Below are 72,089 nucleotides of genomic sequence, written 5' to 3'. Positions count from 1 at the left end.
ATGTAGGAGGTCTGCATATCAGGAATGGTTTCAGGGCAAGTCAAGCGCTTGCGGCAAAGCAGTACTAGATACTAATTACAATCTTTTGAAGGAAATTCTACTTAGCAAATATTGCCCTTGGATGAATCAAAACGACATTGCAAATGGAGCTGGTCTCCGATTTGGAAGAATATAGCCAGAGGTAGAAATGGATTACCAGGGCGCAAACAAATTCATGAAATTGCAAACCGCCTCGGAATAGAACAGCATGACTGGCAGAGCAACTAACAGAAGTGGAAGAGAAGAATATCTTAACGCTACCAGAGTTCAGAACAAATGAAGCAAAATAAAAAAACTTCATCAAAGATACTGCTCCACACACACACACACCTACTTACCACCAAAACACCTACATTCACATCACAATTATTTCTCATTTATTGGTTTTACTTAGTTTCTCAATGATATTTTCACAGGTCGCCTCTCAGCTCCTTTTCAATGAAATATCTATTCATTGTGTCTTTTCAATGAAACCAATCTCTCCCACAAATTTGACCAAAACAAACAAAATTCCTTTATAAGACACTAGAATCACTGGACACCCAATCAGGTCAAGAATCAAAGAATATAAAAGATGGTTCAGGCAGGGTAACGGGTATAAGGGGTAAATTCAAGTCACTACTACTGCTTCCCATTAATCAAAAGCAAAGTGTCAATGGTCAGAGATTGGCTTCTGTTTGGATCATTCACAAGTTTCCAACTACAAGAAAATGTGCTTACATGTTTGCTTTGAATGATGAAATATCTTAATCAACTCTTAAAAGAGGATCCTAAAAGGCAAGGGTACATGAGCCAATAAAAATTAATCTTACAAGTGCAAGATATCCTCACCTCTGCAGAAAAAATAAAGGTGAGACCCACATTCAGCCACTCTTCCAGAAATGCAGACGTGCAGCCATTAGAATCACTCTTTCCCCTTAGACGACACTGCCACCAACAAAAATAGTAAATACTCAATATTGAGTTCGTATACAGTTAAAGGATTTGACAAGTCCCCTTCCCTGATAACTTCCAAAACATGTGGCTACACACGTTCCCACCAGCACACCCACAGCCACACCAAGTCACCAACCACCTAGTATGTGGTGGAAGTATTTACCAAATCCCTTCCCCAAATAATCACACACAACAATACTTCCTAGATATTGACAAATTACCTGACGAAGTATCTTAACTTCAGTCTTTGAGACCTTGCTAAAGGATCACTTCAGTGGAAGACCACCGTAGACACATGTTTGGATGAAAAGCTAGGTTTCCTACTAGTTACTTTATTTGACTGTTCATTAAACAATACTAAGGAACACTATTATTATCTATGCTCATAACTAATTTAAGGATGACTACTGTATACGTTTATAAAGGATAATTATCCATGTTTGGTTGTTAATTAATTTTATCGAAAAAAAAAAAATCATGTTTGGTTTGAGGTAAGAGTTATGGTAGGAGTATAGATCAGAGCTAAGAGATGCACAGCTTTTCAACCAAAAGGACTCGGTGTTCCATCCAATATAGGAGTTCATGTTCTGATAACTCTACATAACAATTTGCAACCTGCTACGTTTACAAAAAAAATTAGTTCTTCCTGGATTTTTTTAGGTTTGAATGAGCAAGCTGAGCAATTTAGTGCCTATAGACTTACGCCTTGATAAGAGCCCAAAACCATCATACTTTTAGACCAATTATGTGAGTAATAATTAAGAGTTAATACTGATTACGTATTTTTATGCATTTCAGGCTTCAAAGTCTATTATGTGTAGAAATGTGCCACTTTAGCGAGATAAAGGAGCAAAGGTCGGTTGCTAAGGAGTTCTGTGAATAAAGGCCAAGATTCAAGGAGACAAAGCCTTTGTAAAGCCCGGTCAAAAGCTGAAAAGTCAACACGGGAAGAAACAGCACACAAAGTCTGCAGAACTTTCGAAGGCCGTATCTTTGGATTCAGACCTCGGAATTGGGAATATCTTATGTCAAAACGACCGGCTCGGAAAGAACTTTCCAATGGTCCAAGCCTTGACCCAATCAGAGGAGCAGAAATGGATGAAACATCTGTCGAAGCCAACCGCAACTGAAGAGCCCATTTTAGACTAAAGAAATTGGGTTTTGGGCCCGATTTTCCAGCCCAAAACATGGCTCCAAGCCAATGCACGATTTTTGGATCTGAAAGTATAAAAACAAAAGCTTACGTTTTTGTTAGGTAGTGAGCTTAGGAAGCTAATGTTAATGAAGTTTAGGGTTAGAAAAAGATAGATCTAGATTAGTTTTTAGATCTAGATCTAGTTTTTTTACATTCATTCAATTAGTTGGTTTAGAATCATATTTTAGTTTTTAGAATAAAGTATTAGTTCTTCATTTCAATTTAGATTATTGCTTAAATTCTTATTTAGATTTAGTTGTCTTAAATTCATAATTAGTTATTCACAATCTTAGTTCTAAATTAGTTTTAATCTCAGTTTAATTTAATTATGTCTTATTGTTATTATTGTTCTTGTGTTGGGAATGGTAGTATAGAAATTTCACATCAAATCATTACTCTCACCATTACTCCTTTTGGTTTGATTAGTTGAATTTGTTTAAGTCTTGAGAGTTAAGAGTGGACGAATCCTTACTCATTATATTGCATGGATATGTTTTGAGAGTAAGAAGAACTGATTTAAACGTAAAAATTGTAGGATTACGTATTAGTGTTGTTAACATTAATATTAGTGTTCTATTGTTTTTATGTATATCAAATGGCGTCGCTGCCATCTTAATCTTGTTCTAGACAAGAATTCAATTGCTTGAATCCAAGGGGCAATCCCCCATTCTCTACCCACCCACCCTTTTAATTTTTCATTCTTATTTCTTGAATTTTTGGAACTGTTCACTGTTTTAGGCATAGGGGCTGCGGATTCACAGAGAAAAACACTGCGGTGAAGATATTTCTAAATTTTCGAAAATTCTGAAAATTTTCAGACATAATATATAATGTGTTGTTGATTTACTGGAATATTTTCAGATTTTTCAAAGTTGATTTACCTTGTGAAAAAAAAATACGATCTTTACAGTGCTGCATTTCAGTTTTCACACCGTATGTTCTTGAAAAACAGACGAGTAAGGTTACTTAGGGAGTTCTAAAAATTCTATAATTTTTACAGGAGTATTTATCCTAAGTCAGGAGTTTGTATTAAAAATTTGACGAGTTTTTGATTTGTTTTGACCTCCTAAATAGTAGAGTGTTTCCAGTGTGTTTCTGCAGTGTTGCAAACACTTAATATCTGGAACACCAGCCAATAAGGAGAGGTTGTAGAACTCCAATTTCTCTAAAAATTTTACAGGAACAAGTAGGATCTTTTAGGAGTCTCCAGTAAAAATTTGGTAATTTTTGGTTTTGTTTTGATGGGTTAACCATTCGGTTGTTTGTATTATGTCTGAAAACTGTTTCGCAAATTTTGCATGGCAGTAGAGGGACTTTCGTAGCTCCGATTGATCTGAACTTTTACAGGCTACTTGATAGACGTCTTATAAAACTACTGTAAAAATTTCAAATTTTTTGGAGTAGGATAAAAGGCCTAAAACTCGAAAACCCTGAGGCGCGACCCGCGCACAAACTGAGCGCGACCCGCGCTAAAACACTGGACATCTGAAATTCCTGAGGCGCACCCGCGCCCATACCGAGCGCGAACCGCGCCCTAAGCAAGCGCACCTGCGCTCAAAACACTAGAACTCGAATTTGCACTGAGCGCACCTGCGCCCAAGTGAAGCGCACCCGCGCCCTCGAAGGAAAATTCAGCGTGAACAACCCAATTTTCACTGGTTAGTTCAAATTTCTATTTCTTCAAGTTATTCAGTGTTTCTAACTTGTTAAATACACTGAGATTGCGTATACAAGATGCTATTCAAACGCGTAGCAAGTAGGCATTCAGGTACTCCTTCTTCCACTCCTCGCCTCTTACGAGGAGTTTTTAATTCTAGTATAATCAGGCTTGTTTTTCGTAGAAATAAATACAACACGCCTATCTAGAATTTCACACACTACACTTGCATCAATGGCTAAAGAATAAGAGACTCCTCTCTCTGATTTTTATAAAGCCCTAAACGATGGCCCTAAGTCATGCATCGTTCTTGCAGACCTAGTGGGGGATTTTTGAATCCCCCCTAATATATTTAACTTGTTACCGGTTTTTCATGGTTTAGACCACGAGAAGCCTTACCAGCACATGCGTAGGATAGACCAAATTCTCACTACATTCCATCATCCTAGCGTAAGTCTAGATCAAGTTAAACTTAGGGTGTTTCCTTTCACCATAGCCGACAAGGCAGCGTCTTGGTTAACTGTCCAAACGCTAAACTCTGTGGACTCATGGGCTCAACTTGTTCAATTGTTCATGGAACAATTTTACCCACCACTAAAGACAGATGAAATGCTTCACAAGATTCATTTCTTCAGCCATAATCCTCATGAATCCTTTTCAGAGGCCTGGAATCGTTTCACTGATCTTCTCATTGAATGCCCGCATCATAATCTTGCGAAAGACACGCTTGTTCGTGCTTTCTTCAAAGGGGCTTTCACATTATCATAAGGAGGTTCTAGATATCATGACTGGGGTAGTTTTCTTAGTAAAGGAGCCTTGGAGGCTTATAAATTCTTAGAAGATCAATCTAAGAAGAACAACAATTGGGGAGGTAACGATTCCTCCCGGCTCCTCTCTCCTTCTTCTCTTGAGGTTAAATATGATCCCGAAGTTTAAAACTCTTATCGATGCCCTCACTAAAAAGGTAGATGCCATCTCTGCTCAACAACAACCCACACCAGGTCATGAACATTAACTCTACTTTCGTTGTAATGTCTTTATAGTCTTGAGCATTCCGACTTCTATTGTCGCCTTGTCTATGCACAAACACCACCACAACCATCACACTTCAACCAGCTTAACTCAACATCAAGGACAAGGGAACTTAGGTGACCGTAATAGAGGTTTAGTACCCATTACCCGAACTATCAACATCAAGACATGAACGCCAACAAGCTTTAATTCCAATACAACCATCTACGGACAAAGTAGTAGTGACCTTGTTGGAGAAACAAAATCAAATTATGCAACAAAACTCCAACTTGATGAAAGATCGGCATGACCAAAACTCTAATATGATGAAACAAACGATGCAAATGATGCAGTCTTTGTGCCAAAAGGTTATTGACATGCCTTCTAACCAAAATAATAACCAAACCGGCGTGTTTCGTGTCAAGCGAAGGCCTAATCCTAAGTCAACAAACACCGCCCGAAATAAAAAGTATTCAGTGTAATGGTAATATAAACCAAGGGGACCTCTGCAGATCGCTACCCTTCGCTTCGTGAGGCGAGTAGTTGATAACCAAGTGACTATGCCTAAAGATTACCCGCAAACTAAAAATGATACTATACCAAATGCTATAATAGAAACTGAAGACCCTACAACTGTAGAAGTACCAGTTAAACCACAACCAAAAGGGCAAACATTACAAGACCCAATAATAGAAAGTGAAGACCCTACACCTGTAGAGGTTCCAATATGGATACCTAGATGGAAAACGGATAGAGATAAAGCAAAGACTAATAATACTTTTATCCCTTCTGTTAAAAATAGCGATAAAGCACCATATCCCCAAAGACTAGTTGTGTTTAAAAAGGACGAGAATTTTGATGAGATTAGGGAAGTGTTTAAAAATTTGACTATAAACCTACCTTTTCTACAAGCTATAAAAAGTCTACCTGGACACGCTAAGTTTCTAAAAGAGTTGTGCACCAAGAAGAGGAAAACCAACATACCCCACGAAGCATTCTTAACTGAAACAATATCCCTCTTTATCCGAACATAACGAAATTGTTAAGTACAAGGACCACGGGTCGCCCTATCATACAATGCACCTTAGGTGATACCTTCATAACAACCTGCTTTTATTAGACACGGGGCGAGTGTTAACTTACTCCCTTTTTATTTATATAAACAACTAGGTCTAACAAAACTTCAACCAACCAAAATGACTTTGCAGTTAGCCCGATCGTTCTATTAAGTATCCCAAGGGTGTAGTTGAAAATATTCTCGTTAAAGTTCGTGGGATTTTACTATCCAAACGACTTTGTTATTCTTGACACGAGAGTTGCTCATGATTCCATTCCCATCATCTTAGGGCGTCCTTTCTTGGCAACCGCCAATGCCCAAATCAATTGTCGGGATGGCTTAATGACTCTTTCTTTTGGAAATCTTTCTGTAGAAGTTAACATGTACGTTTAGACAAAAACAGGGACAACTAGGTTTGCCTGTAGAAGGGGAAGTGAAGTCCATTTAGAGTTTTGTACCTCACATTAGTGCGGCTGACACTTTAGTTCCCACACTAGTAGATACCCCTCTTATGGAAGAAGACAAGGATCACAATTTCTACTCCCTAGACGTAGATAACATCATGGAGGATTTCCTTCGACTCTTTTGCAACCCTTCTTTGCCGGCTCGCGAGTTCTCTCCTATTGACATCCATTCATCTCTTGACGCCATGACGGAAGAAGAATTTTTTGCCCTCTATCCCAGTGATTCTTCTTACCCACCTATTGAGGAATGTCTTGCATATCTCAAGGCCTCTCGATGATATAGACCTAAGAACACTAGTTGAACACCATTCACCCACCTCATATCCTCATGTCACTCATTCACCTTCCATCACGAATGTTCCTCGCCCTCTACCTTTTCAAAGAACCATTGAGTTTGTACTTGACCTTGGCGTTTCTCCTATGCTTCATAACTATCTAAAACCAACTGGTGAAGAAGTAACACCCAAGGACAAGCCACCTGACACTTTTTCATTTTTTCCATTTTTTCCTTCTCAGAATTATCCACATCCTACGTATCTTCCACAACCATCAATTTTCTCACGTTCATTTACTTGGCATCCCCTTCGTAGGAGGACAAAGTAGAAACTGTATACTCGATTAGGTTTTAGATCTATAAGGCTTTTCTCTCATTCCACTAAACTACGTCATAGGAAATCTTGGTGCTTAATTCTGTTTGATGGTGCATTCCATGTCAATTATTTGTGGAAAGACCCACAACTTTTTCGATTGTTGATATATGATAAACTGCATTTTAATACATATATATTAGATAAAATCTCGAGTATCTGACTATAAAAGACTCATTTTATTCTTCGGTGAACTCCATTCCAATCTTATGTTATGGGAGTGCACCATTAAGGCAACCGGACCCTCCTTTTGGAGTGAGTGGTTGTAAGTGTCGGATTCTTAGTCTACGTTTCATGTGACTCACGCATTTATCTGTTGCACTTTTTCTCGTGGATTGAGTAGTGCTTCTCTATGGAGTGAGTTTCATTTTTATTTCTTTATCGTAATTTTGTTTTGTTTTTCTAAAAATCAAACATATAAATACAAAATAAAATAAAAACATAAACATATATTACTAAGTCTAGGGAATTTGACTTTAAAAGACCCAAATTTTCGTACAATACCAAGTTTCTGGAGTATAGGCCAAACAAAATTTTCAAACTTAAAAAGAGTTTTCCAATTTTGTTTGGGGGTGGCGTATTTTGGTATTCATTTTAAATCATGTTGCCATCCTAAGACTGTCATGTTTACTTCAGTAGAGTTTGTGTTAGTTAGTACGTACCAGTTTAATTGTGCTTCATATTATCATATCATCTTTACAATATTTCTGTTACAGGTACTGCCAATTTTTGCCACGTTTCTATGGTAAATTCTTTCCTTATCTCTTTACACTTTGAGGATAAAACGTTCGATTGTTTGGGAGTGGGATAGAAACATTGCAAAAATTAGACACTTTTAGGATGTAAATTACGCACTTTTATTTATAAAATGTTAAAAATTATAAAAATTAGTTAGTTACATAATTTAATTGTGCTATTGAATTGTTTCATGAACCCCCTTCTCCCAAATTGTTTGGGGGTGGTATAGAAACACGATGTAAATGTTAAGCACATATTAGGTTGTATATTACGTATTATTTGTCTTAAAAATAATAAAAATAAAAATAAAAAGTTTATGCTATACACTTAGGAATATTGATATTGTTTCTTTCTCTATGCTCTTAATAATCTAGAAGTCTCAATGTAGCTTTTGCATTAGAATAGTTTTTAGAAACTTAGGTTAATATGTAGGTAATAATCTTTGCATCTATCTATAAATATATTACATGAGTATCTATGATTGTTTGGCAGTAAGTTTATGAAATCTAGGCTAGAGTACTTATTCTACAAATCCTGTGAGAATATAGCCGAAAGCCTTGTATGAGTGAAACATTTGAGAAATGACACAAGGGAGAAGTATATTCCGAATAGAGAAATCACACGTCCACTTGCTTGACCACTATACCATGTCCTAAGAGAGAATTTAGGCCCTTTTTGGATCGATATAGCTAAAAATTCTGACCTAAGTATATTTTCCGCTAGTCGCCCCACTGAGCCTTTTATTAGCCCTTTCATAAACCACAAATCTTTTACCCTGTTACAAAACAAAACAAAATAAAAAAAATTCAACCTACCCAATTTAGATAAGTCTGAGAATAGAATAAGGAAAAAAGAAGAAGAGAAAAACCTGTGTAAACAAAAGTTAATTAATTGCTTCAGAAAATAAAGAAAAGAAGTTTCCATCCAAAAAAAAAGAAAAAGAAAAATAGAAATAAAATAAAAACTCCAAAAAAAATAGAATAAAAGGAGTCAAAAGCCAAAGAAAAAGAAAAAAAAAAAGGCTAAGGATGGAAACAAAGTGTAGAAGCAAAAGTAAATAACAAGGTTTTCTCTAGTTACATAATATGAAGACTCTATTATCTCAGACTTGTCCCTTTTGAATATCTATTTCCTTCCTTCTTAAACCATCTCCTAATCCCCGCAACACCTAATAAAGACCTCTAGCTCAATTAGGAATAGGTTAGTGGGATAGTAAGTGGCAGATGTGTTTGATCAACTTCGGCTTCCTTGTGTGTCATTGAGATTGTAAGGTAAAGTATGCCCACTGCACACTGGAGTAGCAAAACTTGAGTGGAAAAATCAGAGTGATTTTTGTCTTGACTTTTATGTGAGAACCTACTTAAGGACGCTTATTCCAAAGTTTCAGAAACGGACACATTCTGCATTTCATAGCATTACTCATTGTATATATGTTTATTCGTAGATGATTGAATATTATGCATATATTAGCTTAGGTTTCGACATGATTATTCTGTATTCATTGCTAGTGAGATGTATAGATAATTGAGACATAAATAAGGAAACAATAGTTTTATTTCTTAGTCGTTGTAGTATAGATGAAGTTTGTGAGTACCTTCACTGGAAAACTCTCACGAGGCTATAACTTGTCCACTAGGGAATTCCTAATGGTTTAAGGCCTTGTTGCATATGGTCAATGCAATCGCACTCAGTGAAACGAGAATAGATAGAACTCCATTTTTGGTCACTTATTCTAATTTCTCATCTTTGCTTGAGGACAAGCAAAATGCTGTTTGGGGGTGGTTTGATAAGAGCCCAAAACTGTAGTTTTAACCCCTTAACCATCATACTTTTAGACCAATTATGTGAGTAATAATTAAGAGTTAATACTGAATACGTGTTTTTATGCATTTCAGGCTTCAAAGTCTATTATGTACAGAAATGTGCTACTTTAGCGAGATAAAGGAGCAAAGGTCGGTTGCTAAGGAGTTCTGTGAATAAAGGCCAAGATTCAAGGAGACAAAGTGATAAGAGCCCAAAACTGTAGTTTTAACCCTGTAACAGTCATACTATTAGACCAATTATGTGAGTAATAATTAAGAGTTAACACTGATTATTTGTTTTTTTATTTCAGCTTCAAAGTCCATTATGTGCAGAAATGTGCCACTTTAGCGAGATAAAGGAGCAAAGGTCGGTTACTAAGGAGTTCCGTGATTAAATGCCAAGATTCAAGAAGATAAAGTCTTTCTAAAGCCCGGTCAAAAGCTGAAAAGTCGACGCGGGCAGAAACAGCACACAAGTTAGCAGAACTTCCAAAGGTTGTATCTTTGGACTCAGACCTCGAAATGGGGCCTACCTTATGTCAAAACGACCGGCTCAGAAATAGCTTTCCAATGGTCTAAACCTTGACCCAATCAGAGGAGCAGAAGTGGACGAAAAGTCTGTTGAAGCCAACTGCAGCTGAAGAGGCCTTTTTGGACTGAAAGAATTGGGTTTTGGGCCTGATTCTCTGGCCCAAAACATGGCTCCAAGCCCATGCATGATTTTTGGATCTGAATGTATAAAAACCGAAGCTTAGCTCTTTGTTAATGGTAGATATTTAGACCTAGATTAAAGATTAGATTAGTAGCCTCCATTAATTAATTCTAGATCTAGTTTTCCCTAGATTTAATTAGTTTAATTTAATTAGTTTCATATCTTGTTTTTATTTAATTCCTTGAATGATTGTTCGTCATTTAATTAGATAAATAAAATAAGTATTATTATTCAATTTTGATTTTTGTCATTTGCATTTATAGATCTAGTTTAAATTCTTGTTCTTATTTCATTCTTAGTTAATTAATTAGATTTCAATTATTGTTTAATTTAGATTAGTAAAGTTAGAATTTTGATATGATGTGTAGTTATAATTCAATGGGAAATGATGGGTTGATGATTCGAGGCTAAAACCTCCATTAGAGGGGTTGATGAAGCTTTGATGAAAACTTAGTGGTATAGTGTAGAAGCATTGTAGAATCTATTCCACTCTAGAAGGTCGTGATTCACCATGAGAATGGGTGGACGACCTCACATGCTAGTTAGTATTTGGTAGAAATGCCATGAACACTAGGGATTAGAACTCGAAATTCTTGCCGTAAGAACGTAAGAATCGAGATACAAGAACCTATGCTAGGTTATCAAGTTGGATTCGAGGTGGATTCAATTCCCCTCTAATCCTTTATCTAGATTCAAAAACAATCATATTTCCATAGCATTCGTAGTTTAAATTCAAATAATCAATTTCATATTGCACCGTAGTATAATTCCCCCTCGTAAAACTCTCATTAGACTTAAGACCGACTAATTAGATTAGAAAACATCACATGCTAGAGAACTAGGAGTGGAACGAACTTGTTACTCCACTCTATTTCAATAGAATTGAGAGTAGAAACTTTGATAAATATAGACACGTAAATAGTTTTAGTTTACTTACGTTTTGAGTTCATCGTTCATTTCGTAGGTAAACTATCAATTTTATCGTTTATCAAATGGCGCCGCTGCCATCTTAGTTGCACTTTAGCATTGTTTTCATAGTAGAATTAGACATTTTTAAGTCCCATTAAACCCACCCACCCTTGTTTGATTCATACTGTGGTTATCTGTTTCAGCTTTGAAAAATTCTGTGACAAAATTACACGGAGCGCGACCGCGCCCCATACCGAAAGCACGACCACCAGCTAAGTTTCTTTGAAACGAGAGCCGATCACGGCTTCATACCGAAGCGACCACCAGCTAAGTTATCGGGAACACACGCGCGACCCGTGCTAAAGTTATTGGAACACGGAGCCGACCGCGTTCCTATCTGCGCACACATTGTGCCTAAGCAAAATTTCCCGGATTTCAACAGGTTTGTTTCAAACTTCGATTTTCAAGTTTTTCAGTGTTTTAACTTGTTATATACACTGAACACGCGTAAACAAGACGCTATTCATAAGCGAAGCAAGGACGCAATCAGGTATTCCTTTCTTCCACACCTCGCATCTCCAGTTAGAGGTTTCTACTAGTATATCAGAATTGTTTGGAGTGTTGCATGTTTAGTTAAGTTCGACTTAGTCTTCCATGAGATTAAGGTCTGGTCGAAGAAAAACAACTAACGTAATTACACGACAACGTCAACAAACAAGTCTATCTAGTTTCCCACCCACTACACCTCTAGCTATTATTTCACACACACCACCTGAAATTATGGATGAAGAAAGAGAGACTCCTCTCTCTGACTTTTATAAAGCCTTGAGCGATAGCCCTAAATCTTGCATCGTTCTAGCAGACCCAGTGGGGGATTTCCGCATCCCCCCAAATATATTTAATTTGTTACCCGTTTTCCATGGTTTAGACCATGAAAAACCTTATCAGCACATGCGTAAGATTGAACAAGTCCTTACAACATTCCATCATCCTACGGTTAGTGCGGAATAAATTAAACTGAGGGTATTTCCCTTCACCTTAGCCGATAAGGCAGCGTCTTGGTTAACTCGCCCAAAGCCTAACTCAATGGACTCGTGGGCTAAACTTGTTCAGCTATTTATGGAACATTTTTACCACCCCTAAAAGACGGATGAGATGCTTTCCAAGATTCATTTCTTCCGACAGAACCCTCATGAATCATTTTCTGAGGCTTGGAATCATTTCACCGATCTGCTTATAGAGTGTCCACACCATAATCTAGCAAAAGACACGTTAGTTCGTGCCTTTTTCAAAGGACTTCAACATCACCATAAAGAAGTCCTTGACATAATAAATGGGGTAGTTTCTAAGTAAAGGAGCCTCGGAGGCTTACAAATTTTTAGAAGAACAAACTAAACGCAATAACAATTGGGGGAGTGATGATATCCCCCGCTCTGCTAGTTCTTCTTCAACAGTTAAGGCCGCCGGTATGTTTGAGATGAAACCCGATCCAAAACTTAAAAATTTAATCGAATCTCTAACTAAAAAGGTAGAGGCTATTTCTATTCAACAAAAGCCTATCCCTGTCATGAATGTAAACTCAAATCCATGTAGTTTCTGTTGGAGTCCTGAGCATCCCGACTCCCACTGTCCTATAGCCTATGAACATTCTTGTTCCATTAATAGTGAACCTAACGCCCCTTGGAGACAAAATCCCAACTTCGGTTGGAGAAATAACCAACAAGTCACACCTACAGGGTACAATAATCAATATGTTAGGCCAACGCACAGTTATAACCAAGCTCCACCACAACAAGGACAAGATCAGGGTAATTATAATAATTATAACAACCAAGCGCAACCTCGACAAAGTCAAGCACAAGGTCAATGTAGTTATAATAATTATAATGCTAATAGAGGTATCGTTCCGGTAAATAATAACTATCACAATCCACCCATAAATAATCAACGCGAGATAGTTCGATCCACCACCCGTGACTACCGCACCCACACAACCGGATCGTCTTGACACCTTCACATACAAGTGAGCCAACAACTTTTCCAAACCATGGCTCAATCTAACCAACACATTCTACAATCCGTTAATAATTTAAACCAACAGTTAGCCCAAGAGAAAGCCCAACCAAAAGCGTGTTTCCGTGCCAAGCGATACCCAACCCTAGAACAAACCACACAGCTTGAGGTAAAAACGGTAATACTAGTACGGAAACTACAACCGTAGGTGAGCTAAATGCCATCACCACTCTCCGGATTCGGAAGAGTGGTTGATAACAAAAATAACTATGCCTATAGTTACCCCATCAATATTTTCTACACCGGATATCGAACTAGATACGAAATAGAAACTCAAGAACCTACCACTTTAGAGGTACCCGGTTAAACCACAACCTAAGAAACGAAGGCCAAGGTTACACATCAAGTCGAGCCATACGCTAAATATAGAGCAAAACCACCGTTCCCTCATAAATTAGCCATGCTAACCGGGGATACTAACTTTGAGGAGATTAGGAACGTTTTCAAAAAATCTAACGATAAACCTTCCTTTTCTCGAAGCTATAAAAAGCTACCTAACCACGCTAAGTTTCTTAAGGAGTTGTGCACTACTAGGCGTAAGACCAACATACCTAAAGACGCCTTTCTAACCGAGCAGTTCCCAACTTTATCCTAAAAATAATGGAATTGTTAAGTACAAGGACCCTCGGTCGATCCCTTGTCATAACGCCTTAGGAGATTCTCACACGACGACCACGGCTACTAGACACGGGGGCTAGTGTTAACTTACTTCCGTTTTATTTGTATAAACAAATAGGTCTAGAGGAGATGCAACCTACTAAAATGACATTGCAATTAGCTGATCGGGTCTATTAAGTATCCTAAGGGTGTGGTTGAAAACGTCTTTGGTTAAAGTCCAAATTTTTTACTACCCAAATTACTTCGTTATCCTCGACCGCGAAGTCACTAACGACTCTGTACCTATCATTTTAGGGCGTCCCTTCTTGGCTCGCCAACGCCTCATAAACTGCCGCGATGGTTCGATGTCCTTGTCCTTTTGGCTATCTTTCTCGTTGAGGTAAATGTTTTCAAAATGAGGACACAATATCCCGATTCATCTACAAATGGAGAGGTTAGCATGATCGAGAGCTTAGCTCAAGATTACTTCAAAACATGTTTCCGAGAAACAGATTAACAAATTCCTTTCCTTCGAAATTCGACTTTAACAATAACTCCCTCGTAGTAGACGAAATCGAAGAAGAATTCCTCAAGCGAACTCTTTTGCACCGCTTCTTTACCACTTCGCGAGTCCCCCTTGCCAACAACCATTCATCCCTTGATGCTATGACGGAAGATGAATTTTTCAATCTCTATCCCAGTGATCCTTTTGACCCACCTATTGAGGAATGTCTTGCATATATCAAGATTTCTGATGATATGGACTTGAGAGCTCTAGCTGAGAATCATTCACCTTCCATCACCAATATTCCCCACCCTCCACCTTTTCAAAGGAACCTCGAGTTTGCACTCGATCCTTTAGTTTCTCCTGTGGCTTCATGATTTTTAAATCCACCTAGTAAACAAATACTTACCAAGGATAAACCACTTGACACCTTCATTTTCAGACTTGAGAGCAGGTCCCTAACTACACCATGAATGAGTTTTGTGCTAAACCCACACCCCTCATTTTTCTATGCTTTCCCTCTAAAACTTATCCCAATCCACCATATTTTCCACAACCATTCACTTTTCCACACTTATTCACTAGGACACCCTCTCGTTCAAAGATGAAACATAAGGTGCATGCTCGGTTATGTTATAGGTCTATCCAACTTCGCTTTCATTCCACTAGGGTTTGGCGTCAGTAGGAAATCTTGGTGCTTGATTGTGTTTGGATATGTTTTCTGTGATATTTATTTATGGAACGATCCACAACTATTTCGGTTGTTGATATATGATAAACTGCATATTCATACATATGTTTAGATAAGTCTAGGGAATCTGACTTTAAAAGACCCAAGTTTTCGTACAATACCAACTTTTGGGAGTATAGGCCAAACAAAATTTTCAAACTTAAAAAGAGTTTTCCAATTTTGTTTGGGGGTGGCGTATTTTGGTATTCGTTTCAAATCATCTTGCCACCCTAAGCCTGTCATGTTTACTCCAGTAGAGTTTGTGTTAGTTAGTACGTACTAGTTTAATTGTGCTTCATATTATCATATCATCTTTACAATATTTCTGTTTGTGCACTTGCCAATTTTGCCACGCTTCTATGGTAAATTCTTTCCTTATCTCTTTACACTTTGAGGACAAAGCGTTAGATTGTTTGGGGGGGGATAGAAACATTGCAAAAATTAGACACTTTTAGGATGTAAATTACGACTTTTATTTATAAAATGTTAAAAATTATAAAAATTAGTTAGTTACATAATTTAATTGTGCTATTGAATTGTTTCATGAACCCCCTTCTCCCAAATTGTTTGGGGGTGGTATAGAAACACGATGTAAATGTTAAGCACATATTAGGTTGTCTATTACGAATTATTTGTCTTAAAAATAATAAAAATAAAAATAAAAATAAAAATAAAAAGTTTATGCTATACACTTAGGAATATTGGTATTGTTTCTTTCTCTATGCTCTTAATAATCTAGAAGTCTCACGTAGCTTTTGCATTAGAATAGTTTTTAGAAACTTAGGTTAATATGTAGGTAATAATCTTTACATCTATCTATAAATATATTACATGAGTATCTATGATTGTTAGCAGTAAGTTTCTGAAATCTAGGCTAGAGTACTTATTCTACAAATCCCGTGAGAATATAGCCTAAAGCCTTATAAGAGTGAAACATTTGAGAAATGACACAAGGGAGAAGTAAAATCCGGATAGAGAAATCACACGTCCACTTGTTTGATCACTAAACCATATCCTAAGCGAGAATTTAGGCCCTCTTTGGATCGATATAGCCAGAAATTCAAACCTATGAATTATTTTCCGCTAGTCGCCCCTCTGAGCCTTTCTTTAACCTTTTATAAACCACAAATCCTTTACCCTGTTACAAAAACAAAACAAAAAAAAAATAAAAAAAAATAAAAAAAAATCAACCTTCCCAATTTAGAATAAGCCTGAGAATAGAATGAGGAAGAAAAAAGAAGAGAAAAACCTATGTAAACAAATATTAGTTAGTTGCTTCAGAAATAAAGAAAAGAAGTTTCCATCCAAAGAAAAGAAAAATAAAAATAAAAGTAAAATAAAAACTCCAAAAAAATAGAATAAAATGAGTCAAAAGCCAAAGAAAAAAAATATGGCTAAGGATGGAAACAAAGTGTAGAAGCAAAAGTAAATGACAAGGTTTTCTCTAGTTACATAATATGAAGACTCTTTTATCTCAGACTTGTCCATTTTGAATATCCATTTCCTTCCTTCTTAAACCATCTCTTAATCCCCGAAACACCTAATAAAGACCTCTAGCTCAATTAGGAATAGGTTAGTGTGATAGTAAGTGGCAGATGTGTTTGATCGACTCTGACTTCCTTGTGTGTCATTGAGATTGTAAGGTAAAGTGTGCCCACATCTGAGACTAGAGTAGCTTAAACTTGAGTGGAAAAATCAGAGTGTTGTATCTTGACTATTATTGTGAGAACCTACTTAAGGACGCTATTCCGAGTTTCAGAAACGGACCTGCTATTGCATAGTATTACTCATTGTATATATGTTTATTATAGATGATTGATTATTATGCATATATTAGCTTAGGTTTTGACATGATTATGTGAGTAATAATTAAGAGTTAACACTGATTACGTGTTTTAATGCATTTCAGGCTTCAAAGTCCATTATGTGCAGAAATGTGCCACTTTAGCGAGATAAAGGAGCAAAGGTCGGTTACTAAGGAGTTCCGTGATTAAAGGCCAAGATTCAAGAAGATAAAGCCTTTCTAAAGCCCGGTCAAAAGCTGAAAAGTCGACGCGGGCAGAAACATCACACAAGTCAGCAGAACTTCCGAAGGTCGTATCTTTGGACTCAGATCTCGGAATGGGGCCTACCTTATGTCAAAACGACCGGCTCGGAAAGAGCTTTCCAATGGTCTAAGCCTTGACCCAATCAGAGGAGTAGAAGTGGATGAAAAGTCTGTTGAAGCTAACTGCAGCTGAAGAGGCCTTTTTGGACTGAAAGAATTGGGTTTTGGGCCTGATTCTCTGGCCCAAAACATGGCTCCAAGCCCATGCACGATTTTTGGATCTGAATGTATAAAAACCAAAGCTTAGCTCTTTGTTAATGGTAGATATTTAGACCTAGATTAAAGATTAGATTAGTAGCCTCCATTAATTAATTCTAGATCTAGTTTTCCTTAGATTTAATTAGTTTAATTTAATTAGTTTCATATCTTGTTTTTATTTAATTCCTTGAATGATTGTTCGTCATTTAATTAGATAAATAAAATAAGTATTATTATTCAATTTCGATTTTTGTCATTTGCATTTATAGATCTAGTTTAAATTCTTGTTCTTATTTCATTCTTAGTTAATTAATTAGATTTCAATTATTGTTTAATTTAGATTAGTAAAGTTAGAATTTTGATATGATGTGTAGTTATAATTCAATGGGAAATGATGGGTTGATGATTCGAGGCTAAAACCTCCATTAGAAGGGTTGATGAAGCTTTGATGAAAACTTAGTGGTATAGTGTAGAAGCATTGTAGAATCTATTCCACTCTAGAAGGTCATGATTAAGCCATGAGAATGGGTGGACGACCTCACATGCTAGTTAGTATTTGGTAGAAATGCCATGAACACTAGGGATTAGAACTCGAAATTCTTGCCGTAAGAATGTAAGAATCGAGATACAAGAACCTATGCTAGGTTATTAAGTTGGATTCGAGGTGGATTCAATTCCCCTCTAATCCTTTATCTAGATTAAAAAACAATCATATTTCCATAGCATTCGTAGTTTAAATTCAAATAATCAATTTCATATTGCATCGTAGTATAATTCCCCCTCGTAAAACTCTCATTAGACTTAAGACTGACTAATTAGATTAGAAAACATCACATGCTAGAGAACTAGGAGTGGAACGAACTTGTTACTCCACTCTATTTCGATAGAATTGAGAGTAGAAACTTTGATAAATATAGACACGTAAATAGTTTTAGTTTACTTACGTTTTGAGTTCATCGTTCATTTCGTAGGTAAACTATCAATTTTACGGTTTATCACAAAGCCTTTGTAAAGCCCGGTCAAAAGCTGAAAAGTCAACACGGGCAGAAACAACACACAAAGTCTGCAAAACTTCCGAAGGCCGTATCTTTGGATCCAGACCTCAGAATTGGAAATAGCTTATGTCAAAACGACCGGCTCGGAAAGAGATTTCCAATGGTCCAAGCCTTGACCCAATCAGAGGAGCAAAAGTGGACGAAACATCTGTCGAAGCCAACCGCAGCTGAAGAGCCCATTTTGGACTAAAGAAATTGGGTTTTGGGCCCGATTTTCCTGCCCAAAACATGGCTCCAAGCCCATGCACGATTTTTGGATCTGAAAGTATAAAAACAAAAGCTTACGTCTTTGTTAGGTTGTGAGGTTAGGAAGCTAATGTTAATGGAATTTAGGGTTAGAAAAAGATAGATCTAGATTAGTTTTTAGATCTAGATCTAGTTTTTTTTACATTCATTCAATTAGTTAGTTTAGAATCATATTTTAGTTTTTAGAATAAAGTATTAGTTCTTCATTTCAATTTAGATTATTGCTTAAATTCTTATTTAGATTTGGTTGTCTTAAATTCATAATTAGTTATTCACAATCTTAGTTCTAAATTAGTTTTAATCTCAGTTTAATTTAATTATGTCTTATTGTTATTATTGTTTTTGTTTTGGGAATGGTAGTATAGAAATTTCACATCAAATCATTACTCTCACCATTATTCCTTTTGGTTTGATTAGTTGAATTTGTTTAAGTCTTGAGAGTTAGGAGTGGACGAATCCTTACTCATTATATTGCATGGATATGTTTTGAGAGTAAGAAGAACTGATTTAAATGTAAAAATTGTAAGATTACGTATTAGTGTTGTTAACATTAATATTAGGATTCTACTATTTTTACGGTTATCACGCCTGCTCTGAGCAGTTGGTTGTGCCAAGCCTATCAAAACTTATAATCTTTCTTATTGTATCAGATTGTATATGCTTTCTGCGATATTCCAGTATCCTGGAAGTGTTTGGGTTGCCTTTTTTTTCCAAATAATTTTTGGATTAACGAATGTTAGATCTCTAGGTGGATCTATGGGAATTTTCAAAAGGGATAACAAATCTCAAACAATGTAAAAGATTTGAATGAAAAACAAAGAACTTTGATCGGATTAAGTTCACATGTTCCAATCGCTCTTTTTTACAAAATTCACCAAAGGTTAACTATTCCACTGTGAGAGTGTACTGGTTGTAACCATTTATCAAAGTAAACAAGTAACCATCTATGAAATGATGAAAGTATACTCCTGCTGAAGCCATAAAGGGATAGTACTTTCCTAAGGATAAGGTTGGATATTAAACCTCCAATTTCATCCAGTCTCATATTACAACCTTCTACAGACAAGCTTTCCCTAAGGTTTTACAACCCGCTAAAGCACCAGAGATCAAAGGGAACTCCGTAGCTGGCAAAGTACTAACTTCAAGATTTCAAACTACTACAGGATATCTCACTACAGTAAGTTTGATTAGCTACACGACTGTTGGGATTTGCTAAGCACTCCTAAAGGTCTCTTGGAGCTATGATCATTCAAAAATTTTGATGTGGAAATTGATCCACAGTGTTCCTTTATTTTCAGTAATTAAATAGTGTTGATCAGCTTATTTGAATATTACCTTTATTTTCATTTTCCCCTTAGCCATTGCTAATATAGTGATATAGAATAGTTTATCATAAAACAACTTTACACAAATTATATTCTGCTTAAATGTACTATAGTTTTCTTCTGTATCTGGTCTGTAACTATAACACGGGTTACAATAAGGTCCACATAAATAGAGGAAGTGATATTAGCTTTTCCTTACGTTAGAGATTAGAATCTCTAATTTGGTACAAAAGCAACTCAAAGTTCCTTACTCACGATTTTCGTTTTCGTAGAGCTAAAGTAAGGATTCGAACCAACCTAAAGTCTAGGACAACTACAAATTATTTGTTACTCTTAGGGAACTAATGAGTAAGGTTATATTACTAATGCTAGGTTTCTTTCCTACACAACATTAAGAAAAACATTAAAGTTTGAAATCATGCACTTAATACAAAAGACAAATTACTAAAGAAAGAAAAGTGGAGAGCTAATCCTCCTCATGTGAAACTAACATTTAGTTGTTGATTTGAAAAGGTTTATTGATTCTTCCTAGACTCATAGACAAGCCCCTAATGGAAGAAAACTTGATCCCTAGCTTGCATGGCTCACTTAAGAGCTCATACATGCTAGCAAGTGGAACCAAGCAATGACTTATCTCTAAGCTCATTGCTTTGATTCCTAACTAGACACTACACCAACTATCATTTTGGGATAGGATGTAGAGCTAGTTGTTCTTCCTAACAACCTACCAAACCAACAACAATTGTTTTTCCCTCACATGAGTTGGATTAACTCCCCAAAAGGGAATTTAGCTCATGATCCTTGGGACAAGGAAATTACAACTAGAAAAACAAAAAGAGAGAGAAAGAGGAAGAAGATAAACAATCAAACTCACTTCTTTTTATTTTCTAGAAGAAAACAAAAGTTTCCTCCATTAAAACTATTACAAGCTTCTTACCAAAACTAAAAACTAAACTTATGATTTTTTTCACTAAGGAACTAAAATAATGCCATGTAAGGAAAATAAGTCAAGGGAGTAAATGGAGTGTCCCCCACCCTTGTCTAATTTCTTCTCCATTTGAGAGAAATCTCATTTCCTCTCACGTAAATCATCAAACCACATTAATTCATTTTTATCCACCACATTAAAACAAAGTGACACCTTGCCTTTTTTTCACTATTAACACCTAATCTAATTTATTACATGCAAGGTGTCAACTTTGCACCAATAATTTGTTATTTTTGTCTTGACATGCTCCATGATTGATGACTCATCCAATCTTGTGGCCCCGCATAGTGGGTCTATGTGCAGTCCAGTGGCGGTCCGGTATTTTGGGCAGTTTTACAACTTCCCGCCTATGCGTAGAGTTCATCGCCCTGATTGTCTGAGTAGCTCTCTTGTCGCATTCGGAGTCCTGGTTCGAGAGGTAAGAGCTTTGGAAGTTTGATGCTTCTGTGCAGATTTGGAAGAATTCATATATACGCCGTTCCTCGTGCTTTATCGTAGGTTTAACCAATATTTCCATGTTTACTGCAAATACCTGCAAAAGTATGAAAACATATTTATTTCATGATTGTTAAACACATAATTAACCAAATTTATATGTCTCAATGGGGTTTCATAATACACTTTTGGGTGTTTATCACACTACCCCCAAACAACACTTTGCTTGTCCTCAAGCAAAGAAGAGACACTAAAATAGATAAGTGGCAAAAAATGTGTAGTCCTAAACTAATTCTCGTTTCGCAGAGTGCGGTTGCATTGACCATATGCAACAAGGCCTTAAACCACTAGGAATTCACTACAACAATTTTATGATATGACATCACTTGATCAACGTCACTTCTAAAAATATGATGTCGTACATAACATTAGAAATCACTTTTTTCAAAGGTGATGTTAGTAGTTGGTGGTAATATTGTTTTAACGTCACTTTCTACAAAAGTGACTTAGAAAAGGTCTACAACATCACTTTTAGAAGTGATGTAAACGCTGTGATGTCGTTTAATATTTTAAATCACTTTTTGCATCACTTTATAAATGATGTGAAAATTTGAAATATTAAATCACTTTACAAGTGACGTCTTCATTGGAATAGCAAATCACTTTCAAAAGTGATGTCTAGTGGTAGCTATTTGATGGACACATTGCTTCGCTCTAGGCCCATTAGGCCCATTAGACAGGCGGGGCTTTTTAGTAGTAGCTTAATTAAACAAAAAACTCTAAGTTTTCGAAGAAACTAAAAAACTTTGAAAATAAAATCTTTAACCGCGAATAAAATTTTGTTTTCCCGCTGCGATTAGAATTCATTAACCTAGGGCGGCTAGGTCAGTTATGAAAAATACAACTCATCCCGTCGATTCAGGTACTTATTAACTATTTACTTCTTTCTCTTCAAAGCCCTCTCATAGAAAACTAATATTATCTATTTTTGTGACAAAAGCACAATCTTTTTCGGTGGATTTTTCTGGAAATCAAAAGAACAAAGTAACCAGGTTTGTCTCTTTCATTAAAGCCCAATTTTTCTGCCTTCAAAACTTTACGGTTCCATTTGTCTCTTTCATTATAGCGTTAACAATACGTGATATCCTATATTGTATATGAAGTCGGCAAGTCTTACAAAGTAATGCTTCATTCCTTAATATCATAGAATGTGTTGTTGTATCTTGTTTTATAATTACAGATTAGAATTATATATATCTTATAATTCTAGTTCTTTAGTTTTATTTATCTTTTTTGGGTTTTTGGCCTGCTAAGTGGGCATTGTGTGTAGATGTACCCTCGACTTGTGCATCCATAGTTGTGGTCTGGACTAGTTCAACATTTAAAATTACTGATTTGAGTGGCTAACTTGGCCATATATTCAAGATGTGTTTTTATATTGCTAGGTGTTTGTAAGTATGTTTATGAGATTGTCTTGATTGGTGACTGCCTAGTTGTTACATTTTTTTTGCGAGGGTTTTAATGATGAATGCTTCATTCCTTATTTTCTTCTTTTTCTTGTTGTGAAATAACTGATTTTCCTTGCATGGTTTTTTGGTGTATCTCTTCTTAGTATTTAATGTGTGATTTGAGCTGTAAGATGTTAAGTCTTGTGGTGAATATTCCAAGTACAAATTAAAAAGTTTAAATCTATGATCTAATTTTTTAAGTTATAATTGTATGTGGTGTGGTTTTAACCTTTAAAATTTCCAGATTTACCTATTTTAGTCTATAGAAGGAAAGTAGGCCGTGACATTCAGTTCCTCGTTCGTAGGCAGAATATATAAATAACGTTATGGACAAGTCGTGGAGATCTCTAAACAAAGTTCAAGACGTTACATTATTTCTATTACTTTAGTTAAAAACATATATATATATATATATGATATATATATATATATATATATATATATATATATATATATATATATATATATATATATATAATTAAAGGTTATATTGATGATTGGTTTTATAATTACCGAGCCGGGACGAGTATGGATTTGTCCGTTGATGAATTCATTAGAATCGCTTTAGCTCCCTTCGAAGACAAAACAATCCTTAGATGTCCATGCAATGAGTGCTTAAACTTTGAACTTTTGAGTCCAGATGTCGTAAAAGACCATTTGATAGAGTGGGGTATTGATATGACTTATGATCCGTTCATTTTGCACGGAGAGGAAGTGCAAGTGCCTCTAGAAAATGAAGGATTTGCACATACAAACGTTGACCAGATAGAGACATATGAAATGTTTAAAGCGACGTATGCAAGTAATGCGAAGGACTTTCCTGGTGATGCAAAAAACACAGCCAAAGTCCGAAAGTCAGTTGAGGAGTCTGAGAAGCCCCTGTATGAAGGCTGTAAGTACAGCAAGTTGGAGACGATTGTTAGATTGTATAGTCTAAAAGCAAAGCGTGGCTGGTCCAATAGAGGATTTACTGAATTGCTGGAGATTTTTAGTGATATTCTTCCGGAGGATAATGTTATTCCTACATCAAATTATTCAGCAAGGTCGATGTTAAGGAAGTTTGATTTGGATTTTGTAGAAATTCATGCATGTGTAAACGATTGCATTTTATATAGGGGTGATGATTATAAAAATCTTGTGAGTTGTCCAAAGTGCCATGCTAGTCGATGGAAAATTGATCCGCATACAAAGCAAATAAGGGAGAAGGTTCCAGCAAAGGTTCTTAGGTATTTTCCTATTATACCAAGGTTCAAGAGGATGTTTATGTCTCCGCCGACAAAGCCGAAGCAACCGACATGGCATGCATCGAACAGAAGTAGTGATGGAAACATGCGTCATCCAGTTGATAGTCCTGCGTGGAAGCATATTGATAGAAGTTGGCCATCTTTTGGTGAAGAAGCACGCAACCTTCGTTTGGCGTTGTCGGCTGATGGTGTCAATCCCCACCGAACTCTAAGTTCAAGGCATAGTTGTTGGCCAGTCATTTTAGCGATATATAACTTACCTCCGTGGTTGTGCATGTGAAAGAGTTATATGATGTTGACTTTGATAATTCCCGGTCCTAACCAGCCAGGCAATGACATAGATGTTTACTTGAAGCCATTGATTGATGACCTGCTGCTTTTATGGAGAGAAGGTGTGGAAACTTATGATGTATATGAGAAAAAAAAACTTCACGTTAAAAGCTATTTTAATGTGGACCATTAATGATTTTCCAGTTTGGTTGGTAACCTAGCCGGATGTGCAACGGCGGGGTAGATTTGCATGTCCTAAGTGTGGCGTTAATACATGTGCGGTGTGGCTAAAACATAGCAAGAAATTCTCTTACATGGGAAGTCGAAGGTTCCTTCCAGTTGATCATCCATTTCGTTTGAAGAAAAGTTGGTTTAATGGGAAACAAGAACTTGGAGAGAAGCCGGTGCCTTTGAAAGGAACAATGATTTTTGATGAGGTAAAAGGTATTGAAGATGATTGGGGAAAATCTGTAGTAAGAGATTTGAGAGATGATTGGGGAAAATCTATATCACTAAAGAAAAGAAAACGTGGAAAGGGAGTGCCATTGAAAAAAGGTCGTGGAAAAGCAACACAACAGATAAAAAGAAAAGGCCATATGTGGAAGAAGAGATCTATCTTTTTTGACTTGCCTTATTGGAGATTTCTCTTGTTACGTCATAATTTAGACGTTATGCATATAGAGAAAAACATTTGTGAAAGCTTGCTTGGGACACTGTTGAATATGAAAATAAAATCGAAGGATAACATTAAATCTAGGAAAGACTTGCAGGAAATGGGAATAAGAAATGACTTGCATCCTAAGCAAAATGGGGATAGAACATTGCTTCCTGCATCACCATGCAACTTGTCAAAGAGTGAGAAGCAAATATTTTGTGAAAGGTTGAAGGCATTGAAGTTGCCTGATGGGTATTGTTCTAACATATCATGCCGCGTTTCCTTAACTGACTATGCTATTTATGACTTGAAGTCTCATGATTACTATGTCTTAATGCAACAACTATTGCCTATGGCTTTGCGGAATCTCTTACCCAAAGGGCCAAGAAACGCAATTTTCAGACTTTGCTCCTTTTACAATGAACTTTGTCAAAGGACTATTGATCTGGAAAAGATGGAGAGTATAGAGGATGAAGTGGTTGTGACAATGTGTTTACTAGAAAGATATTTCCCTCCATCATTTTTTGACATCATGGTACACTTAACACTTCATCTTGTGCGAGAGGTGTGCCTTGGAGGACCGGTACAATTCCGTTGGATGTACGCCTTTGAAAGGTATTAAATTTATTTAAGTCATTATTAATAGGTTTTAATTTAGCTAAAATCTATAAAGTATGTTTTTAGTATATTGGGTTCTAAAAGTTCAATTATTCACCAAATATAGGTACATGAAGGATTTGAAAGCAAGTGTTATAAATCACGCAAGGCCTGAGGGATGCATGGCTGAGTCTAACTTAGCTGAAGAGACTGTGGCATTTTTCACTGAGCATATGAAACGAGTTGAAGTGAATAACGACCCAGAAAGTAGAAATGAAAACTATGATGATGAATCCATTATTCAAGAAGGAAAACCACTGTTAAAAGGGAAAGTTGTAACATTAGAAAGAGATATGGTCAAAGTTGCACATCGTTGCATTTTACTCAATTTTGAGGAAGTTCAGCCGTACATTGAGTAAGTAACTTTGTTAAATGTAGCACTTAAAAATATACATGGGAAGTCAAAATACTTAACACTTACCTTGTAATTAAGCAGAGAACACAAGAAAGAGCTTGTCCGTAGAGAACCTCGCTTACGGAGAAACGAAGGTGCTTTAGTAGCAAAGCATGTTGAATGTTTCAATGAGTGGTTTAAGCAAGAGGTGAGGATCTGTTTTACATTTACATTTTATAAACTTTTAGGGTATTTACTCTTTGCGAGTACTTGACTATGTTTTTTTTTAATGTGCCTTTAGATTGAAAATGAGAAGAAAGTGAAACATGTATCTAGCTTGTTAGATTCACTTTCTGATGGTCCAGATCCCGATGTTGTGAGCTATAAAGGTTACTTGATAAATGGTCACCGCTTCCACACTAAGGATGGTGAGAAAGGAACTCAAAACTCCGGAGTATCACTGCCCGCTAGTAGCTTATGTAGGGCAAGTGCTAAGGACAACAGGCAAATTGAGCAAGTTGTGACCTATTATGGTGTGATCAAGGAAATAATTTTGCTAGATTATGGTACATTTCAATATCCACTGTTCAAATGTGATTGGGCAAACGTAGGAAGTGGGGTCAAAGTTGAAGAGGGATTGACATTAGTCAATCTGCATCAGGGTTTAACACACAAGCATGACCCTTTTATTCTTGCATCCCAAGCTGAACCTATTTTTTATGCTCGAGAATCAAGTGACAGCAACTGGTATGTGGTTTTGAGAGCACCTCCTCGTGGATTTCGTGACTCCGAGTGTAATGGTGAGGAAGATCTTAGCAATGTGACCACTCCACCACCTTTTGCAAGTGCGGGGTTAGTTGATGAAGTGGAAGGTGATGAGGGTGATGAAGTGTATGAGCGTCGGGATTGTGAGGGAACTTGGGTACTCAACAAAAGGAAAATAAATTAATAAAACTTAACCAGGTATGCTTGTGTGTTTTCTCCCTAGTTAGAGTGTTTTTTGTTATTTTTTGCTTATCTTTTATAATTATTATCAAGTGTACTATTATTTCTGTGTATTCACTTTTTCAGTATCGTTGAAAGGTGGAGTCACGGTGGTGGACAATGTTGCAACGCTGAATTGGTTTTACGGGTTGATTAGGACTTTAATCCCACACTTGGGTGTTGGTGGATTATTAGGACTATTTTGTAGTTTTCTTTTTAATTTGTTGATTCAGTGTGTTTAGACAATGTTACTATAGTTTACTTGATTTATTATGTTATGCTAGATGCATTTTTCTTGAATGACGACACTGATTTCTTGATACATATTGTTGAGCATTGTGCGTCGTTATATGTATATAATAATGGAGTTAGCATTTTGCCACTAGCAATAATTATAATTTTGTTAGAACTGTGTAAGCCCCATAATATTCTTAATTCTTTGAGGATGATTATTTTCTAATCTTTCATTGTACATGTGAAGAAAAATGACGAAGAAGAAAGCAATAGAATTAACTCCAGTAAGTTGTTTCATATTAATATATAGTTATCTCAATTTAATTGTTCTAATTTGTTTTCTTTAGTATTCTAATTTTATTTTTTTCATTAAAAATATAGTATCAGAAGAGTGCAAGAGCTAAGGTTCAAAAGTTTAAGAGAGCATTTGACTTGGCAACAACTAACAAGAATGAACGCGTACATGCAGGTATGATTATGTCATTGTGTATATTTAACTCCTTCCTATGTCTCCCATGTAATGTTCTTAATTATACTTATTAGTGTATAATGATTTATGTACAAACTACTTGAGGTTCAACCAAATCGCGCGGGAAGAAAATTCATGAAATTGAAAAGATGCCAAGCCAACAACAAATTGTTAACCAAGAGGTGGAAAGGGACAACTTGAGAAAGGTTAGGGATCTACCAGAAATGGAAAGGGAACAACTAGGATTGAATGAACCAGAAACTGACCGATTGACTGGGAAGAAGACGACTTTGAAGGAGAGGGTGATACATCGGAAGGATTAAACCATCCTAAGAAAAAAAAACATAGGGGACCAACAAAACTAAACTTCTTGAAAACTATTCCACGTGGTCAGAAATTGTCTGTCGGCTTCAATATAAAAGGTCAACCTGTTGGTCCTAATTCAGAATTCTTCAGCAGCTACTTGGGTAAGCTTGCAAGGAATCGTGTTCCTATTAGCTTTCGTACTTGGCATAAAGTACCCGAAAGTAAAGGCAGTTTTAGAGGCATTAAAGACAAAATGTGGGATTGTATAAAGGTAATAATTTTAATTTGTTTGTTTCAATTCCATATATCTTTTGTTATGATTGAAAAAGTGTAATGATTTTCTTTATTTAATTTTTACAGCAAAGATTTGTAGTCCCAGAGTATGCTAAAAAACAAACTCTTAAAATGATTGGGAAAGATTGGCGTGAATACAAAACAAAATTGAGGAGTGCATTTTATGACGCCTATGATAATGATGAGGATAGAGTTGCACACTGCCCACCTGATGTAATGCTAGTTGATTGGAGAGCGTTTGTCGCATATACCTCGACCGATGAATACAAGGTATCAATTTTTATTGAACCATTGTATAATATATTTTGAGACTTATATAATATCATTTTATTTTATTTTGTTGTGTAGAAATTAAGGGAAATTGGAAAGAAGGCAGCGGCTAACCACAAGATGCCCCACACTACTAGTCGTAAAGGCTTTGGTAGATTGGAAGATGAGTTGGTAAATAATTTACATTTATTGAATAGTACATCTTTTGTCTGAAATTTGATTAAGTTTTACTTATGTTCTATTTAATTATGATATATATGTAGAATCATAAAAGCGATGGTGCTGTGCCTGTTACAAGATCCATTGTATGGGTTGTAGGCCATAGAAGGAAAAATGGAGAACCGGTTAATGAATTGGCGAAAGGAAAGATAGTATGTCATTCGTTATTCAGAACAAAAATTAAATATAGATTGCATCGTCCTCTCATAGTTGTGGCTAAGTTTTCCTATTATTATTTGTCTCTATTTTTCTACTTATTTTATAGGACCAGCTGAATGAAATGATACCTAGTATGGACTGTGGAAAAGATGATGCACTCTCACAAGTTTTAGGTCCTGATCCTAATGGGCGTCTAAGAGGAGTGGGATATGGAGTTACTGCTTTAACTTTATATGCTACTCAACAGTACAGTGGGAGGATGTGTGAACTAGAGCACCAATATTTTGATGTGCTGAAAGAATTGTCTGCTGTTAAAGAAACTCTTGCTAAAGTGTTGAATAATCAAGAGGTAAATATTTTATTGTAATATATTATAAGATTCTAAGATGAGTACGTGTATGTATTAATCTTTGTGTTTACTTATACCTAAATTCTTTTCAGTCAGACCAGTCTTCTTTTCAACCTTGTCTCGACTTGCCAAAAAAACATCAAGTTTCTCTCGATGGTCGAGCTTTCCCTATGCGAACACCCCTTGTGGCTCAACATGAACATCGAAGTCTATCAGTGCAAAGTAATCAAAATCTGCAAACACCTCCTACGGCTCAACATGAACATCGAAGTCTATCAGCGCAAAACAATCAAAATCTGCAAACACTTCCTACGGCGCAATGTGACTATCGAAGTCTATCAGAGCAAAGCAATCAAAATCTGCAAACACCTCCTACGGCGCAACGTGACCATCGAAGTTTATCAGCGCAAAGCAAACAAAATATGAATTCAGTTGTATGTATACAATGCTGAAAGCTATTTTACTTGATTTGCATACTCGTACACTTAGTATTAATATTATTTTGTGTCTTTGTATAGGGAGGCACTCAATCCAAAGTAGGGAAGTGCAAATTGTTTAGGCTTGTTCCAGATGATGTTGTCGCAGAAGGTTCATGGTACACTGATAATCCAACAGTTAAAGTGCATCATGTGCCACTAGGCCCTGGTTTTTCAAAGGTTTCTATTGATGTTGCAATTCAGAAAGATGCGTTGCTTGTCAGGTGGAATACAGAATTAAAGACAATAGAAGATGCTGTGTCTTGTTTTGTGTCTTGGCCAACAAGTTCTATTCTTAAGTTGTGATGTACACAAATCTCAAGAGCTTGACTTTTGATGCTTCAAAACACTACCTAAGCCTTGGAGATTTATGTTTAGGGAATTAATTTATTATGTAAATGACTTGATGATCTATGGTGAATGATGTAGATAACTACTATTTCCTTAGTTATATTTTGTGGTTGTTGTGTATAATTGCTTACTTAACCGATTATTTTGAATTGTTTCTAGCAGGTGAAACCGTTTTTAACTCCGCCTGTGTGAAAGCTTAGCTTGTCTAGCTTTTACATTGCCGGTCTCAAGCCCGGATAAAGGAGGAGAGAAAATGGAATTCAAGGACAGCGTAAACATGTAAGTGAATCAAGTACATTTTTATATTCCTTTGTTAGTATATTCACTGGTTTACTGTAATATTAACTTAATCTATATATGTACATATCATGTCAGGTGAAGACTACTACATAGTTTATTAACCACTGGTATAGTTGAAATATCTTGTTATTTAATATCCTGATTTAAGACATGTCTTGTATCTCATTTCTTCTTCAACCATGTGCAGGGGAGGGTCTTCCCGAGGTGAATTCAGTTCTAAGTCATTTCAAGGAGGCTTTTGATTGGATGGAAGCTGATCGAACTGGGCGTATAATACCTCATGAAGGAGTTGACACAGATTATGATTCAGCCTGTGAAATACTCAAGGAGGTTGAGCTTAGTTTGGCAAGTCATCTTAAGAAACAGCGTAAAAGTACTTGGAGATGCATCGGTAAGTGTCTAGGTCTCCTTTTTTTGAGAAGTTCCTTTCCAAACATATTCTAATGAGCTCAGATTCAAGTAAAGTTGCGTCTTGAATATCTTTTGCGGTGTTTGTCCACATATTTTTCTTGATTGTTGGTCAAGTGTTTATTAATAAAATAAATGGAAAGAATAAAAAAACAAAATTAATATTGAGGATACAGAGAGTATGACCGCTTCACTAACAAATATTTCGACCCAGGCTCCTTACATTACATGTCTGTTTTTTATACTCTATGAAGATCACTTGTCATCATGTTATAACCGAATTCTTTTTGAGTGTCAACCAATTAAGCCTGATCTGTGATTGAAGGCTGGTTAACCACTAAAAAGGCTGATTTGTTTAATAAGAAGAGGGAAAACAGGATTTTAGTTTGGGAGTCATTATCATGTATATAGCTTTCTGGTTTGATTAAGAGAAGAAAGTTGATTTTCGCTTTTGGTGCTTTTCCCACAGATCAATTATGTTACGGTTGGAAAGGAGTCCTACCTTTTAGAGGTCCCAGAGAGTTTGCGAGGGAGCATTCCACGGGACTATGAACTGCGGTCATCAAAGAAGGTTAGAAATAGATTTCTGTTATTCTTTTGTTGTTTGTCTGCTAAGATATGTTATTTATCAATTTGTATCTTTCTTTTGTAAAAAAAAGAAACCGAACTTCATTAGTTGAATCTTTTCTTTTGCATTGTTATTCTTTTAATTTGGATATGCCTACTCCAGTGCAATTTTGAGGCTTCATGTGCGAAAATAATCAGAGAGGAAGTAGCTTTTGAGCATGGATTGTGGGGGTTCTTTATTTCCTTTGAGCATAGCATACATATTTTTATATTCAGTATGAAGAAACTACTATTTGGCCGGCGGGGAGTAATGTCAATGTTAAGATATTTAATCTCGGGAATTTGGATTATGTTGGTGGTTGGGACATTTTGATGTTGTAGCCAATTTGGCAAGATGATGGTGTTCAATTTCCCTTCCATAGTACCTTGCTAAGGAAGGGGCCTTATGCCTCTTATTATGAGTTGGGAGGCAAATGATAAATGGGTAGCGGTGCAAACCTAGTTGGGCTGTGTTAGCTTCATGTGGACATATATACACCTCTCTTTTCTTTTTCATGTATCACATGCTATTGGCTGATAGCGATGTAAATGTTTTAGTCATCAAATACGAAGAGAGTTACCTTTAAGTCCTTTACTTGTGGGACTTATAAGAAGCAAACACTACCCTCTTTCAGGACTATGTTTGTTGTTTGGCTCATCAATTAAAACAATCAAAGTTGAACCTACTTGCTATTTTCTGCTCTCCTCACCGCAGGGGATTCTTCGTCTTGGACTCCGCAAATTAAAAAGTTAGTTGGGGAGCATACTCAAGCTGAAGCTGAGAAAGAATCTAAACTTAAGAGTATACTACAAAGATTGATTGCACGTTTCAGTGATTGATGATTATTGGGGTGAACTTGATAGGGACTCTCAGGTACTTCGTCAGTTTGTCTAACTATGTTTATTGCACATTGCACGTGTAAAACTTAACAGTAAAGATCTAAATTTATGTTTGGCTGTAGGAAATTTAGTTCCTAAAGCTTCACCTTCCCTTGGGCATTAAAGGCGCTTTGCAGATTATGTCCATATATATCAAGGGACCAAGCTAGGAATCTACTCGATGCCGGTACTAATTTTCAATATCTTTCCTAGAATTTCTATTTGTCTTTTGTCGGGTTTTTACAAGTATATTTCCATTCTAATTAATTTCATGGAGAGTTGTCCGGATCATTCTTTAAATGACTAGGATTTCCTCTAATAAATAGAACGATGAAAGATCAAGCACTTAGTCACCTATGTAGGGTCCTCGGTAATAAGCTTTCTTGAAATCACTACCTGAATACTATACTTTATTTTTTTCAGACCCAAACCTGCGGCAAAGGCTTCTCGGTGCATATGTTCCTCTTTGATGTCTAACTTTTTGGTAATGAATGTTGGATTTACTTGTTGAGGGTTACCTTATCTCTTCCCGTTGGGAACCTGGGATGTCAAACATCATTTCTTTTGAGTTTATTATCAGAAAATACTTGCTATCATATACTATTTGTCTCGATTGTTTTATCTTGAATAGTAACTGGCGGTAGCAGATGTGGTTGTGTTAGTATGATGACCCAAGTACCCAACCCAACTAGGAACCTTAGTTGTAAATATTTACATGTGTTGAGAGACTGCTGGGTTCCTTAATGTGAAAAACATAATGCTCCCATCTACTTTGAAGAATCAAAATCGGATGGACTGGGTGACAAGCTAGTTTGGTTTCAAAAAGATATCCCCGGATCAGGTGATTAGTGAATACAATGAGGAAAAACACGGAAATATTTATAGATAACTTTTTCTTGTTTTAGGTGTTCTTTATACTAAAAATAATGAATTTCATCTTGTGTTTTCTTAGCGCAGCAGGCCCTGTTTTGTATAATCTTGGTGTAAGAATCCCTTTAGCGCCGTTGAATACAAAAAACTTGTTATATATGTTTCATAGTACTGGATGTTCTGCATGCATTGTGCATTATTTGATAGTTTTTTGCATGATACTAATATCTAGGAAAATATGTAGCCACAGTTAATTATAAGTGTAAAATAAACTTCTTGATGATGGCTAAGATTAAAAGAGAACCACAAAGGTCGACCGGTTTATGCGTCCAAAAGTGTGCAGGACTTACAATTTTGGTGAACATGTATGTGTCTTTACTTGATATGCAAATCTAAAGAACTGTCATTTTATAAGCTAATCAGAAAAGGACTATCCCATGTTGATGCTTTTCCTTTTCCTGTTTCTGACTAGTTAGTGATATTTCACTTTACATAATTATCTGCATTAATACATTATATGTTCATTTGAGACCTGACATATGTTGGTCTCTGTAATCATTTGGAACACAAGGTTCTTTCAAATAGATGCTTCAGATTCAGATTAGCATGTGACCCAACACTTGATCTCTTGAGGTTCTGAAATAGTAAAGTCCAAAATGTTTAATCTCCCATTTTCTCAAGGAAATTTCTAATATGCAAACCTCTTTTGACCAGAAGACTCTAGAAAGATAAAGCTTGTCTAATCAATATTCAACTAGCATCGTACTACTAATCTTGTCTCTGATTATAGAAATACAGCTGTGTTGATCAACTCCAGTTTATTCTGTTAGACTACTTCAGTAGTGTGAATGCAGCTGGTTTTTATTATGCCTATATTTGGCTTTTGTTCCTTTGTGTTGTACTTTATAGAAAGTCTTTTGAGTTCAGAATCAGTCAATTACTTTATTTTGGGTTGCAGGGTTCTAGTATGGGGCAATTCTTCAAGCAATACCTGGAGCCTATTAAGATGAATGACGGTCATGTGAGCAATTTTTGTTTTTGCTATCTTATTATTTTCACTAGTCTTATATATACTTGTTTGATTCTATTTTTTTGTTCTTTCCAAAGGTTGATTGGAAATCAATGGATCTGAGCTATTTGATGGAGGTAAATTATTTCACAAATGGCACGCAGTGAAAGTGTTACTCTTATTTTCTTGTAATCCATAAACACCTTTTTTTTGGCGCGGAAAATTACGAAAGGCACTTTGGCAACATTGTGTCAAATGCAACACCTGTTCATGGAAGTGATGTCGTCCTCAAGGCATATAATATTGATGGTGATGTGCGCATCCAGTACAAAGACCAGGCAGATTTTGAGCACATAGCTCGTCAGTTTGGAATATTTGAAGAATGGAAGGTAATCCACTCTCCTATTTTGCATTCTCGATATATTTTTCTTCTGTCTAGCTTTCTTCTTCTCGATAAAGTTCCTCTTTGAGATTGACACTATTTATACAAGTCACTGATTGACGAAGTGGAAATATTTGGCCTAGAGCTGGGCAATTAAATTGTTGAGTACTCGCCGAGTAACTCGCTGCTTAGCCAACCCGACTAACAATTTAATCCCCGATAAGAGACAAGTCCTTGTCTACACTTATTTAATCATATTTATTTTAGGTGATTGAGTGTTTTGATTATTTATAGATTGATTGGGTTCTTAATTGGCTCCATTATGTTGGTATTTCAATGTTAAATATATTAACAAGTATTTGTAAAGAAACAGTGTAATGAAAAATTGCCCAATTAATGCCGATTAATCCCCGACTGATTACACCTGCTCGCTCTTCAAACGAGTAGCAATTTAACTGCACAGCCCTAGAGTCATATGAATATTTATATGATAACCTCAAAGTGTCCTTAAAACATGACTCGTGATTTGTTGAGTGAACAGACTGATCACGAGTCTCGATTATGCAGAACTTCTAATCAAGTATAACTACAATGGCAGTCACAGTCACACACAAAAACGATTTCTCTGTATGTTTGCTGATACCTTAAACGTGATAAGTGCTTGATGCTATTAAACTTATATATCAACTTTTATAAGCCATTATAACTTCTCTTAAATTTTACTTGCTATTATCCTATATAATACATCCTGTGGAACTGCTATCTAACTTGGCTTTTTTGCTTATTCATTATGTTTTCTTCCCTATGTTCAGTTCTTGCATCATTTTGCTACATAAGAAATTAAATTTTTCGCACGTTTTGAAGTGTTCGAGGAAAGGGACTATTATGACTATTAATTAATCTATTCGTTTTGAAGTGTTTGAGGAAAGGGACTATTATGAGGATCCTATGCTGTGGTCATCCGCTGATGCTTGCAACTACCCATGGCAGGATTTCTGCACCATTTATGGTGTTCGGCTACAGGGGCCTGGAACCAATGCATTTTTTATTTGGACATGGATGGCGAGCTGAATCCGTAAGCTTTTTTGTTTGCCATTAATTTTAGTGTTACTTTCACTTGAATTGCCCCATCACCCATTTGCTTGTTTTGAGTAGATGAAGTGAGCATTTCTTGAATTTTTTGTCTACCCTTACTACTGTACTGATTATCATTGTCTAGGCAACATGGACACTTACATCTAAAGCTACTGACTTGTCAAGGGCGTTTGCAGTATATCCGTCTTGCGGGCTAGGCTTGATTGCTTAAACAAATTTGGGATCTGATCTGATTGGTGCCTTTGTGATATTAGTATTTCTGGATTCAGACATCTTTTATGGTTTTGTTAAGTTTATGACCTATATACATAGTTACTTGCTGATATGTTAGACCACGTACTGGTGGTTTTTGCCTTGTGACCACTTATAATTCAGTGAATATATTTGTTCTTTTCTTGGCGCACTGGAGAGCCAATGCTTGATATATACAAGTATATTGCTTGAATATACTTTGTTTGGAAACACAATCTAGCTCTGAGCATAAGAGAAATCACTTGGTACCATGGGCATTGTATATATGAGCATGCAAGTATTAGATTTACTTACAATGTTGAATTGGAACATTGTGTGTCATGAACTAGTCCCTAGGGTTGAACTGAAACCAATTGAATTGGACAGTAAACTTGATATTAATAGTTGTTGCAGGTATTAGATTTACTTGAAGGTGCTTGTGAATCGTTACTGGACATCATCGTAGTTGGGAAGAATCATATGACATGTCATGGTTGCTCGAGCTTAGAAGCATATTTCCTAGAGACGTGGTGCAGCTAAAGATTTAACTCCTTCCAAAGAATTTGAGTCGCAGCATCAGCAATGGAGGACCATATTAGTGTGTCATATGTATTTGTAATTGGGGATGAGTTGAGGTGATATATGTAGATGTACAGTGGTGTATACATTTCATTTTTATTTGATGATTAATGAGCAGGAAAATGGTATACTAGGCTAAATATATAAATTTTTTTTTTTTAAATTTTTGAGCAATACGACATCACTTTTAAAGTGATTCGAAAAGTGTTTCACATCACTTTTCAAGTGATGTGCTTTTTTAAATGATGCGTCGCTTTTTAAGCGATGTCAATAGTCCTTTTCTAACGTCACTTTTTTTGTAATGTCAATAGTCATTCTTTAACGTCACTTTTTAAAAGTGATGTCAAATTGATAAATATTACGTCACTATAAAAGTGACTTGTATACTTACAACATCACTTTTTGAAATCACTTTAAGAAGTAATGTCTTATGTTTTCCCCTACGACATCTTTCCAAAAGTGATTTAAATTGTTACAACATCACTTCTAGACATCAATTTAAAAGTGATGTTAAAACACACAAACTTTTAACGTCACCGCTATTAACATCACTTTTGAAAGTAATGTGAAATAGTTATAACATCACTTTTCCGGTGATGTAAAAACATAAAATTGTTGTAGTGATTCCCTAGTGGACGAGTTATAGCCTCGTGAGAGTTTTCCAGAAAAGATACTCACAAACTTCATTTATACTACAACGACTCAGTGACAGAAACTCGTTTCCTAAATTAATCTCAGATATCCATACATCTCCTTAGCAGGGAACGAGGATTGATTTCTTTGAAACTCAAGTTAATATGTATTCAATAATTAAAACATCTACATATGATTATTCATGCAGTGAACTTTTCATTGAAATATACTAGCTAGCGGGTTGTTTCGATCCCTTGGAGAGCGTGCACCTAAATGGGTTCTCACGGTATGTGTCAAAACACAATTCCACTCAAAATTTTACCACTTTCGGGTTTTGTTAACTCCGGTTAATGCGGGGCACACGTTTCCTCACATCTCAATGACAATCCGGAGGAGCCGATGTCGATCAATCACGCCTACTACTTATTATCACACCACCCTACTCCTAATTGAGCTAGAGGTCTTTATTAGGTATTGTGGGGCTTAGGTGGATAGTGTACAAGAAAATGGAAATGGATAATCAAAATTTACGAGTATGAGAGAATAGGGTCTTCATATATTTACACTAGAGGAATCCTGGTTTTCTTTCCTTCTTCTAACTGAGTTTTATAACCTTGTTCTTAAGCCTCTAATGGATTTTTATTATTATATCTTTTTTTTTAAATGGCTTAAAAACATGATTCTATTTTTCTTTCCTGAAGCAAGTAACTGACTTTTATTTGGGACAAGTCTTTCTCTTTATTCTTTCCACATTTCATCCTATTTTTCATACTCATCACTTAGGTAGGTTCTTTTATTTGGTTTAATAAATAGGTAAGGAATTTTTGGTGAAAGTGAAAGGTTTGATGAACGGTTCAGTGGAGTGACTAGCGGTAAAATTTGTAACAGGTAAAATTTTTAGCTATGTCGATCCAAAGAAGGCCTAAATTCTCGCCTAGGGGTTGGTGGTGATCAAGTAAGTAGACGCGATGATTTCTCTAATCGGAAAAACTACTCCTCTGTGTCATCACACACAAATCACTCATGTCAAGGTTTTTGGTTAGATTCTCACAGATTTATAGTTTAAGTAACTAACCGTTGGTTCCGAGAACTTCTTTGCTATGTACAATCGATGATACTTTCGATTACATGAATATTCATGAAAAGATGTATAAACTATTGCATACACGTATTATCTAAAAGTTTCTTAAAAATAAAATCCTAATTCGGATACTAATGTGAGATTTCTAGACAATTTTCATCATTGAAAAGGAAACAAGACTTTTTCACTAAGTACAATTATTAATATGAAAATAAAAACTATATACAGGGCTACAAGATGCCTAATTTTTTTACTCTGAGGTTTAAAAGCACCCCCAAATAGAATGATGTTTAGTCCTCGAAGTATCAATAATTAAAGAGAGAAAGTACCTGAGAACCGTGAGCAAAATTAGGACTAGATTGCTGGAACAGAAAGGTTGGAGAACATAATATATTATTCAGAAAGAACAAGAAAATGTTTCATAGCACACTAAACATAGCACACGAAATAAAAAACAATAGCATACGAAACATGAAAAACAATAGCACACCAAACATAAGGTTTAGCTAGATATATGTACAATGGCAAATTCAAGTTTACCATCCAGCAGGATGTGAAGGTCTGGCGTCCTCTTTAAGGAAATGCATTTCCTTAGCATCGCGCCAATAGATAATAGTCTGCCAAATTTCGGCCCATTCTTTGTCTCCAGATTCCCTCAAATTGATCTTCATCTTTTCGTCCATTGGGTAACATCGAACATGCCTCAGGTATCGAGCGGGACGCTTCCATTGACGAAACCTCAATGAGCGAATGATTCTGTTTGCTGGGCACATGGAATCCACCTTGACCCAGTCATGAAAAGTATCTGCAAACTGTGGGAAATATGTCTTCATGATCCAGCAAGTGGTGACTGGGGTAAAAGTATATACTGATCCTGAAAAGTGCGAGCTCGTTTCAGGTTGGAGACAACACAACCTAAAATGTTAAATCATGGATTATAACATATATGATTATAACACAACCTACTAAGCATTTCATACAAAAGAAGACAAAAAGATAAGACAAAATACATAGTATGACGGAAAAACGTAATAACATATATGATTATATACTTATTGACTTAGTAATATCATGGATTCTTATATTGATCTTGGAGATGCATATTTTGCACCGATTTGTTTAGGTCTTCTATTTGTTGGCGGTACATCTGAATGTCCCCTTGGGCTGGAGAGAGTACGAGTTTGATTTTCCATTAGGAGGCGTGATTTTGCAAGGATTGAGAATGATTTTCCAAGATCTCCTCCCTGTTCAACATCATGCATTGCTTGGACGATCTTGGAAATCTGAAGAGTTATGATGATGATATTCTGACGTGTAGTTCCCTCAAACCCTGATGAAGAAGTTTAATGCCTTCCATGGGATTAATAATGTTCAGCATGGCATTTTCATCAAATAAATGGTCAGAATTTGAGCTTGGGTTGTTCTGCTCATCTATCAGAGTATTAGGGGTCCAAATGCCAACGGAGTAGTCTGTTTGGAGTACTTTTATATATGCTCTTTGAAGGGGTGTCTCTGGAGAAATTATTGGATAACCCCAACGCATCATAATTTGCGTTACTAAAGTAGGTAGGGGTGCTGACCTTCTTGTTTTCTTGGTGATTACGTTCCAGAGGTGTTGGATTAGACAAAAGTCATCTTTTTGAGTTTGCAAAATCCAAAGTAGGTGAAGTTGAGGCTTTGTGACTTCTGATTGGTGTGATGTACCTACCACATTATGTCCCAACCAGTGGAGCACAACACGTTGATTCTGTTTCAAAGAGCGTTGAAGAACAATGTGATGTGTATTTTCGATGTCGCCATGAGATACGGTATCTCGTAGTAAAGTTTTTGTGGAATCAAATGATGACTCTTGAAAAAGGGACTCCTGGGTATTTATTGGGATTTGAAGTATGTCGGAGATCATTTCCTTATTCAATTCCAATCGTTGTCCATAGGCATTTAAGTAGAATTTTCCATCTTCAGATCCGCTAAATTGGTAGTACATCAAAACCAATTCTCGGGAATAACCAGCTGCTGAATGATATAGAAGAGGCGTCCATCCGCGACGTATGATTTCGGTGTCAAAATAAGGAGAAAACTGGCCCTCTTCGAAAGTTTTCAGGTAGTCTTTCTCTGCCGTTATTTTTCTTGGTTGAGCCATTACTGAGGGAAGGATAGTGAAAATTGTTTGAATAAGAATGGCTGAAAAAGAAGAGATTTATAGCCAATCTATGAGTCTATACCAATCTGGAGTCCAAGTGTAGTTAATGACCCATGTGATTATGAACAGCATCATAGGGGATCCACAGTAAGTCTTTGTCATGTCAGATATCCAAATACAATTAATGAGATGGTTTAATGTTAGAAAATACGGAGGAAAGTTTCACATGGTAGTTAGACTTACACGTAATTTCAGAAATGATTATCATAACTCAGTAATAGAATATGGATAAAATAATCGAGCTGCATGTGTGACAAGTGTTATGTGTACCTTGTAGCGTGCGCGATTTTCTCTGAACACCATGTGTATCCATTAATTATTTTGGTGAGTTTTGGATGGCCTTTCTTTGTTATGGTTTGTTTATTTATTTACTTATTATTATTTTATTTTTTATTTTTATTTTTATTATTTTATTTATTATTATTTTTTTATTTTTTTATTTATTATTTTTTTTAGAGAGGAAAAGACAACTAATATACACAAATATTTAATGCGAACTTCTCCATTTAATACGTAACCCGTACAAATGTGTAAGAATTATTTAACACACCATACTAATATTAAAAAAAAAAAAAAAAAAACATAGATCTAGATGTTCTAGATCATGTTATGCATGAGTGACAAGAGAATAATGATAAACACTGTTATCACGATTAATGTGATAGCCCATTCGCGTTGCTCCTTTTCCCATCGGTCTATTTGATTCATTATGTTCAAGAAATTGACGATTTGTGAAGAAGAATTTGTGAAGAATGAGAGAAAGGGGTTGAGTGAAAGTGGAAAAGGAGAGTTGTATTTATAAGTAGATTTTTGACCATTGGGCATCTGACCGTTTGTATCTGACCGTTGGGCTTTGAGAGTAGGCCCATGCATCAAGGAATATATGAGGAAGTACACTACGTGTATAACATAAATAATTTCTCATTCAAACCATCTGGAAATACAAAATTATGAGAAATCAACCGATATATAATTTTTTGTATCACTAGAAAAAAAAAAAAAAAAAAAAAAAAAAAAATTGCAATGCATAAGGGAAATAAATGACATAGTCATTGCTAAGCCAAGGAAAATAAACAGCTACTGTGAATCCTCCGGGTTAGCAGAAGATGAACCCGAGTTTCTCGTCTTCCCCACGGACGAACTTTAGGGCCGAAATGAGTGCGGAATGTGGCCTATAGACTGTAACAACTTATCTTGGAATTGCTGCTGATTTGCCATCATCATTCTCTGGAAACGGCCTTGGCGATTTCTCATTTCTTGCTGGAAGTCATTCTGGGAAGTAAACATCTCTTCCTGGCGAAGAAACATCCTGCACATACTAGTATTCATGTGCCTCAAGGCATCCATAGGAGTATTGATTTGGCGCATGGTATCTTCATTAAAACAGTCGGGTGGTGAAGGAGGAGGAGGAGGTACATTATCATGCTCAATGTCATCTCTAGCTACTGGGTCCCAGTGGTCTAAAACACAAGTCTCAAAAATTCCAAAATTCTCGAAAGACCTTGTTTCAATGAAAGAGTAGCGATTTGGAACCCTAAGTTAAGCATAAAATTTGAGTAACAAGTACGCAAGAGGAGTGACTTGTTTGACGCTGTCGTAAGAATATGGCCCGGAAATGGACCATACAGAAAGTGTTCTTCCTCTCCTGTAGGATCCACAGCAGGTGCAAGAAAGTCTTGTTCACGTCAGACGTCTTTGAAGTTCCAATGATGTTGTACGCCAGCCATTGAGTGATGGCTAATTGGTTACGTCTGAGCAAATGCTGGTACACGCAGTTCGAGCTAGTGTTGTACTCTCCCTCGAGAAGCGTGTCAAACATCAAATCCCTCATGGTCGGATACTCTGACAATAACAGGGTCGGACTATCAGAGTTTATCGGAATCTGTGTGGTATTCGAAATCAACTCCAGCGTGAGTTCACGTTCCAACCCATCCGCCGTAATCCAAAATTGGAAACCTCCATTGTTGTAAAATTTCAATACTAAATCTTCGGAGTACTGAGCTGGAATTCGATGCAATAGATACTCCCACTCTCTACTAGCAATTTCCTCATCGAAAAATGGGTGAAACATCCCGGAATTGTAGAGATTTGCGAAATTTCTCTCAACTGTGATTCTCCTTCGTGCTGCCATAGCGCGGTGTAGATTAACTTTTGAGGGTGCAAATAGCAAGAGGAGGTGGAGGAGATGGTGCTTGAGGAAGGGAGTTGAGTTTGGTGGACTTTAGCCCGCGTGCGCGGGTCGAATACACTGCTGGCAAGTCGCGCGCGCGAGTGATGTGTGGGGGGGACCAAGATCCGATTTTTGTGGGAGAAGAGATGAGAGGGGTGGACGCGTGGGTGCCTCGCGCGTGGGTTTTGTACCCGGATTTTTTATTTTTGGGTCGGGTCAAAATTTTGGCCCAAGCCCAAATGAATATCAGAAATTCCTTTTATGTCCCGAAATGTTCCGAAATTTCAAACTTGGAAATTCGATTCGTTTCAACTCCAAATTGAACGGATGAGATATCAAAACGATCGGCATTAAAAATGCCATCCACTAGAATATGAAAAAAAAATCACATTCAAACATTTTTTTTTTTTACTAACTTTGGTTTTTATTTATTTACACTTTTATATACAAATGTACAAGTCGAGAAGAACGTGTCAACAACACCGGAAGTCCAAATAAAACAACACATCACAACAAACTTAACTCAGGCAACTTTCATGTCGGCTCTGGCGAACCCAATCCAGCCAGACTGTGGCTTAACCTTTATGTTTTGGGGGCCTAGGGTTCAGGACGGTACCATCCCTGACCAATGTGCAATGGTCTAATAATAATATTACCCTTAGTACATATGGTATAGCCTCAAACCGCCCCGAAACAGTCACATAGAAAACTGATCGGGGTTGGCCTGGTGGAATCCATTGCCCGTACGAACTAGGAAATGTCCGATGGTGCATATCACGACTCTCTTTGGGCACCATGTTGGGTGCTAATAATAAAAAAAAATGAGTATATACATGTTGAGTCTTTTAACGTCAGATCCTCAAGACGAATGTGAGTCTTTTAACGTCAGATCCTCAAGACGATTCCCAACCTATGGGAATAACGGGGCGACGACGAAGTTTATCCTGCTGCTGCGGTGTCAGACAATAATATACCTTATACCGGCTCATCTCGGATAATAGATCAAGACCTGGACAGAAGCGTTGTTGACAATTCATACACCACCCCATCCTTTGCGCACGTCGCTTTCGAGCAAAAATACTACGACCATTACCAATTCGAGATGGGTGAGATTTACACCAAATGATGAGTTGGAGTTCGCGAGGAAGACAATAGAAAAGGGAAGAAAAAGAAGGATTTGAAATTTTTGGTACCCAATGTTTTCCAGGAGGCACGTTTGCTCGATTATCAGAAGACATTTATACTCAGTTCTGAAGTAGAGTTTTGTGGACTAAGGTTCCGGCGCTTGCAACCACACACTCTAGGGATTTTTAGAAAAGAAAATAGAAGAGGGCCCGGCTACCCTAATGGCATACTTTTCCTGTTTAAATACATGGAAAGAAGTACACCTGTGAATCTCTTAGTCTGTGTAGACTGGATCATTGAGAAGAGTCTCTTCGACATCTGGAGAGCGCAACTCATGATAATGTTTAAGGCGCTGGCCATTTACTTGAAATTCGCTACCATCATTTACGTTTTTCACGAGAGATAGCCCCATAAGGGGGTGACAAAGAAAACGATTGAAAGGACCGGACCATCGAAGTTTTTAATTTTCCTGGAAAAATGTGTAATCTTGAGTTGTACATCAAAACTTTTTGACCGACTTTGAATTCTTTTCTCAATATGTGCTTGTCATGCACTCTTTTCATGTTGGCTTTATAGGATTTCGAGAGATCATAGGCATCACTCCAAATTTCCTCAAGCTCATTTAACTGCAATTTTCTCTTTTCGCCTGCCACATTAGTGTTATAATTGAGGCTTTTGATGGCCCATAGAGCACGGTGCTCAAGTTCAACCGGCAGATGACAAGGTTTTCCAAAAACGAGGCGATACGGAGACATCCCTATAGGTGTCTTAAAAGCTGTTCTGTATGCCCACAAGGCATCAGATAATCGTAGAGACTAGTCTTTCCTAGATGGATTGACAGTTTTTTCCAAAATTGATTTGATTTCTTGATTAGAGACTTCTACTTGACCACTGGTTTGAGGATGATACGGAGTTGCAACTTTGTGCGTGACTCCATATTTCTTTACTAATGATTCAAAAATTTTATTGCAGAAATGTTTTCCCCCGTCACTAATTATAGCTTTTGGAACACCAAATCGAGAGAAAATATTTTCTTTTACGAACAAAACGACCGTTTTATGATCGTTAGCACGACATGCCAATGCCTCAATCCATTTTGACACATAGTCAACTGCTACAAGTATGTATAGGAAGCCATGAGAATTTGGAAATGGACCCATGAAGTCGATGCCCCATACATCAAAGATTTCCACAATTAGAATGGGATTTATGGACATCATATTGCGTTGAGTAATGCGACCTAACTGCTAGCAGCGATTGCATGCTTTGCAATGCTCATGTGCATCTCTAAACAGTGTTGGCCAATAAAAACCACATTGTAGAACCTTGGCCGCAGTTTTCTTACCACTAAAATGAACACCACAAGATTGTTCATGGCAGAAGGATAACACATCGTTGTGTTCTGATAAGAGCCCAAAACATGGCTCCAAGCCTATGCACGATTTTTGGATCTAAAAATATAAAAACAAAAGCTTGACTCTTTGTTAGAGGTAGTTAGGTTAGGAAGCTAATGTTAATGGAGTTTAGGGTTAGAAAAAGATAGATCTAGATTAGATTTTAGATCTAGATCTAGTTTTTTTACATTCATTCAATTAGTTAGTTTAGAATCATATTTTAGTTTTTAGAATAAAGTATTAGTTCTTCATTTCAATTTAGATTATTGCTTAAATTCTTATTTAGATTTAGTTGTCTTAAATTCATAATTAGTTATTCACAATCTTAGTTCTAAATTAGTTTTAATTTCAGTTTAATTTAATTATGTCTTATTGTTATTATTATTCTTGTGTTGGGAATGGTAGTATAGAAATTTCACATCAAATCATTACTCTCACCATTGTTCCTTTTGGGTTTGATTAGTTGAATTCGTTTTAAGTCTAGAGAGTTAAGAGTGGACAAATCCTTACTCATTATATTGCATGATTATGTTTTGAGAGTAAGAAGAATTGATTTAAACGTAAGAACGGTAGGATTACGTATTAGTGTTGTTAACATTAATATTAGGATTTTATTATTTTTACGGTTATCAAATGGCGCCGCTGCCATCTTAATCTTGTTCTAGACAAGAATTCAATTGCTTGAATCCAAGGGGCAATCCCCCATTCTCTACCCACCCACCTTTTTAATTTTTCATTCTTATTTCTTGAATTTTCGGAACAGTTCATTGTTTTAGGCATAGGGGCTGCGGATTCACAGAGAAAAACACTGCGGTGAAGGTATTTCTAAATTTTCGAAAATTTTGAAAATTTTCAGACATAATATTTAATGTGTTGTTGATTTACTGGAATATTTTCAGATTTTTCAAAGTTAGGTTACCTTGTGAAAAAAATACGATCTTTACAGTGCTGCATTTCCGTTTTCACACCGTATGTTCTTGAAAAACAGATGAGTAAGGTTACTTAGGGAGTTCTAAAAATTCTATAATTTTTACAAGAGTATATATCCTAAGTCAGGAGTTTGTAGTAAAAATTTTGATGAGTTTTTTATTTTTTTTGACCACCTAAATAGTAGAGTGTTTCCAGTGTGTTTCTGCAGTGTTGTAAACACTTAATATCTGGAACACCAGCCAATAAGGAGAGGTTGTAGAACTCCAATTGCTCTAAAATTTTTACAGGAACAAGTAGGATCTGTCAGGAGTCTCCAGTAAAAATTTGGCAATTTTTGGCTTTGTTTTGATGGGTTAACCATTCGGTTGTTTGTATTGTGTCCGAAAACTGTTTTGCAAACTTTGCAGGGCAGTAGAGGGACTTTCATAGTTCCGATTGATCTGAAATTTTACAGGCTACTTGATAGATGTCTTAGCAAATTACTGTAAAAATCTCAAATTTTTTAGAGTACGATAAAAGGCCTAAAACTTGAAAACCCTGAAGCGCGACCCGCGCCCAAACCGAGCGCGACCGCGCCCAAAACACTGGACATTCGAAAACCCTGAGCGCACCTGCGCCCAAACACAGGGCACCCGCGCCCTCGAAGGAAAATTCAGCGTGAACAGCCCAATTTTCACAAGTTAGTTCAAATTTCTATTTCTTCAAGTTATTCAGTGTTTCTAACTTGTTAAATACACTGAGATTGCGTATACAAGACGCTATTCAAACGCGTAGCAAGGAGGCATTCAGGTACTCCTTCTTCCACTCCTCGCCTCTTCTGTCAGAGGAGTTTTAATTCTAGTATAATCAGGCTTGTTTTTCGTAGAAATAAATACAACACGCCTATCTAGAATTTCACACACTACACTTGCATCAATGGCTAAAGAACAAGAGACTCCTCTCTTTGATTTTCGAATCCCCCCTAATATATTTAACTTGTTACCGGTTTTTCATTGTTTAGACCACGAGAAGCCTTACCAGCACATGCGTAGGATAGACCAAGTTCTCACTACATTCCATCATCCTAGCGTAAGTCCGGATCAAGTTAAACTTAGGGTGTTTCCTTTCACCCCAGCCTTCAAAGGCGTCTTGGTTAAGCGCCCAAACGCCAAACTCACGGGACTCATGGGCTCAACTTGTTCAATTGTTCATGGAACAATTTTACCCACCACTAAAGACAGATGAAATGCTTCACAAGATTCATTTCTTCAGCCGGAATCCTCATAAATACTTTTTCGAGGAGGCTGGAATCGTTTCACTAATCTTCTCATTGAATGCCCGCGCATCATAATCTTCGCGAAAAGACACGCTTGTTAGTTGCTTTCTTCAAGGGCTTTCACATTATCATAAAGAGGTTCTAGATATCATGGACTGGGGTAGTTTTCTTAGGAAAGGAGCCTTGGAGGCTTATAAATTCTTAGAAGATCAATCTAAGAAGAACAACAATTGGGGAGGTAACGATTCCTCCCGCTCCTCTCCTTCTTCTCTTGAGGTTAAACATGATCCCGAAGCTTAAAACTCTTTATCGATGACCTCACTAAAAGGTAGATGCCATCTCGTTCAACAACAACCCACTCGACCATGAACATTAACTCTACTTTCGTTGTAATGTCCATTTTGTAGTTTTGAGCATTCTCGACTTCTATTGTCCTCTTGTCTATGCACAAACACCACCACAACCATCACACTTCAACCAATTAACTCAACATCAAGGACAAGGGAACTTAGGTGACCCGGAATAGAGTTTAGTACCCATAACCCGAACTATCAACATCAAGACATGAACGCTCAACAAGCTTTAATTCCAATATAACCATCTACAGACAAAGTAGTAATGACCTTGTTGGAGAAACAAAATCAAATTATGCAACAAAACTCTAACTTGATGAAAGATCAGCATGATCAAAACTCTAATATGATGAAACAAATGATGCAAATGATGCAGTCTTTGTGCCAAAAGGTTATTGACATGTCTTCTAACCAAAATAATAACCAAACCGGCGTGTTTCCAAGTCAAGCAGTGCCTAATCCTAAGTCAACAAACACCCCCTTTGAAATAAACAGTATTTACTATAATGGTAATATAAACCAAGGGGACCTATAGGCAGTCACTACCTTTCGTTCAGAGCGAGTAGTTGATAACCAAGTGACTATGCCTAAAGATTACCCGCAAACTAAAAATGATACTGTCACACCCCGAATTTCGACAGAATTCGGAAAAACATTATTTGACCCCGACTCTTCGATCTCCGAGGTGTGACGCACTCTCCACTCACAAAAACCCATCAACAGTTTAAATATGCGGATAATTAAAAAACTAAATAAAAGTTCCATTATACAAATGTCCTCTTCATTACAAAAATTTACAAATGAAAATATGTAAAACATCGTCTAGACTGAAAATCTATATCACCTCAAGGGAAAACAAAACACAACACGAGATCTGCGCTAACGCTTGACCACCAAAGACAACCAATCTTCTTCATCACTAAACACTGTCAAGACTTATCAACTATGTTCATTTAATGAACATACCCGATAAACAAACATGCAAATCGGGTCACATTATAAACAATGCTTTGGTGTGAGTAGCCCTAAAATACAACATATAATATACATATATATATACCAATCCACAAGGCGCTTAGTTCCTCCACCGAGGCGCCTTAACTTTCAACGACTAATCTGACATCCTTAAGCACAATAATAAAGGCGGTAGTTCCTCCACCGAGGCCTTTAACTTCCCACTAACCACACAACAAACTATCGCGCGATAATAAATAAGGCATGTAGTTCCTTCATCGAGGCGCCTTAGGTTCAACTAAACAAATAATCAACCAAGCATATTACCATAATAAGATTATTTCAGACTTTCTTTGCGTGTCCCTAAAATCACGTCGTATCTATGTCTTACCTAGTTTCCCTGGCTACCACAATCGCTACCCAACGCCGAACATGTACATCCACATGCCTCCCCTTACATAATGAACCACTCCGTGCGTAACCACCCTGAGCGGGATGCCGCATACCAGGTAAATCCTCACACGGAAGCAATTATGTAAGTAATGCCACTATTCGGCATAAAATATCGCGCGTCATCGTTCTATTTTGCGAACGGAATAATCAAGCCACTATTCGGCTACGCCAGGAGGGCCATTCAGCTTTACTGAAACGCCAGGAGGGCCAATCACATTACTTACGCCCAAAGGCCATTCAGATTAACTGAAACGCCAGAAGGGCCGCCCGAAGGCCATTCAGATTAACTGAAACGCCAGAAGGGCCAATCACATGAGTTGTGGTAGCTAGGTTCTAGGATTTTCGTTACGTAATTTATTCAAGTGTCATACATTAATGACTCATAATAAATCCACTATATCACGTGCAGGTCAATTACCTTATTGCACTAAGCCATAATATTTAGAAATATCTCAATTATATCTCATAACCACTTTCATACTTTCACGTGCCAATATATTATTGCACTACACCACACTCCCGTGGGAAATATTCACAAATACTATGCTACCTCATAGTAGCATCTCACATATATAATAATAGAGCGGTTATACCTTTATTTCTCCAAAACTATTGTATTCTATATATATCCCAACATATTATATAATATTACAATATCCACGTCAAATCTTAATTAGATAATGACCACCAAATTTATACAATTTACAACATCGAATGCAGCACAATTAAACAGTCCACAATCCACAATCAAAGCCCAATATATATATGCTTTACACACTACTCACGTCAAATCTTAATTAGATAATGACAAACAACGTTATATAATGTTCGACAATATTTTATTATTATATTTGTCCATATAATCAAATGTGTGAAAAACTGGAAAAGTCCACATTCCACAGTCAACGGTCAAAGGTCAAAGTCAACGGTCAAAGTCAATAGTCAAAGTCAAAGGTCAACGGTCAAAGTCAAACTGGCATGGTCAAAGTCAAAGTCCAATGTCAACGGTCAATGGTCAACGGTCGAAGTCAACGGTCAATGGTCAATGGTCAATGGTCAAAGTCGACACGTCATGGTCGAAGTCAAACTGTCATTGTCAAAGTCAAAGTCAAACTGGTGTTTCTATGTTCAACAGGTTCATGGTCATAGCCATGGTTCATGGCTAAGGTCAAAGGTGCATGACTCATGGGCTCATGACTAAGGTAATGGTTCGTAATCTAACCGCCAAGCCAAACCTTATAACCCAAAAAGTCCAAACATTTAAAGACCCAATTAGATCTATTTTAAGTCCTATGGACCGGCCCCAAACAATATTAGAAGCGGGCCCAAAACTTATCTTGAATCGCCCAAAACACAACCGAAGTTCGGCCCAAAATTTAAACCAAACCGCCCAATCAAAACAAATAAAACGGGCCCCTAGACTAATATTAGAACCGCCCATACAAAACAACTAAGTTTTCGCCCCAAAACTAAAACCGAAATTTCGGCCCAACCACCATTGAAATTTCGGCCAAGCCACTAAAAGAATTTGGCCCAAACCAAACACTTAAACATTTCGGCCCAACTAAACAATAAGGGGGTTTGGCCCAAATAATAACCCACACTTGGGCCCAACCTTAAAATAAGGCCCAAGCCCAATTCGGCTACACCGTGTCTTCTCCAAATTTCTTCTTCAACAGCCTCCACCAAAACCGGCCACCGCCAGCCACCATTAATCCCTTCCCCCTCATCTCGGTTTGACTCCTTTGGAAAAACCAAACCACATTAACTAATCCACCACCCCCTTTCAACGATCATGAGATCGATCCCCAATCAAAATCTCGATCACCATTAATGGCTATCGAAGCTTCCAACAGCCCCTATCGACAGCCCACTACCACCATTCATCAAACCATAATCACACAACCAACAAAATCCATCCAAGCAAAACAACATAACCAATTAAACCAAACACAGCCCCCCAACCACCGGCGTCATTAACGCCTCCAAGCTTCACTGCCCCCACTCGACCCTCATCAGTCCACAACCAAACACCAACAACCAATACAGAAAGTTCAACAAGCCAAAAAAAAAGATTTCGGTATTTGGTTTTGGGCGCCGATAAGCGCCCATAAAGCTTGGACAGTCCAAATGTGGATTTCCTAGCCTCCACAGAGTTTTTCGACAAATATATCAAATCCGAATTCACTCGAGTTTTAACAACTCGACAACACGACCTCGAATCAAAACAATATAATGAACAGTAAAAACAAAAACATTAAACGATTATACCGATATCGCGAAAAACTATAAATCCGATTGAAATAGCCAAATAGCTACTCACTGAATTAAAACCCGACGAATCCTCCTCAGAGGCGAACCGTCATCCACCTCTCCAAAGAAACCGGCTTCTCTCTGCCTCCATTTTCATTATTTTTATTATTTTTAAAACCCTATTCTCTAGAAAAATGTGTTTATATACTTGGGTCCGAAACCCAAGCCCAAAACAGACTCGGGCCCAAAAACCAGGCCCACATCTTCCTAGTCCAATCCAACCAATTTTTTTAAAATAAATTATTTAATTAATTAATAAATAAATAAAAACGTATTTTAAAAATACGGGCGTTACAGATACCATACCAAATACTATAATAGAAACTGAAGACCCTACAACTATAGAAGTACCAGTTAAACCACAACCAAAAGGGAAAACATTACAAGACCTGATAAGCACCTAAAACTGTAATATTAAACCCCGAGGGACATAGCATTTTGGTCGATTATGTGTTTAATAATCATGTAATAATTATATTTTCGTACTTTTGCAGGTTTCCGCAATTAAAATGAAGATAGTGATAAAACATGCATCAAAGTACGTGAATACGGAACATTTGGAGTTTCCCACTCGACCCGAGAAGTCGAAGTTTCCAAAAGAATGTAAACCAAGGTCGCGACGGGCCCACATATGAAGAAGCGAAGAAATTTCCGATGCTCAAATCGGATAAATCTAAGTCTAGGTGCGTTGGCTAGTGAAGCCGCCAAGTACAAGAATACTGGAATATTGGGAATTCACACTCAATCCCCGCGGAAGCCCAACAAAGCCCGACTAGAGCCGAAGTTCCCAAAAGAATGGTCTCCGCGTAACGGGCCCACATATAAAGAAGCAGGAAACTTCCGATGCTCAAATCGGATAAATCTAGGTGCCGACGTTGGCTAGTGAAGCTGCCAAGTACAAGAATACGGAATATTGGAATTCCCGCCAATTCCCCGTAAAGCCCAATAAAGCCCGACTAGAGCGAAGTTTCCAAAAGAAACGAGAACCGATAAAGACGGGCCACATATACAAAGAGGCGGGAAACTTCCGGCTCAAATCGGATAAATCTAGGTGCCGACGTTGGCTAAGTGAAGCTGCCATAGCGACGAGGCGACGAACTCTCTGCGCAAGGACAAAAGTAGTAAAACGCCAATTTTAGCCGCCAATCGAGACACACTAAGTGGACACACTCTGGGGCCCGAAGGCATGATGAGTCAAAGATAGGCGGTGGCAAATGATGGTTTCAAATTGATACCACCGCAAGAGAGAAGACGCACCAATTCAAACCGTGTGGTTTGAATTAACATAAGCTAAAAAACAAAACCTTAAAATGGCAAAAGGACAAAAACTTAAAACAAATTGAAAACAAAGTTTGGTTTCAACCATTCAATTAGCATAAAAACAAAACCTTAAATATTCACGGGTCACTCTTGTATCAGCTATATATATATGAAGGGTCAGCCTTCATTATGAGGTCTTCAAAGATATTAATGCTTTAGCTACGTTTAGTTTTTCTTCAAGATCTTACCTTCCGGGCCATTTTTATTTTTAAGAACTTAATACGATGAAGTTATTTTACCCTAATAATATGATCATTTCTTTTCTTGTTTAATTTTTGTCCCGCATTTATTTACTTAATGTATACTGACAAGTTTTATTATTCCCGCTATGATGATGAGCTAATTCCCCCACCGGGGAGGGTTATCTTTGCTTGTGTGAAAATCCGGATTGACTCGTTAATATTCTAGAATCACTACTTAGGAATTAGGCATAGAATTAACATCCGTCCCAAAATGATCGAGATCTGACAAAGTTAGAGTCTTCGATGCTCAGAAACAGCTACGTAATTCTAAAATGTCTCGCTAGCGACTCTCAGGTTAGATGCGGCTCTCACCATTCCAAACGATATGAACTTGTGCCGAGGGAAGCGGAGATAATATACCGTAGATCGCGGTATTATTAAAACTCCTTATGCTAGTGAAATGCGACCTAGAGATGTGGGCATGCACTAGGGATCAATATTCTCGGCGTCGTCTCCTAAACGAGACGAACTAGAGATGTAGTGATTTGGTAATAAAACCTGTTGAAAAATGATTCTTGCATGAGCATGATTAACTCTCTCCCACTTTCTCTATTTTTGTTTACCTATATTTAATCACCGTAGTAATTTACATTACCGTTAATTTAATTAAAACCAACTAAAAGAAACCTAAAATCCTACTCACTTAAAGTTGTAATTCCAGGTTGTGAACCTATCCGAGCCCTAAGGTTTCGACGATCCCTTTACTCGACCTATCCTACCAATCCCACGTGGAGTAAGGTAACTTGACTAAAAACGTCACGACTATACGGACGTTGGACTTTGACTTTGGACTTGGACTGTGGACCTCGGACTTTGGATTTGTGGACCTCGGACTTAAGAAATAAGTAAATCGAAAAGCCGATAAACGTTTGTAAATTTGTGTTTTATCAAATGGCGCCGCACGCCGGGGACTCGGACTTAACGTAATAACCGGAATACATCCATAAAACCCTCCCTTACCTCATCATCTTTTTTTAATTTTCATTTTACGTTACAATACTAACTCTTTACCGTAATTTTTTCTACTAACAAATAACTGTGGAGCCAAGTTTTGTTTATTTTCATTAGCAGCATCCTAAGTACTCGTGTAGGAATTTGAAGTACTAAACAGACAAAAGAGTCTCGGACGAGACCAATTAGTAAGCACGCTAAACTAACCCGAGTATCAACACTCCGGTTTTCAGTCTGAGAGCCACTTTCCTTTTCGACTCTTTTTGGGGCTCTTTGGTCCCTGTTTTTTTCTAGTAAGCATAAGCTTGGGAGTAGTCGATCGCTATATCTGGAATCGGGGCGCCGGGTTTCAAACTCTTAAACTCCTCAAACTTTGTCGAGGATATTATTTGCTATAACCTGTTTTTACCTCGTGATATTTGTATGTTGGAATGAGAACTCTGTGATGTAAAGGTGGTTCGTCATCACATATTCACGTAACACAATTAATATGATTCGATATATTTTTGATGTATCGTAGCACCAAACCACTTGCTTAGAATATTTTTGTATGTGTATGTTACATCAATTTACATACTGCGGTATTCAATTGCATGAGTTAAGTTCTTGACATTCCCCTAACTCACGTATAACTTACACATAGTTGCACATATAGGTAATATAGATTTGCATGGGTAGACTTTCTGCGTAAACTAGTATATGTTAGTTAGTTTCTATTTTGGCATCTATCGTTTTTAATTGCATATTTCGTAATCAAGTCTCCATAATACACTAATCACGTAAATTAAAATTAAAAAAAAAAAAAAAAAAAAAAATTAAAAAAATTAAAAAAATTAAAAAAATTAAAAATTAAAAAAAATCATAGTAATTAAAAATTTTATCTAAATCATCTTAATAACACCCCGCATAATACACCATCATAAATCATCATCCTATTCCATCGATTGCCTAGAAAACTTGAAAAAATTGAGGTTGCCCTAATTAAGGAACGTATAGCACGAACAACCTCCCTCAATTCTCTCGTGTAACTCGTCAGCGGAATATTCACACGCTATCCTAGCTTCCCCGCCGAGTTAGCAATGTACTCGGGAAGACGTGTTTCAACTTCCTCCTTCCTAACTTCTAAAAACTCCGGTCATTATTCGTTCCTTATGAGCACTAAATTAAAATTCATATTTGTATGAGACTATGGTCCGTAAACATAAGGAATTAGAACTTACATATCATCGCCGAAAATACAAGAAACAACTGCTTATGTTATCTCCTAGGCATAGTTCCTCCTCCGTAAATCAACCTCGTCAAACATCTCCGCTTCCATTATCCCCTTTAATTATGGTCGAAGAAAATCTCACGGTCGAGAAACCCCTTCGATTTCTATATCGCCTTCACGAAGGACCCGCTTCTGCATTAAACTTCGATCGATTGTAGGTGATTTTCGTATTCCGCCAAACATTTTTCGGTTTGTTACCTGTTTACCATGGTTTAGACCATGAAAACCATACAATCATCTTCGGCCGGATGCAACAAGTAGTCACCACTTTTCGCCATCCGACCGTTACCAACGAACAAGTCTTGCTTAGGTTGTTTCCTTCACCTTAGGCCGATAAAGCCGGTTTGGCTTTCGGCCGGACAAGCGCCGCAATCCATTGACACATGGGCCAAACTTGTTCAAGCATTCATGATAAAGTTTTATACTCGTAAAAAACTACAGAAATGCTTCAAAAGATTCAATTCTTTCGCCAAGACCCCCCGTGAATCCTTTTTCGGAAGCGTGGAGCGATTTATCGATCTACTTCTCGAATGTCCCCATCATCAACTCGACACCGGCCAGATTAGTCCGTTCATTCTTTAATGGTCTCTCCGACCATCAAAAGGAAACATTAGATATCATGAACGGCGTTGTTTCATAAAGAAAGGGCTTTACATCAAGCATACACTTTTCTTGAGAAACAGGCCTCAATGGCACCCATTGGGAAACATCGATTCTTCTAGATCTTCTAAAGACACTCCTACCAAAGTTACGCCTATGTTCGAGGTCAAACCGATCCGAATTAAAACTCTAATCAACTTTAAACAAAAGGTCGATGCTCTTTCGGTACAAGTAAATGAACAAAACCCCGCCATTCGGTAGTCTTGTTTTTTTCTGAAGGACTTTTTCACGGAAGATTCGGTAAGAACTTTGATTTGACGTGCTTGAAAGTCGGGCCGAACCGTCGCGGAATACAACAAAGCAAGGGCATTTCGTTCAGGAAGGAGTAATTCTTTTACCGGCGTGAGTGTCTTACTCGTGAAGTAGATCGGCTTCTGAATTGTTCTCCTCTTTAAAGAAGGCGAAATGACGGCTAAGTCGGGAACGAATTTAGATAAAGCCCGGTGTCTCTCCATATCTTTGGTTTGGCTAAGGCGGAGGCGTGGTGAGATACTCTTTTGAGAGTAGCGAATGCATGATGACATTGTCGGCTCCATGAGCGGCTCGCCTTTTTTGAGGAGAGCTGCGGAGCGGTCTACATTTATCACGAGGCCCGATATGAACCGGTTGGTAGCCGACCATTCAGAACAACCGTATCTTCAGTTTCTTTGTGCGTGGATCGGGCATATCTAAAACGCTTCGGACAGTCGATTTGCCTCGATCACACCGACACGATAAAACTTCTGACGCCCAAAAGAAGGCATTTTTTACGGTTCAACTTCATGCCGTGTACGGGCGTAGTCGAGAAGCAGCTTGTTCTAGGTGGGTGAGGTGATCACCGACTTTTGCTTTTGACCACCATGTCGTCAATATATAGACCTCCATGGTGTCGCTTTAACATGTCTTGGAACATATCCGTGACCAAGCGTTGGTATGTCGCTCGGCCGTTCTTGAGGCGAAGCGGGAGGACGTTGTAACAATAGATCCCCGTTTCCGTAATGAGCTAAGTCTTCTCTTGATCTTCCTTGGCGAAGTGGGATTTGGTTTGTACCACGGCACGCATCCATAAAGGAGAGGAGTTCATGACCACAGTTTGGTCGACCGGTTGGTCAACGCGAGGCAAAGGAAAGCTATCTTTAGCGTGGCCCGATTGACATTTGAAATCGAAATCGTAGCATAAGCGTAACCATTCTTTTTTGGCACTGGCAACAATATTGGCAATCCATTTCGGGGTAGTCTACCTTTTCGATGAAACCGACTTGCTTGGAAGTTTTTCGACCTTGTCATTGATGGCTTTTGAAAGCGAGGGATAGTCGACGAGGTCGTCATCGAACCGGGTCTAGCATTGGGGTTCACGTTTAATTTGTGGCAAGCGAGGTTAGGATCGATTCCGCACATCGATATACGACCAAGCAAAACATCTTTATTCATTGATAAGAAATTTACAAGTTGGGATCCGAGTGTGGGGTCGAGGTTAGCCCCTACATATACAAACTTCGGGTCGCTTACGTGCAAGGTTCACTTTTTCTTTTTTCGCCAGCGGGTTTTTACAACTGGCGGCGAAGACTACTTGGCGACTCACTTCCGCAGGCGGCGGCCGCGGGACGATCGGACCGGTCGATGGTGGAGCGACACGTTCGCAACGCGACGGGGTAGCCACTTAACTGAAGTGGGACCGCCGCAAAACACATTGATGGATGCGCCGCTCTATTTAGTAACCGGCGGGCGTAGCGGCATGGGAGACGATCTCGAAACTTTAATCGACGGCCGTCGTTGGTCAAAGCTAGAGGTCTTGGCCCGGTGCATTGAGGACTTCGGGGGCGAAAAGTGCGGTATCGGATTGAGAGAACTTCGCTTGTAAGAGCCCCGTTACGCTGGCGGTTCGGGGTTGGACTTCTGCGACTAAGTCACGTGCCATTGTGGTAATTTGGAGAGGATCCCGTATGGTGGGAAGCAATTCACGAGCGGTCGCGCGATTGATTGGACTCGGGTTACAATGGTACGCTTCAAGTTGATTGCTTCTAAGCTTCATCATGCCTCGAGGTCCGGGAAACGGAGAACTTGATGTAGAGTGGATCGATGCGGCCCCGTGATCCGATTTAATCCGGCGTCGTCCGAGGATGGCATCAGATGGCGACTTCTGTCGAGAACGCCAGAACCGGGTATTACGGGTAATCTTATATCCTCGAGATCCCACCGACATCGGTAAGATAATGTCACCAATGGGCTTCCGGGAGCCATTGAACCCGTAAAGGGGGGCGATTCGACGACGAAACGGACTTGGGGGGGAGGTTCATCTCTTGCATGGTGTGGTAAAATAAGATGTCACGAGAACCGCGGCCGGTCGATCAGACGGGGCTTTGATCGTCCGGTCGGCCGATTTTGACATGAACGACCAACGCGTTATTATGAGGAAGGCGACTTTGCTTAAGTCGGCCGCCTCCGGAAAGTGATATCGCCATGGCCGCGACTGAACCACCAGCGGAGTGAGCCTACTGGAAGTAAAGTGATAGACTTCGAAGAGCCAACCCGACGCCTTTTCTCTGAAGAGGTCACGGAATCGTCCGGAAAGGTAATCACATGAATAGTGCGAGCATTGTCACGATCGGACGAGTGTTGCCTCTCTCGCGGACGAAACGATCGATCGAGCCGCCGTCTACCGTGAGGACGAGCCTGTAGCCTTTGGCGGTGATGGTGAGGGTGGAGACCGACTCACGCATTACCGACGAGCCATCAACTGTGGTGACGCAGTCGCCATCGAATGCTAGTGTAATGTTTGATATAACCGCCTTCCACCGTGTCTTGAGATAATGCTTGAGCCCCCAAAGATGCATCGGTTTCATGGCACTTTGCTTTATGAAATGCACAAAAGGCTTTGCCAGTCGATCTGGGTCTGCGATGTTTGGGAGGAAAAATGAGGGCGCTTTAATCTTATCCAAGGTATGACCGGGGAACGGTCGTCGACGATGAAACTCTGTTGTTATCCGATCGCACGAGTCGGTGGGACATCGCGACTGGCGCAACTTTTGCCCCGGGAACGCTCGAGACTCTCGGCGACCTCGTGGCTCTCGCTAAACCATGGAGTTTTAAAGTTTCTTGCAACTTGATGTACTTTGTCCACCCGAAGCGTAGAGCTCTGGACGGTGTCTCTGGCGTTTCTTCATCAACGACCTAGCTAGGTCGCCGTTTCGCGACTCGGCAAGCATCGAAAAGGCGATTAATGGCGAAAAGATTCTTTCAAGCCACTTTCCATGCATGCTAGATTCGGCCTTGAACCGCCCTAGAAGGAATTCGAATAGTTTTCGCCCTCCTTGAATGATAATTGAAACAGAGAATCAAGATCGCCTTCTTCTTCCGCTGTTGTGGACGATCGGGTCGGGCGAACAAATCGAAGTCGCTCGAAAAGTGTTTATAGAATCGGACTCGATTGAAAAGAACCAATCGAGGCGCCATCCTCGGGGTCGGGCCGGAAATATCTGCAGTGGAGATAATCAAACTTCGGGTGAGTCAGAGTGCCAAACTACGAATATAGCGAGCCACATCTTCATTCAGGTATGTGGCCGCCGTCGCATACATGGGAAAGCGTGGGTCGATAAAGTCGTGTGGAGAGGATTTATCGAGGACCTCGCGGTGAACGGAGATGCGCTGATACGCCTTAAGCATCTTGTGCAACTGCGGTCGAGTCCTTCTTCGCAGGAGGTCCGCCAATCCTTTGGGATAACTCGTTAAAATTTGGCGATTAACGCCATTGATCTTGGTTCGGCTCCGTTGTTTAATTTGTTGTTGCCGATAACTATCCACCCGAAACGTAAAGTAGCATTTTCCTCCCCCGAGCAAGGAAATGCTCTCATTCGTTATTCCTAACCGCGGTGGGCAAGGTTCGAACTTGATCTTCTATGCTAACCATGCTTCGTATCGGAGAGTTAGAGATGGATGAACCGATCTAAAGTGGCTCTCCATGAATCGAAACCACGCATCGACGGCCCAATGTAAAGGAGCCGTTTTAGTTTTCTCGATTATAGCAGGAGAAGGACGAGATGGGTTTGGACTTTGATGGGACCGAGGTCGCCGTGGAGCTTAACCGCCACGATTCTCTCGTTCTTCCTTTTGTTGGGGAGAGAAGAATCAGTCCGAGCGAAGTTCCGATAGATGGTATTTATAGGATTTTGGAAGTGGAGATCCTTCGCAGGTACCCTTTGTGTACAAATGTAGGGTAGAGATCGTGAATGAAAGGCCGGAGTGGTTTTGGTGTAAGTCATACCGATTGGGAGTTGGCGCGGTAGTCCCTATTTCCCGGTGGTGGGAAATACAAATAAGATTTTGGCAATGATTACATCTGGTGGGGCTCGCTCGTCCTCGGCAAAGTGTTCAGATCGAAGTATCTTTGTTCGTACCACCTACTTGTAAGGAGTCGCCGCAGATCGGTCTTGGAGGTCGACACGTTGAGGTCGCCAGGCTTCGCCCCGCGCAAAACACACCTACTTGTAAGGAGTCGCCGCAGATCGGTCTTGGAGGTCGATCGTTGAGGTCGCCAGGCCGTGCTCGCAATGTTCCTTAGTGGGGATATTGCTCCCCACGATTTCTTTGTGTCATTTTCACCTTCTATCTTTCTTTTGGCAAAAAGCAAGAATCAAGAACGACCATATAGTTAGCTTAAGTATGTGTGTTATGGAAGGGTGTTTGAGGCACTTAATTTATGTTTACGTTCTCAAACTTATAACAACCGAGAGAGTAATAAATACATTTTTGTTAAATCTTGTTTCCTAGTAGAATTTCTGACAAGTGTTGAGAATGTTGAGAATGTTGGGCTCTCCTGTTTCGTGTTATTGCATGGATTGTTGTTCTGAGAGAAAGTAACCCCAATGTCTTTCTGTATCACTTTATTTTACTCGTTTAGAATAATAGGGAAAGTGTTTGAACACTTTCGAATGTGTTTTTAGTTACCAAAGGTGTAAAAGCTTTGCGATCTTTACCCACCGAGTAGCCTTTTGATGTGCTTAATCTTTTTCAGCCTTTTGGTTACACGCATTACTCCCTACATTTGGTCCATATTGTGCTTGTCTAGCCGAGGTATATCGGTTATTTAATATTTGTTTTTTATTGGGAAGCGATGTTTTATCGGTAAGAACTCTTATATCCTTACATCACCTCTCTCTCTATATTAAATCAGAGTATATCTGACGTGGACAGTCTCTATCTTAAGTGGCACTCTCCAAGAAGAAAGTGAAGCCACATAGAAAAACTCTCACACTTAATAGGTCCTATTAGAAGTACAACTCTTTCATTAAATAACCGTAAGTTGTATATACATATATAGGTCCTATTAGAAATAAAACTTTCTCATTAAAGAAGTGTAAGTTGTATATATATACTTCAGGATTAGAAGTGCTAATCGTACTTGAACATTTAAGTAAAGAAAGGAAAAGTTTGGATCAACAAGAGGAATTAAATCCAATAAGAAAACTTATAACAACGATATTTAATCAATTAGCTTCGGAGGCATAATTTTTGGCACTAACCAAATATGATCCTAGAAAAGTTATCTAGAAAATCTACTTCTAAAATAAAGTGCGAGCTTTCAAGGTCACCTCTACCAATTGACAATTTCGACTACCGAGAGTTCTTTGAAGGTATATGAGTTACCATATAGAAGTTATTATGCATGAAGATAGAAATCTATGCTTTATGCCTCCATCAAACGGGAATTAACACATAAAAATTGGATGAACGACGACCAAAGAAGAAGTCTCCATGAAGATCTACTGAGACTATTTAAAAGCTCCACTCTGTATATTTGTAAATCGGAGAGGTAAGTCTTTTTTTTATTAGCACTTCCTCCCCTTTCTATTTAAGTCTTTAGCAGTTATGATTGTAAACAAATCTTTTAGGATAGAGTTGTTTGCTTGCAGGAGTCCAGAGCTACTTAACTATTGTTCTTTCTCTCAACTTTACAATATAATCACTCTTTCCTTTGTTTTTAGTAGTGATAGCCATGGCCAATTGGTCAGACAATCTCCCCACATAATTAATAGAAGACATAGTGCCCTGATTACGTTCAATTTGGTTTCTTTCAGTCAGGGAGATCTTAACGCTGCCATGCGACAATCATCATTGTGATTTTTCAGTCTCATTGTGATAATAGAAGATGAACCATCATCTGCTTAATTACCTACACAAATTTCGATCATTACGAATATTTCTAATGATAAGCTGCTTAAATACATGCATGTTATTCACTTTACACAATTCCATGCATTATCCAATGCTATACAAAATTCCTAATTCACACAATGAGGCTCTTTCCTATGACACACAATATATATATATATATATATATATATATATATATATATATATATATATATATATATATATATTGGTATGTGCTAAGTGCACGTACCGAACCAAGTTAATAATTTGATTCTATATATATTGATAATTTACATAGTTGAATATTAGGAAGTACTCGGGACTCGGAAGGCATATGTAAGTGTCGTAACTAAACACATGTTATCGTAGTTTGTTACATATAGCGAACTTTCATCTTAGTGAAATAGGTCGATAGCAATGCGACACAAACCATAACATAGATGGAGATGGTAGAGAGTGGTGATTGATATGGGATCATCCTATTCCTGTTGTACGTAAATCGGGTAATTGTCATGCCTGTTGCTCATGTTGTGGCAAATAGAAGATGAATTCATGCCATGGCATTAAAGTGCAGTTTTCAAGCAGCCTTGGGTAAGGATGTGAAACTGAATTGTGGTTGAAACTGACTGGACAACGTACTTTAGATTTGTTAGTTTTCAAATTTAACAACAGTAGAAATGTGCGCTAGCTACTTAAACATATTTAGGCACTTTCATTCAGACCATGGATTATGCAATACGATGGAATTATAGAGAAGTGAATTATGGAGATCAGGAGATGATAAACTCGCAAGTTTTGCTACTTCTAGCAGAGAGTTGGAATTTTTTAGAGTTTTTCTTATCATCACAAAGATCTCGATACACAACTAGGGGATGTGTTACCACCATCTTACGCATGAGGGGACAACATTGACCAACATTGACCTGCGTTTAAGCAGAACGACATGTATATGTAATACGCATTAATCGAAAATGGATTGACGGAGAACTTGCCTGAGGCTGAAAATTGCAAGAGAGATGGATATTGGAGACATCTATGTGGACGAGTGGGTGATTGGTGGAGAGCAAGAATGGTGGAGGTATTCCAGTGCTTTTGTAAGTTGATCCTCATTAGCCTTCTTGAAGGGTGCTTGGAGCATTGAAGGGTAGGTATAATGAAGTATACAAAGGGAGTTGCTCTTTCTAAAAGCTAATATTCAGTTATATGAGCATTTTGATTTTTGGGATTTTTAAAGTACTTTTAGGTCCGATAATGCTACTAAAACAAATTGATTATTTCTTGGTTGATGGTTTTGCCTAAACTACAAATTCGAGATCCCTTAAGTTTGCAAATTTATGAAACAATCACGTAATATTATCATAAAGATCCCGCCATATGGTTGGGTAAAAACCTTGTATATATTATAGCTATACTCTCTTGGCTATATTTTTTGAGTCTTCATAGAGTCTCCAATATTTGCTAAACACTTGGGCTAATTCCTAAAAGAATATGAGACTTTTAAGGAAAACTCGACAAATAAGGAATTGACACTAAGGAAAATCGGACAAATAAAGGGATTGATAGTTTCTTTGTTGGACATTTATTATCTTTTTCTTGGATCAATTTAGCTTCTAGGTTTATGACTCATTGTTTGGTCTTGGCGCGGGAAACGAGAATGACCAAGACATTGATAGAGCAACCAAATTTAGTACATGTCCATGAACGCTATAATATGGGTTGTATAAGAAATTTGTATTTTGTGTTAGATTTACCTTATAGTTTTTATAGGCTCATCTTGGGCCCAAGCTAGATGTATAGATGGGTTGCTATTGAGTTGACTCCAAATCCAACCCATTACACGGAAGTTTTAACCATCCACTTGAGTTTCATCTCAACTTTGGATGTAATTTGAGCTAAAAGCCAAAATAAAGCTCGATTTCATCCAACATAGTATGAAGCACATGAATATAACACTTAAACACAGGTTGGTAACTTGATATAGATCGAGAGAAATCAATAACAAAATCCGTCAGGCCAAAACAACCAAGTGATAAAACCTATGTACGTAAATTATGCAAGCTTTGAGTGGTTTCAACCACTTGGTGGATGGTTATACTAAATACTTAATAGATATATATTATAGCCATACCCTCTTGACTCTATTTTTTATAGCCTTCACAGAGACTCTAATATTTTCACAACACTTAAACTAATTACAAAATTTAGGAAAAACCTTGTGTTGTCTCAAACTAGAAAGGAAAGCTTATCCCTATTACCAAGTTCTCTTTAACCTCACCAAGAGAAGTCAATATACTTCCATCATTATTCTTCCTATTACCAAGTTCTCTTAAACCTCACCATGAGGAGTCAATATACTTCCATCATTATTCAATATAGAAAAATTAAAAAAAATAAATAAACAAAATTTAGCAAGTTTGGTTAAGATATCAGATCATATCGTATACAGCTCGAGCATCTTCATGTGTTTGTGTATTCGGAGAACTTGATAGATGGTGAAGCTTTCCATTTTCATCCAACATAGTATGAAGCACATGAATATAACACTTAAACACAGGTTGATAACTTGATATAGATCGAGAGAAATCAATAAAAAAATCCGTCAGCCCAAAACAACCAAATGATAAAACCTATGTACGTAAATTATGCAAGCTTTGAGGGGCTTCAACCACTTGGTGGATGGTTATACTTAATACTTAATAGATATATATTATAGTTATACCCTCTTGGCTCTATTTTTCAGAGCCTTCACAGAGACTCTAATATTTTCACAACACTTAAACTAATTACAAAATTTAGGAAAAACCTTGCATTGTCTCAAACTAGAAAGGAAAGCTTCTCCCTATTACCAAGTTCTCTTTAACCTCACCAAGAGAAGTCAATATACTTCCATCATTATTCTCCCTATTACCAAGTTATCTTAAACCTCACCAAGAGGAGTCAATATACTTCCATCATTATTCAATACCGAAAAAGTAAAAAAAATAAATAAACAAAATTTAGCAAGTTTGGTTAAGATATCAGATTAGATCATATACAACTCGAGCTTCTTCATGTGTTTGTGTATTCGGAGAACTTGATAGATGGTGAATCCCTATTATCAAATTGTCTATGGGACTATGATTATTGTTTGTAATTGCAAATTTTGGATGGTTACCTTCTTTTCCGACGTTGCGACACTTCAAATCAAACTACGCTTATGGGAGCAGTAGAGTGACTTCCGCTTCTTATGTGCTTTAAAGTTACAAGTTATTAAAAGAGGTAGTGGAACCTGAAATTGTAAATGTGTTGCTAACTCTTAACATGTTTTGATGATTCTGGCTGATAGTTTATACATCAATCTCAATTTTTATCCAATGTCATTTTTTGCCAGCAATTTTCAATCAACTTGCTTAGAGAGTTGACGCTTAATCACAATTTGGATTGTTACATATTCTTGAACTCTTTTATTAAATGGATAGTTGGATGCATTATAGACCAGTTAGGTAATTATGTAGAATCTGTAAAGTACTTAGCAGTAAATAATCATTAGAGAAAAAAACATTGTGGTAGTAAACACTCTCAAAACATATATGTAGGTTTATGTTTTAGGAAATTGGTCTACAAGGGACACGCAGACCACAAATGAGATGTAGGACCAAAAGAAATATAAGCTATGGATAAGTGTATAGGTAGGGTTTGTTAGACGCTAACAGGTGACTAATTCTCAATTTCTATTTTCATAAGCATTACTATATCTAGAGTGTAGACTCCATATAGTTTAGTTTAATAGGAAATGGAAGGAGGCAAAAAGAAAAAGGAAATCAGTTGACTTGAGGCGAATTTTAAGTATGGGGTAAGATGTATGTTGTATACTTATATTAAACTTTTAAACATGATATAGGTGAATGAAAAATCCAGCAAAATCAAGATAACACAAAGAAGAAGTTATTACTACTTATTTCGTTCACAGGGGATTCATTAAGAAAGATGTCACGATTACTAAGACTGGCGACAGAGTAAATCTTAATGCAAAGTTGCTTGAGAAGGAGGGACATGAAGCAATTTTTATCTACGTGCACTATGTTACTATTGAGCATTCAAAACCCAAAATGAAATTGGGATTTCCTTTGCTTTAGAGTTGACTTCACTATTTTATTGTACCAATATTTGAGTTGCATTCTAACGTAAACTCATGATCCATGTACTCTGTCTCAATTGGTATAGATTTTACCAAGAGCATTCAAAATTCACCATTGCTATTTGAGGAATTTATTATCTACTTTGATGAAAAGATTCAACTATGTATATTGTAAGAATTATCCCTTTTAACCATTAAATAAAAAATATCTAATGCAGTCAATTCTTAGTTATATTCATAGCAATCAATTACATTTAAAAAAAAAAACAAATGCAGTTAGAATTCTCTGATGATCCCACACAGTGAATCATGTATATATAGCAAACCTCAAAGAATAAGTAACGTAAAATCGGAAACTGAATGCAAATGCATCGAACTAACCTCAAAGAATAATTAGCGGGAAATCAGAAACTGGATGCAAATGCATCGAACTAACCACAATGAATAATTAACTGAAAATTGGAAACTGGATGCAAATGAATTGAACTAACCTCAAATAATAATTAACGAGAAATAAAAAACTGGATGCAACTGCATTGAACTAACCACAAATAATAATTAATAGGAAATTGGAAACTGGATGCAAATGAATCAAACTAACCGCAAAGAATAATTAACGAAAAATTAGAAACTCGATACAACAGCATTGAACTAACCTCAAAGAATAATTAACAGGAAATCAGAAACTGGATGCAAATGTATTAAACTAGCCTAAAAGAATAATAAACGGGAAATCGGAAACTGGATGTAATTGAATGCAAATGCATTGAACTAGCCTCAATTCCCTTAAAGAATAATTAACAAGAAATCGAAAACAGTTTGCAACTGCATTATTGAACTATTCCAAAATAATAATTAACAGGAAATCGGAAATTGTATATAACTGTATTAAACTAACCTCAAATTATAATTAACGGGAAATCAGAAACTGGATGCAATATCAAACTAACCTAAAAAATAATTAGCAAAAAATCAGAAACTTGAATAAACTGCATTGAACTAACTAACCTCAAAGAATAATTAACGGGAAATCGAAAACTAGACAGATGCAACTGCATCGAACTAACCTCAAAGAATAATTTACTAGAAATCGGAAACAGGATGCAAATGCAATGAACCAACCTCAAAGAATAATTAATAGGAAACCGAAAACATGATGCAAATGTATTAAACCAACTTCAAAGAATAATTAACGGGAAATCAGAAACTGCATGGAACTAACCTCAAAGAATAATTAATAGAAAATCAAAATTTGGATGCAAATGCATTGAACCAACCTCAAAAAATAATTAACGGGAAATCGGAAACTAGATGCTAATGCATTGAACTAACCTAAAAAAATATTTAACGGGAAATCAGAAACTGAATGCAAATGCTTTGAACTAACCTAAAAAAATAATTAACATAAAATAAAAATTGGATGCAACTGCATGGAAGTAACCTCAAAGAATAATTAACAAGAAATCAGAAACTAGATGCAAATGCATCGAACTAACTTCAAAAAATGATTAACGGGAAATTGGAAACTTAACCTCGGAGCATAATTAACGAGAAATAAAAAAACTAAATACAAATGCATCGAACTAACCTCAAAAAATTATTAATGGGAAAATTAGAAACTGGAGGCAAATGTATTGAATTAACCTTAAAAAAAAAATTTAACGGGAAATCAGAAATCGGATGCAATTGCATTGAAGTAACCCCATAGAATAATTAATGAGAAATCTGAAATTGGATGCAAATGCGTTGAACTAACCCCAAACAATTGAAAACTTGATGCAAATGCATCGAGCTAACCTCAAAGAATAATTAACGGGAAATCACCAACTAGAGGCAAATGCATTTAACTAATCTCAAATAATAATTAACAGAAAATAAAAAACGGGATGCAAATGCAAATGCATTGAACTAACCTCAAAGAATAATGAATGGAAAATCGAAAACTTGATACAAATACATTAAACTAACCTCAAAAAATAATTAACGAAAAGTTTGAAACTGGATGCAAATGCATGCATTGATATAATATCAAAGAATAATTAATGGGAAATCGAAAACTAAATGCAACTACATTGAACTAACCTCAAAGAAGAACTAACGGGAGATTGAAAATTGGATGGAAATGCATTGAATTAATGTAAAAGAATAATTAAAAGGAAATCGGCACCGGGATGCAAAAACATTGAATTAGCCTCAGAGAATAATTATCGGGAAATCGGAAACTAGATGCAACTATATTGAACTAAGCTCAAAAAAATAATTAACGAAAAATAGGACACTAGATGCAAATGCATGAAACTAACCTCAAAGAATAATTAACGAGAAATTGGAAACTGGATGCAACAACATTAAGCTATCTAACAAGAAATTAAAAACTGGATGCAAATACATGGAACTAAACTCAAAGACTAATTAACGGGAAATTGGAAACTGGATGCAAATGCATTGAAGTAACCTTAAAAAATAGTTAACAAAAAATCGGTAATTAGACGCAACTGTATAAAAATAACCTTAATGAATAGTTAACGGGAAATTAGAAACTGAATGCAACTGCATCGAACTAACCTTAAAAAATAATTAATGATAAATTGGAAGCCTCAAAAAATAATTAACGAGAAATGGGAAACTGGATGCAACTGCATTGAACTAGCTTAAAAAACTAATTAACGGGAGAAATCGGAAACCGGATGCAACTGCATTGAACTAACCTTATAAAATAATTAATGAAAAATCAGAAACTGGATGCAAATGCATTGAACTAACCTCAAAGAATAATTAACAGGAAATTGGAAACTAGAACTAATCTCAAAGAATAATTAACCGGGAAATCAGAAACTAGATGCAAATGCATCGAACTAACTTCAAAGAATAATTAACGAAAAATCTAAAATTGGATGTAAATGCATTGAATAACTATCCTTAAAGAATAATTAACTAACGGGAAATAAAAAACTTGATAATCTTTGATGACCCTATATAATGCATCATATATAATTACTTTTATGGTATGTTTGCAAGGACATTACATAATGATCAATAAAAGTTGGTATTACACACCACTTTGGATAATTAATATGAAATCAGAAACTAATTGTATGCAAATACATTGAACTAACCTTAAAGAATAATTCACGGGAATTCAAAAATTGTATGCAATTGCATTAAAATAACCTAAAGAATATTTAATGGTAAATCGGAAACTGGATGCAAATGCATTGAACTAACCTCAAAGAATAATTAACGGAAAATCAAAAACTAGATGCAACTGTATTGAACTAAACTCAAATAATAATTAACGGTAAATTTGAAACTATATGCAAATGCGTCGAACTAGCCTCAAAACATAATTGTATTATATGTAGTGAGAATGTTTTGACAAATATAGTTTTGCAATTAAAGTGGTGTTTAACATCTCTCTTTTCGTATAATGAGAATATTTTTCTATTCAAGTAGCTTCAATATCTTTTTGGCTTTATGTGGGCGTTCTCAAACTGTGGGGTTTTTATTCATGTTGCAAGAAATTTAGATGAGTGATCAATATAATATTCATATCTCATTGCTTTGCACAATGTTAATATTTTTTAGAATAATTTAATATAACGGTACCCGTTCGTAGGACGGGTTCGAAATATATATATATATATAACAAACTTCAAAAAGAGATACAAATAAAACTATTGACAAAGATATATACACATTTGAAATGAACAATTATACTCCACAGAATATTCAAACTTCAAACGGTATCGAGTAACTAACAAAGTTTCTTTACCAAAAATAAAGAAACTAAAAGTTAGGCAAATGCATTGTGGAAATCATACTATTTGGTTCAAAAGATGGCTAGTAAAAAACTGTTCTCTATATATATTGCAACTACCATTTTGGAATGAAAAGTTGTTGGTAACAACACAGCCGCCAGTGGACTTTCGGGAGTCTTTTCTCCTCTTCTCTGATATAAATGTTCTAGTGACCCTTGCTTATGTTTGCAACATAGAACACTTTAACACCAGTTTCCTACCTTTTCTCTTGTTTTTGATCTACACATTTATAAACAAGTTTCCACACATTAGTACCATGTGTTCGGTGCATGTATGTTCCACACTAAGCAATGTCAAGACAATGTTTCTATGTCTAATTTAACCACAGGAGAGATGTAGAGCTGAACTTCCCCCTCAAGTCTGAAAGCTTCAAATGATTCTCAACTTGGTTACGGTATATATCTTCAGTGAAGCCCAGCTGCAGACAATATTTTCTTCTCTGCAAAGGCACATCCCATATTCTATTTGTTAATATCTGACTCACTTCATTAATACCTAATTCTTCATTCTTGACACAAAAGAATGCAAGGCAACATGAACATACATTTTCATATAATTGATAGCGTTATATGACATGGTCCTCACTAAAATACAGTTAAGATAATAATAAAAAGAAAAAAGAAAAATTTATGAATAACTCAACAACATCATTTGATTCTTCCAACATGTATATATGAAATCTGATCGCGTACTCCACAGTCAAACATGATCCTTCAAAGAGGAGAGGTGTGACTGTTAAATGGGGTGACATATGCACGCCAATTCATGAGGGAGGACTGGGAATCAAGAAAATGAAGGACATGAACAAAGCTATGTTGATGGAGATTGCTTGGAATATGAGAAATGATGGTAGTGACGAGTTATCAATGTTTTTTTTTGCTAGAAGGTAATTGTGTATATATAGCAAAAAGAAAATATATGAACACAGATGGTGAGATCATTAACTACTATAGGGCTGCTTCCTTAATTTGGTCGGGTATAAAAAACGCTTTGCGAGAAGTTGATTCAAGGTCACAATGGCTCATTGGCAATGGGGATAGTGTGGACTTTGGAGAGAGAACTGGGCTGGTTGTGCTTCTATCAAATCGAAATTGCAACTTAAAGCCAAAGATATTGAAGGCTGTATTTCTAAAGTTACAACAACTATTAAGCAAGGTGAAATCTAGTGCCCAACAAGAGTGCAAAAAATTATAACACAAGCTGGCCTCAAGTTGGAAGACGTTCAGAGAAATTTGAATGATGAACTAGCTTGGTGTGCTAATCCTTAAGGAAATTTTCCTTAGCATCTGCCTTCAATGCTATCGGAAAGAAAAAAGAAATAATGAAGTGTCATGGCATTCTCATATATGAAACAACTATTTGCATTCGAAATGTGCTGATAGTCTGATACTGCTTGGAAGCTTCTTAACAACTGTGCAGCTACTGACTCGAAGGTGCAAAAGAAGGGGATTAAGTTGGCATCGAGGTGCGTGTCATGTAGAGAGAATTGTGAAGATTTGCACCATTTGCTATGGGGCTGCAACATGGTTGAAAATCTTTGGCAACGGCTAGCACACAAATTCAAAACAAGAATGGATTTTAGCAATTTCAAACAAGCTATCTCAAAGATGAAGGGTAGAAGTCCATTGTTGAGACACATTTGGACAACAGCGCAGCTGTGGTGGGAGGCACATGGTGGCTCTATGGAGACATAGGAACCTTATGGTTTTTGAGGACAAACCGCCTATGGTATGTGGGCATTGGACATGCGGTAGCCTATGGGCTAATTTAAATAAAGAGCACTCAACTCTCTAATCAATATTTTTAATAACCAAAAACTAAACTTCTCTCGTTATCTATATGCCATAGGCTACAGTTTAACTACTAATAGAAGACTCAAACCCTAAGTCAAAATATCGAACTACCTATTACAAAAGACTGAAACTACCGAAAGGAAATAACATGTTTTGAAATTAACCCATAGGCAACCGCGTGTACAATGACCACAAACCATAGGCGTCCACCTATATTGCATCGACAAGCCAACCAACATTCAGTGAGATCTCAGACAAATTACACTCTTCAATTGTCTAAATCCAAGTCTTACAAATGCACTAAAGACACCTACTAGCCGAATGGAATGATTTAGCAAGATTGTGTAGAGCACCTAGAACCACA

The 72,089-nt window shown here is 37.2% G+C and overlaps 2 protein-coding genes and 4 long non-coding RNA genes across 6 annotated transcripts; all 6 read left to right on the top strand.

Moving 5' to 3' along the window:
• Nucleotides 1–22,205: 22,205 nt before the first annotated feature.
• Nucleotides 22,206–28,037, top strand: LOC147505259 (uncharacterized). The gene is made up of 5 exons (XR_015193259.1): nucleotides 22,206–22,348; nucleotides 22,427–22,478; nucleotides 27,560–27,596; nucleotides 27,694–27,781; nucleotides 27,856–28,037. It is a non-coding gene; the product is annotated as an uncharacterized LOC147505259 (long non-coding RNA).
• Nucleotides 24,720–27,552, top strand: LOC147505260 (uncharacterized). The gene is made up of 5 exons (XM_086557846.1): nucleotides 24,720–25,718; nucleotides 25,828–26,115; nucleotides 26,197–26,302; nucleotides 26,396–27,057; nucleotides 27,166–27,552. The coding sequence occupies exons 1-4, from the start codon at nucleotides 24,763–24,765 to the stop codon at nucleotides 27,041–27,043; spliced, it is 1,998 nt and encodes a 665-aa protein (XP_086413972.1). The 5' UTR covers nucleotides 24,720–24,762; the 3' UTR covers nucleotides 27,044–27,057; nucleotides 27,166–27,552.
• A 25-nt stretch (nucleotides 28,038–28,062) lies between the features above and the next one.
• LOC147505258 (uncharacterized) lies at nucleotides 28,063–30,301 on the top strand. The gene is made up of 7 exons (XM_086557847.1): nucleotides 28,063–28,358; nucleotides 28,448–28,651; nucleotides 28,730–28,822; nucleotides 28,915–29,022; nucleotides 29,136–29,378; nucleotides 29,471–29,812; nucleotides 29,897–30,301. The coding sequence occupies exons 1-7, from the start codon at nucleotides 28,341–28,343 to the stop codon at nucleotides 30,158–30,160; spliced, it is 1,272 nt and encodes a 423-aa protein (XP_086413973.1). The 5' UTR covers nucleotides 28,063–28,340; the 3' UTR covers nucleotides 30,161–30,301.
• A 92-nt stretch (nucleotides 30,302–30,393) lies between these two features.
• On the top strand, nucleotides 30,394–31,504 carry LOC147505257 (uncharacterized). Its single transcript, XR_015193260.1, has 4 exons — nucleotides 30,394–30,484; nucleotides 30,581–30,612; nucleotides 30,693–30,896; nucleotides 31,383–31,504. It is a non-coding gene; the product is annotated as an uncharacterized LOC147505257 (long non-coding RNA).
• A 2,050-nt stretch (nucleotides 31,505–33,554) lies between these two features.
• On the top strand, nucleotides 33,555–34,422 carry LOC147505256 (uncharacterized). Its single transcript, XR_015220568.1, has 3 exons — nucleotides 33,555–33,633; nucleotides 34,227–34,289; nucleotides 34,376–34,422. It is a non-coding gene; the product is annotated as an uncharacterized LOC147505256 (long non-coding RNA).
• A 78-nt stretch (nucleotides 34,423–34,500) lies between these two features.
• LOC147505255 (uncharacterized) lies at nucleotides 34,501–36,694 on the top strand. Its single transcript, XR_015220567.1, has 3 exons — nucleotides 34,501–34,666; nucleotides 35,576–35,734; nucleotides 36,400–36,694. It is a non-coding gene; the product is annotated as an uncharacterized LOC147505255 (long non-coding RNA).
• Nucleotides 36,695–72,089: the final 35,395 nt, after the last annotated feature.

This window comes from Coptis chinensis, chromosome 4 (assembly GCF_015680905.1).
Source record: "Coptis chinensis isolate HL-2020 chromosome 4, ASM1568090v1, whole genome shotgun sequence".
Classification (NCBI taxonomy): domain Eukaryota; kingdom Viridiplantae; phylum Streptophyta; class Magnoliopsida; order Ranunculales; family Ranunculaceae; genus Coptis; species Coptis chinensis.
Note: the sequence above shows the minus strand (reverse complement) of the source record. Positions and strands in the feature narration are given on the sequence as shown.

Bases quoted from the DNA above. Each gene is read 5' to 3' on its own strand.
- LOC147505258 (XM_086557847.1), top strand. The intron at 28,652-28,729 runs GTATCAATTTTT...TTTGTTGTGTAG, and splicing joins CCTCGACCGATGAATACAAG to AAATTAAGGGAAATTGGAAA. The intron at 29,023-29,135 runs GTATGTCATTCG...CTTATTTTATAG, and splicing joins AATTGGCGAAAGGAAAGATA to GACCAGCTGAATGAAATGAT.
- LOC147505260 (XM_086557846.1), top strand. From the start codon at position 24,763: ATGGGAAGTCGAAGGTTCCTTCCAGTTGATCATCCATTTCGTTTGAAG. The intron at 26,116-26,196 runs GTAAGTAACTTT...GTAATTAAGCAG, and splicing joins GAAGTTCAGCCGTACATTGA to AGAACACAAGAAAGAGCTTG. The intron at 26,303-26,395 runs GTGAGGATCTGT...ATGTGCCTTTAG, and splicing joins ATGAGTGGTTTAAGCAAGAG to ATTGAAAATGAGAAGAAAGT.